Source organism: Poecile atricapillus, chromosome 14 (assembly GCF_030490865.1).
Source record: "Poecile atricapillus isolate bPoeAtr1 chromosome 14, bPoeAtr1.hap1, whole genome shotgun sequence".
Classification (NCBI taxonomy): domain Eukaryota; kingdom Metazoa; phylum Chordata; class Aves; order Passeriformes; family Paridae; genus Poecile; species Poecile atricapillus.
Window position 1 is genome coordinate 6738084 of NC_081262.1, and position 72089 is coordinate 6810172.

Sequence of the window (72089 nt, forward strand, 5' to 3'; positions counted from 1 at the left end):
GCCCATCTCTTGTCCTAACAGGATACATAAATAAAAACAAACATATTTTTTTAAAAAGTATCTTGACATAAATATTACAGATTGTTTTTCCAATATTGTTTTCTGTACTGCAGATGATTTCTTGCTGGGTGAAAAACATTAAGACAAATTCACGGCTCCTAGCGAATACTTTAATAGTTGGGACTTTTCCCTTTTATTCATTAGGATTAGAAGGGAGACGTTTCATGGGGTTTGAGAAGTAATTTCTGTGGAGCTGGGGGAGTGTCATGAATGGATCTGTACAAACCCAAGCCTGCTGTTAGGCAAATCCAAAGCTTGGACCAGAGCAGATACAGAAGTCACTGGCCTATTTCTCACATTATTTGCTCATATGGTCAAGGCACTCAACCTCATCTTAAAATAGATGACTGTTTCTGCAAATGATGGAAAATTAAAAAACCCTTATAAGTAATAACTTCTCAGAGCTTCAGTGGATCTTACATTACTCAAGACTTTCTTTTGACACCATATTTCTCTGCTTACCCTGAAAGGTTTTCAAAAAAGGACAAAATAATCAGCTTGTGGTTCTACTACAGGCAGGAAGAATTTAATTTTACCTGTTCACACAAATACTCAACTATTTCTCATCCAACATTGTGTAAATATATCCCAAGCTTAAAGACAAGGTCAGATTGCCAAATGTATTGAGTTTGCTATTACAGTACAAGAATTCATTTTATTTTCATGTACATTTTCAGAATATATAAAGTATAGAAAATGGCATATTTAAATAGCATATAAGGTATAAAAAAAACCCTAAAATATAAAATATGTTTGTCCTGCTCAAACTCTAGTTCAGACTGATTTGGTATTTGTTCCCTTGCTGTGCAGAACATTCCCATCTGTTCTGTGTGGCATCATGCACGTGCTGGGGTTTGTACACAAGTGGAGCTGTTATACAGCAGAGTGATTGTTGTGTGTGTGCTTTTCACTTTAATAAAGGGACAGAGCTTTTACTGTGGAATTAAACTGTGTTCATGTGTTTCTACATCTTTATTTTAAATATTTGATCTACAAATGACCTGAGCATTATCACAGTGAGAAACTAAAGCATCTCTGCAACTCAGTGACATAAAAGCTTAACTTTGAATTTTTCAGGACTGTCCTTTAGATATTAGAGCTTTAATCCATATTTGCTTAAAAATTTCCCTTACTGTTTCATGTATTAATAAATGTAGCAAAATGCCTAGCTAACAGTATATCTACTTTCATCCTTAATCCTGCATCTGTTTATTTAAGACAAATTCTGCTTGCTAGCAAAAACTCAGGTTTTGAACCTGAAATGTATTCAGCAAATTATAGAAGCACTTTTTTTCAAAAGTAGGGTAATAATTCTTGAAATTCAGAGCACTCCCACTAAGAGGGAAAAACCTGACAAAATACTAGCATGATGCTAGGCTGGGGAGAATCCCTTCTCTTCAAACTGATGTGGGTTTTTAACTATTATTATTACTTTTACTATGATGTCCTGCTTGCTCATCCTAATTTTTTTAACAGTCTTATTGGTATTCCTTTGCTCCAAAAAGACAACCAGCATATGCCAAAGCATTATAGGACGTTGAAGGAATGAAGATGGAACTACATGACTTGATCACTCATGTTGGAGGCAGTTCCTAATAAGCTATGCACCTGAACTTTTACTTTGTGATCAAGGATAAATCTGAAGAAATCAGATAAAATTTCATTATCTGACTACGTTAGACATCAGCTGATGTCTAATGTAGTAATTATTAATTTCAGTAGAGCTTCACTGCCTTATGATACTGAACTTGTTCTACTTTAGGTGCCATACCTCATTCAAACCCTATTTACTTTTTTACTGCCTGTGTATTGGGCCAGCTGTAGTGAATATAATGAAATAAATAAATAAATGGTTAGAGCTTTACAAAAGTCAAATCTGTACTTAAGCATCAAAGCTGTGACTAACCAGAACAGGAACTTCATTCATTCTCCACACTGATATCCAAAATCACCATCAGCCAAAGCCAGCGTTACACTGCTGAGCAGTTAAGCCTGGTATTAGAGCAAGGATTTAACTCAAAAAATTACTGAAAAATAAAAATCACCAAGTCATTTTATCTTGAAACCGATCATGAAATTCATAAGCATAGTAATTTCACTCTGATTTGTTTAGTAACAGTGTTTAGTTCCTTAAAACCGTAAAAACCACAAAGGAATTTAAAATTAATTTTTAAAGGCAAATTTCCTAATGGGCAGACTCCAGGAATGCTTTTGTACAGGACACATTAACCATGAAATCCTAGGTGATAAAAGCCCACTGAAATAAACATGTCGAGTTTGGCTGTAAAAACCTAAATTTGGCATTGCTTGATCACTGGTCTGTTTAGAAATCTGCAGATGTAGGCACAGTAACGCTTTTCTGTTTCCCTTTTCTCCCTCCCAGAAAGGCTGCCCAAGGCTAAGCTGAAGGGATTCAGGACTGGGGTAGGCTGTTCCTCACTGCTCCAGCTGTGCTGGGCCCAGGCTGAACAGGGAACTGGCTGATAAGTGCTCCCACCAAAGGCTCTGTGCGCTTAAATTAAATGTGAAATCAAAAGAAACATTTGGTGGAGTACTAAAAGGACTTGTTTACATTTGCAAAGCAAGTGGTTTTAATAAAAACTTGATGACACTTACTGCACATTATAAAGAGCAGAACCCTGATCCTGTGCCAGGGCAGATGCTCTGAGTGCAGCTTTGGGCTTTAGAGTTTCTTGCTCTTTCATTGTGATCTGGGCCTCATTTTTTTACACACCCTTATATTTAACGTATTTCAAAGGGATATATCTGGTCCAGGAATATAGTTAGTATATTGCTTACAAATTAATTTGTACGGGCTTTATTTGTAATCTGCTAGAAGCCAGGAACAAACTGTTAAAAGTCTAATAAAGGAAGACCATTTATGATGATGAAATATGTAAAAGAAACCACTTGACTATCTTGTTCTGACCCCTGACCTGGAGGTGCTGGGAATTTCATTTCACCTGCCTTCTTTTCTTTTTTTTTTATTCTGTTTCATATGAAGAACACAGTACATTTTTAGAGAAACAATACCTTTACTACAAAACCATGTAAATGATTATATACAAAATGGTTACTGGAATTTGGTTTTGTACTGCAGTGATAGAAATAACTAGATGCTGACATTTATTTACGCTTCCTTAGTACTAAGTACATCACTCCACTGATCAGGGTAAAGGCAAATGCAATCCAGGCTAAGACAAAGGAATAGCCATATTGGCCTTTGGAAACTTCCATTCTATATCCATGGCTCTGGTGCAGTTCTTCATGCCTGTCTGTGTAAATGGAAGCTGCAATCATAACACACAGACCTGCAGGGGGAACAAAATAATAAAAGTCAGCATTTTAAAATATTATCAGTACACACAACTATTCACTGTCTTTTCTGTCAGCTGCTTCCACTAATGTCCTTTCTTTGCAGATGCTGGTTTTTCATCCTCAAACTAACCTGGAAGTATTTCAAGACATATTTTCAATTTATTTGGCAAGCTTTATATTTGAAGTGCTGTTGCGTATCTATGTCATTTGCAGGGAACAGAAAATGATTCTGAACATCTGGGTAGTTTTTAAGACTGACAAAAAATAAAGTGAGTACTTGCCTGTAACAATTAGAGAATTATTTATGGTGTTCAAGAAGTTCAGAATCTCAAATTCTTTCCCTTCAAAGTTTAAATTACTTTATCCTGAGCAATGATGACATCCATATTTTAACTGCCTATATATTACAGAATGGAACAGTTCTCTGTTTAAACAATTACGAAGATAAGCTATGTCCTCAAGAGCACTACAGAGTTCTCGCACAGCTCGACCTTTTTAAAACTTTTTCCCACTTTCCTACTTTAACGAAAATATCATTAAAGTCAAAAGCGTTGAAAAATCACTCACATGACAGGAGCTGGATAATAGAGGTTAACACAAATCTTTCTCCTTGCTTTAGACGGAAGAGCTGAAGAATGAAAACCAGAAATGCCACACAGCAGAAAATCGTAGACAGAATCATGGCGGCCTGAACAGCCTGAATTGATTGATACTCTGCAAAAACAAAGCAGCCTTGATTAAAAATAGTTTCTCCCTCTGCCTTCTCCTGCAAGGAGTAAAGGGGCAGAGCCATGTTCTTTAAGTGGTTCAGCAGATGCAGCAAAGCAGTTGTGTGTGCACTGCACAGACTGGTTTCTCTTCTGCTTCCTTGGTAATAATACAGCCAGTGGCTTAAAGACTTCTTAAAGCTTCTCATCAAACTGAATTGAAAACACTGAAGAGACTTCTGCCACATCCCAGCCTTTGCTGCCATCGATGTCCTAGAAGCACAGTGAAACTGCCAGCTGTCCCAAACAGCTTCCAAATGCAGACCCCAGCCTCCCACCAGACCTGGAGACAGCTCTGTTCAGGAAGGTGTAACCAGACAGGATACCCACTCTTGACACTAAAGATTCCTCTCATTCAGGTTTTTCCTCCTGTCCTTTACTTCTCTGTAACTGGTAAAGTAACCAATACATTTTTGAGCACATGCAGCTGCTCTGTGTAAATCTGCAGCCCCACTGCAGCCCCACTGCTGAGCTCCCGTGGCCTCTCTCCTCCAGCACAGCCACACTGCAGGCAGCAGCTCTGGGAGCAGCAGACACACCTCAGCCACCCCTCACCTCCCCAGGATGGGTACCTGACTGCACTGGACACACAGTAACACAGAAAATAAATTCAAACCCTTAAATCCAGGTTAGCTGAGATACCCTGTGTGACACTGCACATTACAGGCCCTAAACCAACCTGATGCTTGGGAAACAAAATTACTTCATGAGTACATGGTTCTTCAAATTCTTTACCTCTTTAATGTCCACAGATTGAAAGTTGAGAAATAAATAGAACATTTACTTTCAATTTTTGTAAAGCAGGATATTATGCTACACTGTATATTAAGACTTCCTTGTTAAAACTCCAGCTTGTGTTTTCTTCCACTTTTTCCTCTATTCTTGTACACAGTATTTTTATGTTCTTCTCTGCAAGTTCAATTCTAAGGCAAATCCTATCTCTTCAGATGACTTCACTGTTTTTACCTAATTTTTTTAAGAACTCATTAGCAGCCATTGTTAGTATGCGTTTACTCTCTTGCACAGGTCTCTTAAGTGCACATGACAGTTCCTTCTGTTTTCCTCTCATAGAAACTGTTAGAACAAGGACCTTTCCAAAATGAAAAACCAATATTAAAGTTTTTAGGAGACCTGCCTAGTTAAGATGTGCAGATTTTTGAAGAACTATAAAACTGCCCCTGTAAATTTCATAGCAATTTCACCAGATCTGCTGGAAGAGCATAGGCACAGGCATGGAGAGACACTCACCATTGAACTCATCAGTGATAGCCATACAGGTGCTTGTATTTGTGACACACATTCTCCAGACATCTGTAGAAAAGTTATCTCCCACCCACCAGGCCTACAAAATGAAAGTAAAGTGCTCTTAGAGGCAGAAAAAACAAACAAAACACACAAAACTCCTTCCTTGTCCAAATATCTACTGATCAGATATACCAGCTGTAACAATTTTCTCTTCATTTTTGATACTTAACCATTCAAACAAAATGTGAGATCTCATGGCATTTTAGAATAAAGGGTATATAATTGTCCACATGTCATTCTCATTTTAGATCTCTGTGAAATAGGTACAGGCACAAAGCACAAGGGATTTCCGCCGTTTGGGTGGAAATCTTGTATAGGCAGCGATTGCTCACTCCTTGAGACACCTAGACAAGATGTGCTTTGTTCACCCAGACCCTGTTTAGGATGCACACCTCTCTGAAGGAACAGCATTTGCTAATTTGCAGGAAATAGCATCACCTGTGAAACAGAATTCATTTCCAGAGGTTCTGGTTGCTGCCACTGAAGTGATTAATCTCAGTGCAATGCAGCTGCACTGAGGCACACTATGGCATCTGTCTGGTAACGGCTGCTGACAAATTAAGATCCTCCTGTGGTATTTCTATTTTGAGGTTTTAACATTCAAGGCAAAATGGTACTGCAGTGTCTGAGCAGATTTTTACAGTAGCCTGGTGCAGTAGTTACGATTCGCTAATTTTGTCATTTAAAATGACAAGGACTCTACAAGTGGCATTTCCTCAGGAAACCCATTCCCATTCCAATAGCTACCCAGGCCTTTGTTTTGACTAGAGCTGCACAAAATACCACTTTTAAATACGATTTCTGGTAGGACCTGCTGTTTAAATAGACAATCCAGAAGCCTCAGAGCTTACCGTGCAGCTTTGCAAACAATATTGCAATTAAAACTGTAATTATATTATGGTAGTAGGCATATGGATAAACAAAATACTGTGTTTTAAGAAAAAGAATTACTTTCTCAGGATTCCATTCATTTGGATTTTACAGTCCAAGTTCAATACGTTATTTGTCAGCTCTGACCTCTATATAATATAAAATCTAATAGATTTTTGTACAGTTATTGTAGAGTTTAAGTTTTTAATTGTTCAAAAGTAGTTAATGACACAAAGCAGAGTGCATAGGCTTTTATTTCTGTGATAATTAGGGCTGTGCATAGTAGATTTGAAATAAGATTAAGTTGCTTTGCCCACTGTCTTTGCTTTCTAAATATTCAAAGGAGCGGGGTAAGACAACCTCCTCTAGTGCTCAAATAATGACCTACTTCCATGGAACAATCAACCAGCTGACTAAAATGTAACACCTGAGTTTGTACACTTTTGCAATAAAAAGTTGTGGGTAACACATCATTTCACTTGGAGCATGGTCTTTACCAAAGAGTATTTTCAGCAGCAATTTTTTTAATAGCAAAAGCCTGTACATAGATCAGACCTCATAGACAGATTCCAGCGCACAGACATCTGATCAGGTTAGTGGGCTGTTTTGGAAAATGGAAAATTCCATTAAAAGCTAGATATAAATATTGGAGGGTAAATTCTTCCTGATCACAGAATTAATTCTATTCTTGAAAAGAATGCAACATAAAATATTGTAAAGTTTTGTGCTGAAGCTGCTTCACCTTAATGGACACAGATACATTCATGGTGTTTCTCATGATTTATCTGGACATCTTGGACAAACACTTGCAAGGCAAAACACACTTTGACTGAAACTATGCCCACATATCAATCACCAGCTGTTTGACTTTATGTACTTGACACAAAAGGACAGTGGATTCCCCCCACCTCTTCATATCCAGCTGAATCAAATCCCAGGGCTTCACCCCATAAATATCCTCCCTGGCCAATTCTCTCCCAGGGGAGACAATCTGCTGCCTTGAGCTTACAACATGATGTCATGGATCACCTCATCCACCAGCAACGTGCATATCCAAGGCATTTTTGTTACAGAAAGGGCTTAGGACACCAGTGTGTCTAACAAACTTAGGTCCTCTCAGTAAGCAAGTTGAAGACTAGAGAAGAAAAACCCAATTTTTATGAAGCAAAGAAATCCCAGTGCATTTGAGAGACAAGAAGAAATGACACTTACATTGTCGATAGTTGCAATGAACAGCAGCGCTGCTGAGGTTATGTGAAACACAATAATGAAGGCCAGGAGAATCAGCATCCTTGCTCTGGAGAGGCTTTAGGCTGAGATAAATCTGTTGAACATAAGGAAGTATATGAACAATCTTTAAGAGCTGTCAGTGGATCAATCTGCAGTTATGGTGCTGTTAGAAACAGTAGCATCAGATGCAGTTTGAGTCCACAGCACATGTTTCATCTCCACAGATACTTAACTGGCATCATGGGTGTTAAAATTAATCACAACTTGAAATGAAGCCAAGAGGTTCATTTTGCAACCTTCCAGCATTATGGTTGCAGTGAATAAATACACAAAGAAGTTTGATTCTGTGTGCAAGGATGGAAAACTCCTTCACATTGGCTTTTAGAGAAGTGGATTTCAAATTCCGTTATCATGTGCAATCATGATAATATTTCCACTGACTGCAGTAAGTGACTGCACTCTTGCTCCAACTATCCTTCCAAAGAATGAAGAACCAGATTTCAAAGGGATGCTTGCAGAACAAAATTAAGTGCATCAAGAACTACCTCCTAGATTTAGAAGCACCTATGTCATACCTTAGGCCTCATGTCCTTTGTTCATACAGTTATAACTTTCATCCATTGAATAATGACTAAGGACTTCCATTTTCCTCAATATATTGCCTCCCTGGGCTGAATAAACCCATTACACATAATAATCCAGTTAGCTATTTTATGTTTTGTCACTTAATACTCTCTGTAGGCTACCTATTACCTTCATACCTTATTTAACCCACTTATTCCAATATCACATCTCATGTGAAAAAAATATGTTCTTATGTACAAGAGAATCAGAAACTGTATTTAACTGGAACCCCCAGGAAATCTATGGGCACATAACAAATAGGTTAGGGAAAACTACTGCTACTAACACACAGAAAAATGCAATTGTTTAACATATTTATTTCTTCTTGGCCAGAAATTCTTGTCAATTAATACATGCTATAAGGAATCTCCAGTCTTGCAGGTCTTTGCAGCTAAGGTGCACCATTCTGTACATCATCTGCATGTTGTCACTCATCAGTACTAATGCATATTTCTCCCTTTGCTTTGGACACATTCTATGGTGTCAAATGATGCCACTCATGTAACACAGTAAATACCCACAAGAAAAGGTAGTTATGAAGTAAGATTTACATGATTTTTTTCATGTCTAACCCCCTCTCTCCTACTGCCATTTACTGGAATCATGAACCACATGAATAATTTAACCAAATAAAAGGACTACTCTGACAGCATTTTTAAAGCAGCTCCACTGGCACTCTCATGAGGGCAAATAATAACTACTCTGCAAAACTTTAACAAAAAGATAATTGACAGCATAATAACTCAGTGAATAGAGACCAGGAGTTCCAGACTAATCCTCTCCATCTCCACTGCAGTACAGAGTTATAACAAGCTCAAAGGCAAACAGTGTTAAAGTGCTTTTGTGAAAAATAAGTGGATAGCCTTATATCCGTATCTAATTAGAATGACTGGGAAAGCCAAGTCAAACCCTAAAATAGGAAAAGTAGCTACTCTAGTGGGTATTCCTTCCCATTTCCTCTCTGTCAAACTCTGCCTCCTCAGCCACAATGAAGAATAGAAAGTGGCAATTTCCTCCAATGAGCTGATTCTATGGTATGACTCAAGGTCCTCTGAATCCAGTTCCGCTTCTGGAAGTGTCATTCATGGCTGTCTATTGAGCCTTGCTTGAATGAAAGGAAGAAAGGAAAAGAAGACATTTTGTGGGTTTGTATAATGTCCCATCAAAATATTTTCATTGTGATATGTACCAGTCTTTGCACAGCACCCTCTTGTCTTGTGGTTGGTTTCATTTCTTGCACAGATGGTATCTAAGCATTCAATAATGCAACAATCATCTGCCATATAAGGAGAGAGAACCAAATTGTACTCAGTATTATTTTAAGAATAACAATACAATTTCATCTTATTACATGAAGTAGCATAAGGAGAGACAAAAAAATGTAACCTAATTAAAACCAATCTTGAAAAAGCAAGACTTGCCAGCACAGAAGAACCCACTTTATCCAAGTGAATGTTTTTATTTTACTGTTTTCAGCCATAAAGAGAAGTGTTTCAGACAGGATAGATAAACATGTATGGCTGGTGAGGAGAAGACATTTTTTTGTTTTACCCAAATAAAGCCTAGATTAAATGAAAGATATTTTTGTTTTGTCTTTATGGAAAGAAAAAAAAAATTACAGTAAGAAAGGTCTGATGTTTCTGTTTCAAAGACCCTTCCTAACAACCATCCTTAGATACCTCCTCCTGACTTGCTGGCAACTGCTCCCTTCACAAGCTGCTACAACTTCTGTGCACACAGTGCTAAACGATGACACATGGAGACAGGAATTAAATACACTGGGGGAAAGGAAGGAGACAGACCATTTCCAAGTAATTAATACCAGGAAAAGACAACAAGAACTGGTTATCCAATCTGTCATGCCTGAGCCGGATGCCAGAAGTGCACAGACCTCAATCACTCCTACAAACTTTCCCTTCCCATGAAACCCAGGAGTTTCTGTGGTTCATCCCAGCCTGCACAAGGAATAATGAAGGGAAGAGGGTTTTCCAGGGAAACTCTCTGTGATTTGTGGGCAGGAAGCAAAAAGCAGCTCCCCTCTTCCAAGATGCAGCCAGCAAAGTTGCAGATGCTACTACAGAATCTGCATCCCTCTCGGCAGAAATTCTGGATATCATCTCTCAGAGAGAACTACTAGTCCTTCTCCACTCCACACAATGCTGGAATTCAAAACCTTACTGCGCAAACTCAAAATTCTTCCACTCCCTCAGCAAGAAGGGATTCTTCCTTCCCCAGTCCTCTGAGGACAGTCTGCCTGGGAGCCTCTCCTAGCAGCAGGCAGCTCCTTTCCTCTCCATAAGAGCAAGCAAAGGACAGAGTTACAGAGCACTGTTTGCATTAATGTTCAGAATTCTTATTTTACTAATGCATTACTAACCAAACACTTTGGTAACATCCTATTCTGCACACTAGCTGTACTCCTTTTATTATTTACCATGAACCATTTCCTGGGCAGAGAGATTTTTCACCTTCTTTCACTTGCAGTTGAAACACAAGATTGCTCTCAGGTCAAAAGTGTTGATGATTTTTATGTACACTGCATGGATGAAAACTGGGATGATGCAACAGATATTGTTCATCATTCCCCAAAGTGGCTTGAATTCTTTTAAGTTTTTACACACACAAATATATGAGAAAAGCTTTTTGGACACACTACACTTACGATGATGGAGACACTCTTCTCAGAAGTACGTGATGAAAAGACTACAGGCAACAGTTACAAGTTGCAACAAGGAATATTCCAATTGTGAAAAAAGTATTAATTATATTCAATGAGCATGATTAAGTACTGGAACAGGGCCCATGAGGCTGTGGGATCTCCATTCTTGGACATCTTCCTGACTTGACTGAAACAAGGCCCAGAACGTCCTGATCTAACCCCCTGCTTGGAGCCAGAGTTTGTGCTAGGGACCTCCAGAGGCCCCTTCCAGCTCAGCTCTCCTGTCAATCTGTAGCTATTTCAGGAACCTCCCTGTACTAATCTCCAGCAAAGCTCTGACAAAAGAGAACATAATATTTGACTTAGCTCATCACATGTCCCATTAAAAACAGATTTGGGAGTTACAGCAAGGATGACATTGGATGTCAACATCAATACCTTCAGTTGTAAGCCTCAGCCTTTATTGCCACTACACAAGGCATGGTGTAAGGCAGAAGTGGACAGATACTGCTGAGCTACAAGTGCAGACTGACACTGGATCTAGAAAGAGTAAGTTATAGGAATCCCACTGAACACATCCAGATTTGCTGTGGTAATAAGGTTTCCCAAAAATGCTGTTAAGTTGTAGGATACTTACACAAAACACATTGAAAACAGAAGGCCAGTTATAGTAACAACACCTATTTTTTTCTGTTAGTGCAGAAGTAATGTTCCAGTGCTACTCCATTTTACATGGGGAGGATAAATGCAGCAGTCACACTTCTCTTGAATCTCTTCAGTAACACAGATTTTGGAAGCAGTAGTTTGCACTTGCCATGGGAGAGACCCTGATGAGCTTTAGAGGAAGTGTCTAAGAAGGGCCTCTGCTCTAATCTCCTGGACATGCAGAGACAAGTACATTTATACAGGATAAGACACCAAAACCATCACAGAACTGCACAGTAAAATAAGGCATCTAGGCCAGGGTTTCCAGCATTTCTGAACTTAGTGTTTCAAAACTGGATTGTCTCCCTATGTCATATCACACACAAAAACACATCCTCTGCAGAAAAGCCTCAGTTTATCTCCAGGATAAGGTTTATCTTTAATGTCCATCAGTACGAAGAAACAGGACTATTTTAGTTTTTTCTGCTGTTTAGTACAGCAAGCAAGTAAAAATGAAAATAGTCTTTGCCAGTTTTTAACAGAAGTTTTATCGTTACTTCCCAACCCAGATTTCATCTCCACAACAAACGCTTTCCTTTCCTCCCATGCAGTTCAACTCTTCTGCCAGGCTATTTCTCATGTTTGTGCATACTCAAGTTTTGCAACCAGCAATATACAGTGCAGTATGTTTATCCTGAGCTCTTTTGCATTGGAAAGGCTGAAGCTTACCCTCCAACACTGGCTGCTGCCCTCATTCCCTAAGATCAAGTCAGGGGTTTTTATCATCTTCATCTGAGCCCATGTATGAGAAAACTTCCCCACAGACAATCCTGGTTCATACCCTTAGAAACGTGGTGAAATCTCTGCAGAACAGCTCCTGCTCTGCACAGACGAGGCAGGGGGTGTGCACACCCACGTTTAGTGTGCTGCAAAGACACACCCAAAACAAGGGGCAGAGGATCCTGCTGAACAAGTTACCATACCTGCAGCTCTCTGCACTGAGATGTTTCACTGCAACTAGAACAGCAGGTCTTTGGGCCATCAATAAGCATTCAGTTCAGCTGAACTTTCTTTAGGTCACTGGTATAAAATGGAATCAAAGCAAATTTTAATTATCAATTCTTCTGCCCCTCAGTGCTATAATTCAGTCTGAATACGCGAATTTAGAAGAGAAAGTCTGTATACTTGTAGCATGAGAAATCTGTCATCTTGTGATGTATCATAAGTTGTTTGGATTTACATGTTTTACTCAGAGTTCTTGTGCCACATCCCATGGTGTCTCATGACAGAGAACTCAGAAGCTAGCTCACATTTTGCCTATACCATTGTCTCTAAACTTGCACAGAATCCCCTAGTTTATGAAGAACAGAGTGATACTGTTAACTTTCTTCTATTTTTTTTTCTTTTATCAAGTATGAAGGGTTCTGTTTTTCTTGTGTGATTCTCAGAACTGTAACCAGAAGTGAAGTTCAGACAGCAGACTTTCTCCCAAGCCAGCACGAGCTTTGAGGATTTCAACAATCCTCTAATGCCTAAATATTAAACAACATAAAGGACGAGAAAATCAGGAAATGTAATACCAAGAGAATAATTATACCAGCTGAAGCAACTTACTCTAGTTTCTTTAGTTCTTCTGTCTGAGTTAATTTAACAGTTGGGAATAACAACACTCTTCATGTTCAAGTGTACATTCAAATTGTGAGCTGTTTTCATGCTCAGATCTTACCCAGCTAACAGTCAATACAGGAACTGAACATCCTCCTTCAACCAGTCTCTGCAGCCACTGTGGAGACCTCCAAGAATTGCTGGATGGCTCTGACTACACCTCTGCAATACTGAATGGGGACCCAGGCAGGAAATGCAAAGTATGAGTAACAGTCTACTCAGTACACGGGCTCCCACCCAATTTCTTCCTAGTGTGAAGCTAAGCATGAAGAACAACGTGTGTTCTACATGAAATAAAATTTCAGGTTCCTGCTTGATTCTGGCTTTGGAATCAAGAGGGCTAAGTGTCCTGTGAGCCCCTAGATAGCACAGAAACCATCAGCTCTTTTTGTTTGCTTAATTGAGAACACACTCAAGCCCACAGCTCATTCTGCTACCTATTTCATGTGGAAGGAAGAGAGCTTTTCATTTACATTTCCACCTGTTTTTCGAAGTCCTTCCTCACAAAGCAAGAAAATCAGAAGGAAATGAATCAAAGTTCCCTACACTCAACCACAGTACTAAGGCAAAAAAAAAAAAAAAAAATACAGCAAAAACTTAATCCACCCTCTTTTCTAGAGCTCCACTTGAATAATAACATTTATGGCTTTTTTAACACATAGGCAGAAAATAAAGTAGGGTCATCCTATCAGATCTAGATTTATGTGCCCTTGCAGCAGGCTGTGTTAAGACCCAGCAACCTCCTGCACAATTACAACAGTCAACTTGTTGTGTTTTGATAGTGAAATACAGGAGCTTGGAGAGAAACTCACAAGACACAGTATGACCTCGTTTTTATCTATTTTCTTTCAGAAAATTTTGCCTTGCAACCAAAGCCCTGAGGTTTGCTCTTTGTGTGCACCACAAGTAATACAAATGTGCACCTATAGCTTAATAAAACCTTTTGTTTTCACAGTGTTTGGATGTCTGTCCATCCTGTTGGTGGTAGTGGTAGGACTGCCTGAGCAACAGCAGATTTAGAGTAGCCTCCCTATCACCTGTGTGTGAGGGGGTGCTCAGGCACCCCTTCAGCTCTTTCTCATGCAACTTCATAAACACTAAATCTGGTCTCCTCTTCAGAAACCCCACCTAGCTACCAAAAGTGAAAGAGACTGTGATTAAAGGTGGGTCTGGCACATCGTCTCCAGACTTCCTCCCTTCTCACCCTGTCCTCCTCATTAATCTATGCTACCAAGCCAGAACTACAAAGTCTAGGAAATTCTAATCACGCTGGTCCATGTATTTCCAAACAAAACCAAGAAGCAAATTGCAGCAAAAATGCAACCTGCTAGCTTTGAGTATGGAGACACAAAGAAGCTGATGTTTCTAATTTCTTAGGAATGCTTTTAATAAAATTTTGACCTAGGGATGCCAGCATTGCTGCCACTTCTGTAACTCTGTCAGTCATTTATTTGCAAACAAGTTTGGACTGGGTTTAGACTTGCCCTACCACTCCTTCCACTATGGCCCTGCTGTGTGCACTGCAGAAGACAGTCACTCTGCCATGAAGCCTTTGTGGGCAGGCTCAGCAGAAGAAAACCAACAGGACCTATGGGAACACAGGAACACAATGCCCTGTTGTGGCATGGGGAAGTGTCACTTACTGGAAAAATGAGCCTTGTGACATCTTACCTGAAAATCCTAAAAAACAGCCTGAAGCTTAAAAACTTCAAGATAGATGTATTCAAATATTCCAGCAAAACCTGGGAGAGACATTACCAGCCACTAATTGCTGAGAAGACAATTTAGCAGGTACAGAAGTCAGCTGCCTACACAGACAGACATATTTAAATGAAAGTCTTTAAGACTTCATCTTCTCAAAACTGCTTTTTAGAGGGTTTTGTGTGGTCAGCAGAAAGAGAATGTTTTCCTCCAGCAGCACAAATCACACCACCCTCAAAAGTAAATCTTTTACATATTCTTCTGTTTCCCTAAAGCACTTTCTCTTGTAACTGTACTTTCACAGTAGATAATAATAATCTCACATTTAAGATGTTCTATATCTACATCTAATCCCAACACAACCCAGAGGTGTAAGGTAGGCTGCCGTAATACTAAATAACACCTAAAAGGGTTGCAATTAATCTCTGATTCCCATCATAGTCATCCACTCTTCCACCTTCAGTTTATGCTGAGCATCACATGCCTTTGGCAAATGCTAACAAAACAGTCTTTAATCAAAGACACCCCGTGGTTCAAGGGATTTCTCAAAGGGCACATATTGTTTGAGAAAACCCAGCGGTAATTTGAAAGAACTGCTTGTATATTGCAGTTTCTGGTTTCTTACAAAACACAAACGTATTCTGTCAGCTTTCACAAAGGCATGTGCAAAACATGTTATAAAATGTTTGTAACTTAAGTATGTATGGGGAGAGCTTAACTGTATTCTTAGAAGATGAAAGAAAGCACACATCATTTCAGGTGTTCAGTGCATGCTCTCTGTTCAGCTAGTTTGCTTGTTGTGCACCAGATAACACTTCAATATAAACAAAGTTGTGGTGTACATTAAAACCTTCTTAACAATCAAGCTGGTCTAAAAGAACTTAAAGCTTGTTTTCCTAAGCTTAACAAGACAAGAACTTCTCGTTCTCACTTGCTCATTTTCAAAGATCAAGACAGAATGGGGATATACTTGCTTGCAGGTCAAGGCAAACACATGTAAGGAAAAAGAACTGTTTAACTTAGAGATGAAAACAAATGGCTATAAATCATATGTGAGCACATTTAGGATTTAAATTATAATTCTTAGAGCTGTCACATTCTGGAATGGCCTTACAGTCACCACAGCATAGGAAGAAGGGCTCCACAAGAAAGGATTTCTGTGGTGCAGGGACTGTGCTAGCAGGGCGACAGACCCGCTGTCCTGAGAGGACCCTGCAGCTCTGCTCTCCTGTGAAGCCTCTCAGCAATTCATTGAGCTCTCTGGGTGTTTCACAACAGGCTTTTTGCATGATACCCGTGCCCTTGGCACTCAGCTGAATTCTCTGCCATGCTCCAAGGGCTGCTGGCAGAGCTGGCTGATGGGCAGTGCAGGGACACCGTGGTGACCGTGAGGCCACACAGCCAGCTTGGAGGGACCATTTGTTTCTCGCGCAGGCAGCAAAGCTTCCAAGAGCGAGTGCAACCTCTGCCCCTTGTCAGAAGGTGACCTAAGGGCCACCACTGCCTGCCAGCCACCCAGGGCAGGGGCACAGAGCCCTTTGCAGCCTGCTGGCACAGTCTTGCCTCTGGTTTGGGGAAGCAGCAGCTCCATGGAGCTGGGACAATGACACAGGGCTGTTCCGATAAGCTATTCAAGCTATGAGGAGCCTCCTGGGAACCTGCTCCTGAAACAAACAGATGAACTGAGGTGTGGCCTGGCCTCACCCCTGCTCACTCACCGTGTGGCCACATTTCAGTGTCGAGGGTGCCCCTGTCCAATACCTTGGCCAGGCAGGGAGTGACAGACCAAGTAAAATACCAGACCTTTCTAATAGATTGACAGATAAAATGTGTCCTCAGTCAATGAAAAGGAAAAAAAAAGCACACCTGCAGCACTGACCATGCATTAACATAGTTCTGAGCAAACCTCAGACCCTGGGCTCTACTGACTACAGACTGCTGCTTATCCAGAGATTATTCCAGATACAACAGCGCAGCTCGAGTGATTTATGATGTTCCACCTAATTAACCAACAAACAAAGGCAGAAAAGGTCTGTCTTCCCAGATTTAATGCAATGCATTTAATTCCGTAGAAATAAAAGCTGATATTGTTTTAACTTTGGCAGATGCTCTGTGGAAATTGCTAGCAATTAAATGTGTTGCATTCACTGTTGTAAAATTTTCAAACTGCTTGTTTTGATTTGGCTTTGACTAGCTCTGTGTTGAGAAATTTTGGTTTTAGTTATTTCAGAGTTTACACATCATCTATCAAGAGTGTGAAAACACATTTCTATTGGTGGTACAACAGTTGGTTATAAAATAAAAAGCTCAAACTCTCCACAGCTACTACTACTGCTTTGTTTTCAGCAACATTGTAGCACAGGATTACACTGAATACTCAGCCTACCTCCAGAATTTTTACAGCATTAAGTTGTAATCGGTGCAATTAAAGTTGCCATATGGACTCTACAAGTCCAGGTAGAAGGATTTCTATGCCTTGTTTGAGCACACTCAGTGCACAATTCTTCTACGCTGGCTGCTCTTTGGGAACAGCCCAGTCCCCTCAGCCACTGGGTCACTTTGCTCTACCTGCAGCTGCACCTCGACCAGGCTGGACAGTGCCTGGGCCACTGCACAGCCACAGTGCCAGGGAAGGGTACAGAAAGCACCCTGACAGATGGGCAGGCTCAGCCAGAGCCCTTCAGTTCTTCACAGACTGTTCTGCAGTCTCTGGACTTGTGTTTGTTTCTGCCTTTGAACTAAAGAGCGGGTTTGTTGCTTCAGTGGATTGAGCCCTGCAAGCCCTGGAGAACAGGTGAGTGTACAGAGGCTGTACATGGCAGCATGTGCACCTCAGCAGAGACATGCAGGGCCTTTTGGAAGGTCTCCTTCTGTCTGGAAGAAGGCCAGAATTTTAATCTATTTCAGGACACTAAACACCTGCATTAAACACCCGAGGGAAAGTTCACACTGCCCACCTCGGCTGTTTGTGGCCCATGCAATTCCAAACATAGTGCAGTGTTTAAGAATCAGTGAAGCAAACCATAAATATATATCCTATAGCCATCTCTAAGGGGTATTTGAGTCAGTCCACTTTCTGCTCCACCTACAGACTCCTGTGAAGATCTCTACACAGCCAGAGGGTTGTATTTTAAGGTCACACCCAAATTATGAGGCTTCACCTGGCATGCACATACCATCATTAAACCTGCCCATGAAACTTCACCGGCAAAATAAAAAGGTGTAATTACATTTTCCCCATTCAGTGGAGAAATAATAATTCCTTTGATGGATGAATTCAGGCCATCAGGCTTTCTCTTGAGTCTCACCCAGAAAAGATGTATTTTCTAATAATTATGATACTTATCTTCCTAACGAAGTCATAAGCATCACCTGACATTTTGAGATGTATTTTACGAAATTATCTACTCTCTAAAACAGTAAAGTTTTTAACAAAAAAACAGCAAAAACTGAAACTCTACTGCAAAGATCATGGTTTGCTTTGAGCATCCAAAAAACAAGCAAACCCTAACAAACACTGAACAGTCCATGAATGGAATTCCTTAGCACTGTGCTTATGTTCCCCCTTCATTCCCTCTGAGACCAATGTGATTTCAATAAAAGCTGTGCAGTCATTTCTACTTTCAAATTTGGCTGTGCTGAAGCATCACATGGATTTTACATAGAGTGTTTGCTTCACTTCAGAGTAAATCTCTCTCTTATTAGTTCCTGTATAACACAGTGCCTCATTCTGCTGGGTCTTCTTCCAACAGGAACATGGAGGAGGACCTGGAAAGTACATCTGCCAGCTAGCAGTACAAAAGACTTTGTCCCCAGAGACCTACGTATCTCTTTAATTAAACACATTCTTGTCCTGATTTATGTGGGGATGTCATGTCTTACATGATGCTCAAGACACAAATAGAATGTGAAGTGCCAGTGGAAAATCAAAATATATTCAAGCTGCGGAGGTGAAAAGGGAAGAGTCTCCTTGCGCTGCCACTGATCTCATTTTTAAATGACAGGGAAACAACATTATGAAAGGAGATAGCCTACACCTAATATACTTAGCAAAAGTAGAGGAAGGTCTTGCTTCTCTAAATACCCATATGGGATTCATCAATACAACATTCTTCTAATCACTGAAGGAATGTCAAACCTGAGATGGGAAACAACCTTGAGACAAGCAAGACAACAAAATAAAAGCCATAATAATGTGAGTAAAAGAAAGACACAAAGCAATTGTGAAGTAGGAGATGCTAATACGAGGTGTCAAGTGCATTAACTGAAAGTGGGTGTAAGATGGAGATGTTCATTTCTTCTAAGCAATGTTGACCAACAATAGCTTCAGCATCTACAAACTGAGACAGAATCTTTGTCTAAGATAATAATGTTGCAGCAGGCTTCAGTCTTGATCTGCTCAGTCTGTTGACCAACTTCCTTTATTAACAAGGTTTTAAATCTGTGTAACCAAATAAAACTCACTATTTTTCCTCACTGGAAAATCTACAGTATAATCAACACTGTGTGTTTACAATAGAAGTCTTTCCAGACCACAAATAAAGAATTCAACACCAGTAGTGTCTTGTCTACTGATTGGATGTTGTTTTTATTTGAAATTATATTAACCCACCATTTTCCTTCCCAAATGAGCACACTAACAAGAAACTGATCGCCTCCTAAGAGTTTTCATGGTATGGCTGCATTTCAACTCCAGTTAATGTTGATGGCTACTGGCAGAGTAATTCCTGGATGGGCAGACAACTACCTGTAAGATCCCTGTCAGCCACACAGCTGGCTTGACACAATCTGCACATATCTTTATTAAGCATGGAGGATGAATCTTCCCTCAGGTATCCCTGAGTCTATTTCCTAACTCAACACTACAAGGTCACAAAGAGATTCAAAAAACAGTTAGAGTTCCTTTCTCAATGTCTTGAAGCAAAAGTGAAGTCCCTAAATCTTATGCTGAATAAACTCAAATCAGCTTCTGGTGGCCATGTTTACCATATGCTTTTGTTTCCATTCCCACTTTGATTTCATCAGCTGTGGGAAGTACCTGTGCTCCAGGTGGTATATTTGGATGGCATTTGTCACACACTCTCTTGTAAAAATGTTGTTGGACTCTTCAGAAAACTGCAATTCCCATTTCTCCCCTCAGTGAAACTCGTGCCCAAAAGTCCCCTACCATTTGTGCGGATTCCTGCCTGCCCACATCTGCAGCTACCTGGCACCTCAGTCACAGCCTCACAACTCTTTCCTGAACAACATGGACAGCAAAGCCTTAAACATCTGAGCGTGGGTCTGGATGCAGGAATCACTATAGGCTATTTTTATTTGACAGAGAAAACATCTCAGGCAGGCGGGAAGGCTTATTTTATATAGTTAACACACCAGCACTGTATATACAGAGTCTGCAAGTAAACGAAGAGAAAGAGCTACTTTTTGTTTTTCTGATGTTGAGCCAAGCATAGTTGTTTACTTCCAAAGTTCCTAAAGAAAACGCCGACAAAATTCAGTGTCGATTTCACGGCTATCTAGTGGGTTTCTTCACAGCCCTGTATCAAGTCAGAAGATAGTTCTAAGATGCTCTCCTGCAACAATTGCTGATCATTTACATGCTATTCCCAATTGCTGTGAGGAAAAATAAAACCCAACAACCAGAAAACCACCTTCCTGCACTATATGAACAAAGTATTCCTGCCAAGAAATTAACAGAGGCTGCTAACTGCAGGTTGCTTGATGGCAGCGTTCTGTGGGTAAGAGCAACTCATGGATAAGTCTGCTGAGGAACGGACACTGTTCTTCCTAGAAATGTCCAAACAAGGAGCTTACCTGTCAAAATTCAATAGTCAATATTGCAGACAACCCACGTTACTGAGAGCTAGCTGTCTGTCCAGTATCTGGCACATAACGCTCCCGATGTAGGGGGCATTACATATAGATAAAAGCCACCAGTGAGTGAAACTGCAGTTTGACTCAAGCGGAAAGACGTTTAATGATGGCAAAAACTTCAAAATCTGCACTGAATTACAGCTAAGTGTATTTTCCTTCCACTGGCGGGAGGGGGGTGCTGCCAAGAGCTGCTACAACGTTACTGCAACACACGCGAACTCCGCTGAGAGTTACAGAAAAGAACAGAAAGAAACTATCCCGGGAAGAGCGCGAACTTTCTGCTGGCTTGGCCCAGCCTGGACTCACTGGCGAGGAGCCCCTCGGCCCGCCCCGTCCCACTCCCCGACGAGGCAGCGGGGCGAGGCAGCGGGGCCGGGGCTCGACGGGACCGGGAGCGCTCTCCCGCGCCGGCCCAGCACCACAGCCATCGAAATAGAAATGTGCTTCGTAGTAAACAAACGCGAGCTTTTACTTTTTTCCCATTTCTGGCGGTTTCTTCCTCCCCTGGCCGGCGATGCTGCCCGCACCCCCCGCCGCCGCCCCCTGTCCCCGCGCCCCCCGCCCGGCCGAGGCTACTCACGGGCGCGGGCCGGCGGGCAGCTCTCCGGGGCTGCGACCGTCTGGCGGCGGCGGCGGTGCCTCCGCCCGCCCTCCTGCGGGAATGATGTCAGCGGCGGCTGGGTGTGGAACCAGAAGGGCTTTCAAAAGTGCCCCCCGGCCGCTGGCGGCGGGAGAGGGGTGTGAGCGAGTGTGTGTCTGCGAGAGTGTGCGGGCGCGGAGGGAGGGACGGACGGACGGGGCGCGCACAGGAGAAACTTTCCCCGCCCGTTCCCACTCGGCGGCGGGCGGGCATCCAGGCTCGCCGCTCGGCCCTCCCCAGGCTCGCCCGGCGCTCCGTCCCCCGCGGCCGAGGCCGGTCCCTGCAGCGCTGCCCCCGCCGGCCCCCGGACAGGGCGGGCTGAGCCCGGCGCACGGGATGCCAGCGGCCGGGCGCTCAGCCCGCTCCCCGGGCGGCTCCCGCCTTCCGTCTGGGCTGACCCTCTCGGAGGAGTGACCGCTCCGTAGTGAGTGCGGGAGGCTGCGAGGCCCCGTCCCGCCGAGCAGCACACGGCGAGGGGCGGCGGTGCCACTCGTCACTGTGGGCAAGGGACGGACGGCAGCTGCCCCATGGTAGCCGGGCGAGGCGCAGGGCGGAGCCCTCTCGCGGGAGCCATAGCGGGGGAAAGCAGCCGCGATTCCCAAAGTGGCCGGGGACAGCTGCGGCGGCCGCGCCCGGCGGAGAGCCCGTCCCGGGGAGGGGGCCGGCACGGCGCCATTTCCAGCCGGCCGTGCTGGAGCCGCTCCCGCCAGGGCCTCCCGGCCCTCAGCGCCGGGCCCAGGGAAGGCTGAGCCCCTGTCCCCGGCGGGACGGGCCGAGCGGGCCGGGCCGAGCCCCTGCCCCCGGCGGGACGGGCCGAGCGGGCCGGGCCGAGCCCCTGCCCCCGGCGGCGCCCCTGAGGGAGCAGCCCGGGGCCGCCCCGGGCAGCAGCGAGTGCCATGTTAGGGCAGAGCCGCCCTGGCCGCGAGCCCGGCGCGCCAGGCTCGGCTCGCTGCTGCCTGGGCTTGCTCGTCACGGAGGAAAACGTGTGTGTGGAGAGCAGAGGAAAGCTGTCCTCATAAAGCCATCCCCGGGCAGCGCCGGTGAGCGGGATCGCTACCCGCGCCTCACGACCGCCGTGCTCCTGAGGGGCTCACCAGCCACCATCGCCAGTGGCAAACATCAGTCAGCAGCTGTGCCCTTTCCAGCTTGGTGTTCACATGGCCTTCGTCAGCAGGGTGATGGTATTTACCGTGACTCACAAGCAAACTCTGAAGACCGTAATTCGGCTTCTTGGCTGTCTTGAAGGTTTTGGTGTTGGTACAGCCTCTTTGCTTGCTCAGATGGCTTAAAAGGTCCTGCCCTTACCACAGTGTGATGCTGGCAAGGAAAGCTGGCTGTTCTCGTGTGATTGCCAAGCTGTCTGCTTTACACTGTTTTCTTCAGTGTCTTGCTCTCTCTTACAGTTCTGTGCAAGTTGCTGTCAACATTTGCTTTGGATGTTACCTAAAAATCCAGCACACCATGACTCTTCGAGTTCAGACTGTACGTGCAAGTTTATGAGCAGTTTCCCAGTCCCAGAGATTACCTGTTCTGTAAGAACTGTAGTGAATTCCACCAACACTATCCCTATTCCTTGAGTATTTACACAAATACCAACTATTATGCTGAGCAAAAGCACTATGTTGGTCACTATTCAAAAATTTGTGGCATGACCTTATATCACTGCACCTTCACTTTTTTTGAAGTGCAGCATTAGTGCCCTTGGACAGCTGTTAGGAATCTCACATCTTGCTAAAAAGCAAAATGACAGGAACACTATGAAAAAGTTGCTTTGTCAGTTAAAGCACCACTAACTCTACCAAACACTATGAGCAATTCAACTGGGGTGGATGGCATTTGGTGGCTTGGTAATCTCTTACGGTGACTTGCACTCTGGTATTAGCTTTAGCTCTGTTCTAACTGCCAAACACATCTTGTGTTCACAATCACTTGGGAATCCTACACAAGAATATCCAGTGCCATAAACAGTCACTGCTGTTCACCAAAATTTACATTTCTCTATGCTCATGTATTCCAAGTTTCTGGATAGGAGAGACTGGCACTTAAAGCAGTGGCTGCTGCTTCATTTGTACAACACCTAGTTTCTGGTAATTTCCTTGAGGTTAGATGGGAATGGGAATTAAAAGTGGCTTTCAGGGGAGATGTTCATAGCTCTGGGGCTGAAGGAGCAAAAATGAGAATCCTACAAGTATGGAGTGTCAGTGGAGGAGACAACCCTGCTTGTCAATTCCAAGGGATTTAAGGAAAGTGGAACTGTGGGCAGAGCCAACCACTGTAAGCATGACAGCCTGACTTCCACTGAGCTGAAACATTAGAGCTGAAGTCACTAAAACATTCCCCTCACACAGAGGTAAGTTTGCAAGTGGGGTATGGCAACAAAACACCTGATCTTTAAACCAAAGGTGTTGCTTACAGCTCAAGGTGCTAGAAAGAGGTTAGTCATGCTTCATCATACACTGTATTTGAGGTGCCGCTTACTAATTAGTGCAGAATATTGTCCTTATAGGAAAGCATTTACTGTTAAAAATAGTCTCCTTTCTTCTCCCTCAACACCTCATACTTTGATTTTTAATTGTTGAATAGTTGTCATCCATATTTTATCTTAGCTAGAAGCTGAATAAATATTTTTAAAGGAGTATTAGCTCACTGCCAGATAACTACAGGCTTTTCCTGAAAACATTCTCCAGGTTCTGCTTTTCAGGCTAGTGTTGGACTGATGTACTTTGAGTACATGCTACAAAAATACCACTTTGAGTGGTATTTTTTTTATTCCCGCCCCCATGCAGTGCTAAGTATCTGAAAGGTATTGACTTTTTTCCTGCCTTTCCCTTCCCTAATTTGCATGAGAGATGATGATGTGAAGGAAAACGTGTTATATCCAAGTACCCCCTTCTACCTGGCAAAGTTGACAGTGAAGCTGTTTGATAGCAAAGTCACTGACAGCAGAATTGCTGGTGTGCAAACACAAGCCAAGCCATGCCATTCCATACCAGTTCCTCCTGCTTGTCTTGCCATGTCCTACACAGTATCTTCAAAAGTAGCCAGAATTCATAAATGAACAGAGGTATCTCTCACACTTCCCACTACCAGCTGCCATGCAGTGAACACAATTTACCTTTGTATTTGAGATAAGTCTTTTTTTTTCAGTAGTTAGAATTCCCTTTTACACATGAGAAGCTTTCAGAGCAATCTGAAAGTGCAGGCTGGATAGCCATCATGACCAGGAGAGGCAGTATAATGGAAATACAAGCTCAAATATTGATCTTACTAGCATAGTGTGCATTGGATAGTGAAAGTTCAGTGTGAAACATTGATTTACAGACAATTTTCAGATATGTAAATGGACTGGCAATAGAAGCTTTGATCTCATTAATTTGTAATATAACAAGTGGGTAATAAGTTGGGACTTTTGTACTCACAGTGATTACATGGCTACAGTTTATGCTTTATCATGAATCTGTCAAGATGATGAACAAGTTCAGTATTTTTGTAGCTAGCAGGGATCAGGGCATGCTCTGTGCAGTAAGAGGCTGTAAGTAAAACCAGGCTAACAAGATCTTTGGATTTATCTGAACAGGAATACAAGAGAACTTGGAAGAAAGGAACCTTACGATTGCCACTGACTGTGAGAAAGAGAAGCCTTCAGGCTGAGGGAGCTGCTGATCAGTAGGGTAATTGCCTAATTACTTGTCCAACTGTTAAATGGCTTCTGATAAAAATATCTCTGCCTAGACAGGCTGTAATCTGACTTCTCCCAAAATGGAAATGCTATGCCAAAACTCCTAATAAGAAGAATATAAGGCACCATCCTCTATAGGCATCCTTGTAATACCAATCCATCAGTTTGTCGCAATGAAAACCAGCATACCAATGAAAGCACAGTAACAAAATTGACACTGTATTTTTCTCCAAGAATCCTCCAGATTATTAATTCAGAGTATACAATACCACTATACCCTTTCTGTGCTTACTTTTCAAAAAGAAGTTACGTTTACTGCCATGTCAGCATAAGTAATACCGATGAGCTGGTGCTGATTGGGAAGTTTAATCAATGAAACTGAGTTCATATGTAGGCTTGTATGTCAGTGCTGCCATTTCTGTAACTGAATGAATAGGAAGTGTGCTGTAGGACAATTTTACTATTTTATAGTTTTTATATATAGTTATTTATAATTTTGTGAGGGACAGGATGGAGAAAACAATGAGAAAGAAGAGTGACATGGACCTTTCCTGTTTTATGGCTTTTTAAAAGTCCATCCAAAGGAGCTGCTATGACATAATTTCATTAGCCCCTTAAAAACCACTGAGCCGTAACAAGGTTCTCATGCCTTTGTCCCTCTTTTCCTTTCCCTCTGCAGGGATCAGAGGGTTCTTTGCTGTCATCCCTAAGAGCATTGGTATGCTTGTAGAAAGTGTCTCAGATCTCTACAAACCTCAGTGTATCCTAGGTAAAGAACCTGACTCACACACCCCTTCCCACTCCAGCCTTGGGAATGTTTCCTCCTCCCCCTCAAAGAAACATTGAGAGGTTAAGCAAGAGCAGCACCTTCCCAACAATTCTTAACTCCTTGAGAACTGAAGTCCTTGTTCAGGCTTGCTGAGTCTAGAACAAGGATCTTGGAAGGAGTTCTGACAAACTTACTGATTCCTGAGGGATCAGAAGACATATCCTTTTTCTCCTTCCCTGGTCCATCAGTTACTATTCTGCACTGCCTCTTGCACAAGTCCAAAAATATCCTGAAAATTAATGCATTTAGTTGTCTGCAGTTCGGCTATGCTGAAACAAGTGAAAGATTTAGGCATAAACAGCACAGATTTTCAGGGAGCTAGTTCTATGGTTTATACAGCAAATATATATAGGAAATATTAATTCAAATGTTTGTTTACCACGTTGATCTGCAGGATATCCAAATCTGTGGAGTTGATATTCAATAAAAAGGAAAAGCATACCCTTCCTTTCTTCCCACTGTTGGGTGTTCTGGAAAATGCTCCTTTTTTGGATTAATGTTATAATTACTTTAAGAAAATCAATAGAAATTTGTGGCAAAAAGTACCCAAAGCAAACTGTAGTGCTGCCCCTGGATCAAACAAAGCTGTTTGCCAGTGCAGTGATCATATTATGAGAACTTTCCAAAAGCAGTGCCTCAGAAAGTGGTTATGGCCAAGAGTAACAAAAGCATTAAGTCCAGGGACCTTTAAATCAGAGGGTATTTTGATGCTATTGGCTACTGGATCATGTCTCTTTAGCTCATTTGCAGAGTTTTTCTATTTAGTCAAAACTTGGCCAGACAATGGTAAATTAAAAATTAGCTTTGTAACTGGATCTAGCTATTAAAATGCTTTAACATTAGGATTTAACAATCCTAGCTTTGTTTGGAAAAGCAAAGGAAATAAATTGGGAAGGACTAAAGGCAAGCTGCAACAACAACAAAAAATAATAATAAATTGCAGAACCTCTGAAGTGCAATGCAGTATGTGAAGGGCTTAATACATTACAGATAAACCTATGTGTTGCTCACCATCCTGCCAAAACAATTGTAATACCACCCAACCCTCCAAACAGAGCTTTACAAATCAAATACCATAGAAAACTGCCTACACAGAAGCTTATATCTGCTAGATATAAGCATACTAAATTGTATTATTACAGAGGGGTAATAAGGCCTTGGCCACAGAAAATTTGCTGTTGTTTGAAGTCTGAAGGAGTGTGGTGTTGGAGTGGCAGGACTAGGATTTCATTGTACAAACAAAATCCAAAAGGTCAAAGTACCCTACAAGAAGACACTATTTTGAAAAGTAGACACTTGAACTGCTTAGAGGAAGAATATATTTTGTTACTTTGGCTATTGACCTTGTAATCCAAAAAAGCACAAATCTTTAAATCACTTTAAATAATTTAGAATTCATTAGAAAATACAGTGTTTGTGTCTCCAGGAGAACTACTCGCTCTCAATACACTCCAAACAACATGACATATTTAGAATGCAAGGAGTCAACAGATTTTCATCTGATCTGTAAAGTAAAATAAGTTATTTAGCATTTTTATTTCCTACGAGTGGCCAAACAAAAAGACTTACCCATTTGCAGCCAAGGCTGAGTGACAAGCAGCTCCACCAGTGAAGACACTCTGTTTCCGTATGAATCTGTTCTTCAGAGTACACAGGTAAATAAACAGGGACTCTGAGCCACCAGTGGGATGGTTCTGCTTCCCTCCCCATGGAGCAAACCACAGCATGGCAGCAGAATTCTCACTCAAATAGCACACCTGATGTGCAGATGCACTTCTCTCCACATCAGTTTGTGCTCATGTACATTGTACACTGTCAAATATGTATACATAGAAATTCAAACCCAGGAACTGGATAATCTGAAAAGAATTTTTGGGTTAGCATATTTTCTGAGGACTGGCCCACACTGCAAAGATTCTAATTCTATATATCATTTGGAAATCCATCTTTGTTTATTATTATGATGTCTCCATGCATGCGTTAGCTCCTTTTAAATGTCTATTAGAAAACACAATATTGTTAGTCCTACTGAATTCTTATGCAATTTTAAGCATTTTAATGGCCACTTAACTAAACCCCTCAGGAAAGCAGTACAGAAAAGGCAGAAAACAGACTTGCTGAAGTCAGTGGAATATGCATTTAACTCTTCATGAGTGCATTGGTGTGCTGTATGAGACATGGACATGGCAATGAACCAGATTCTGCCTGCAGATATGCATTCTTTAATCTCATTTGCTTAAGTGGATGTTGCCACAGGCAAAATTTGGACCTGTGTACTCTTAAACTAGAAATTGTTTTCGTAGTGATTGCAAGTATTAATACTAAATGTACACAGCATGAGCCCTATCATTTATAATATCTAAGCTTTTAGTGCATTAAAATTTTAATAAAAAACATAAATTTGAAATAGCAATGATTCTTACAAATTTTGTCTTTTAAATCCTGGTAAGCAAACAGTGCATAAGAGTATCAGGAAACAGCAGTGTGTTGTAACTCTTGCAACATTATTACAAGTCCCAGGCATTTACTGTTTTCTCAAAGGCAGTCTCAAAAATATAAGAAAGCCTTTTACCCTCATATAAAAAAAAAAAAAAAAAAAAAAAAAAAAAAGAAAAAAAAAAGAAAATGTATTTGCCATCTAAAGGAAGCTCAAAATAAATTTTTTGAAACATATAATTTTTTAATCCTATCATAAAATATGTTGTGGCCTGACACAATGTTTTTGAGTATAGTCACGTTCCACTACTAAGATGTTATCATAAGGGCCTTCATAAAAAAGAATTAATTTCACAAAGCAGCTGAATCTGTATTATAATAGCTGGGATTTGCATATGTATTCTGGTTCAGGGACTTTGGGAAAGAAACAAAGACTAGAGCATTGCAGCAGACTGTAAAGATCTGGTTGATATCAAGTGAACAAGAGATACTGATTAGTGTGAGCAAAGGACTGTTAGTGACTGGAAGATTTGAGGCTGAGGAGAGAACTGCGGAGAGTTCAGTCTGTACCGGGCTTGTGGAGCTGGGTGTGTGCAGCCCTCCTCCCTTTTCCCTCTGGCCCAATTCCTGCTTCCACAGGAAGGAAACACACAAGTCAGTCAAAAGGAAATCTGAGTGTGCTCCTCCAGGCTGGCCAATTGTCCAGAATTGACATCTGCTCTTCATTACAGCAATGGATTAACTGGGCAGTTTGAACAGTGTCACTGGGAGTGATCTCAACAGTGTTAGGATTTAGATCAAGGAGCAGGATTCTCAATTTTAAGTAAAAATTATTAAAGTTGTTATTTTTTATTTTTAATTTATAAGAAAGTATCATTAGAAAGTGAGATGAGATGAGATCTGTCCAAGTAAGTTTTAGATAACTGAAGGTGCATCAAGTACTCTCCTACAAAAGCTGGGGAGAGCAATAGTTATAAGGGCATAATCTCAACAGTTTCTTCCTTCCTCAGATTGTAGGTTATAAAAAAAATTATCATGTTATCAATATGTGGGGCAGAATCTCCTGCTGATGGAAGTCAAATTCTCCTCTGGAAGCGAGTGTTTTTCTGGGAAAATTGTCCTGCAAACAGGACAAATCAGCTCACTCCTCACTTCCAGAACCTTGCAGGACTGCTGCAGTTTTACTGCAGTGCTGCTCTGCACGGGGTGGTGGAAGGTAAAGGTCTTGTCCTTAGCAGCCTTTTATGTATGTGGACCTGTTGTAGTTGCCAGATCAAACAGCCTTTAGCTGTTGTGAAAATACAGACCTGACAACACTTTGTAGGTGCAAATGGTTGTGGGTTTGATGGGATTTAGCAACATTCTGTCATCAGCACTGAATTGCTTGAGTTCAAAAGCTGTACAATTGACTTCTCAATTGTTCCTGAAAGAATATGTGAGGTCTGTTGGGATGAGTCATTTATCCAGTGTGTGTTCTCATCTGAGCTTCTCCATTAGTCTTATCCATTGATGTTTTTTATTTTGAGTTTCTTCATCCAGGTTGGGATGGTGTTGTCCTGGGGAACTTGTTACCACATCATAAGGAAGCATTGCATTGGCTCTTCAGTTTGCGAATTTCTGGTTTTAGTTATATTTTGCATTTTAGCAAGCTTTGTCTGTTTGAACACAGTATGAATGGAGTGGAGACTGGATTTTTATGTGTTCCTCCCAGCGGAACTGCTCAGTGTCTAATGCTATCTACCTGTTCTGCCTGAGAGGCTCATGTCACAGTGGGGCACCTCCAGTCATCGTCCCAAAGGGGGCTGTTTCCTCTCCCTTTTCATCCACATGTCCTGTTTTCTTAGCCACAAGTCCAGCCACCACTCAAGCTGTTAGTGGGGGTTAGGAGGAAGTGAATGCTCCCCTTTCAATACAAAGAAGCTGTGCTGTTCTGGTGGATTTTTTTAATTATCTATTTAGAATTAAATGCAGCTGGTATTCCACCATCTCTGTGAACAGGTTTGACTCAACCTGGTAAGCAAAGCTTTCCATTTAAGCCCCAAAAGGGTACACATATGCAAGATCCTAAAGCATCATTAAGTTTTTCTTTCTCTTTTAGAAGATAGGCCATTTCCCTTACATGAGAAGAGCAGAATTTTTTCTAGTCATGCATTACAAAGACAGTACTAATGTTCAAAAAGATACTGAGTATTTGAGAACTTTGAGCTTTCTTTGTTTCTGAATTCCTCTGTAAGAACCATAGCAAGCTGTTTATTATCCTTTAATTGAAAGCCTATTCCATAGGCTCTTAAATTACAATTAAAAAAATGTTTCTGTATCTTTTCTCATATTCCTTTATTATGCACAAGCTTGCTGCCACCATAGTGACTTACTGCCCTGATTTATCAATACCTTCCCAAAACAACATGTGACAATCCTCATTTCATTTCAAGAGTATATATTCATTTCCTCTTGTGTTAAAACTGGAGTCTCTGTCCAGCTCCATCTCAGGGTTGCATGCATTGGTTGCTGCTTGTCCCAGTAACAGGCAAGGAGCAAAGCGAGTCAGAGCTGCTGAGGCAGCTCAGATGAATGTCCTGGCACTGGCTCTGGGGATGCCCAAACATCTCCCTGCCTTGCTGGCTCAGCCAGGTGCTGAGTTGGTCCTCACAGCAGGATAAACAAGGGGTGAAAAGGAGCTGCAGCCCTGGAACAGGAGACAATGAGAACACTGAGGGTACACAACACTACTCACTTGCTCCAGTGGGGCTGTTGTCCAAGCTGAGAGCTTCAACTTATTAGGACAGCCATCAGCATTTTAAAAATCAGCTTTGTCTTTGAAGTTAGCCACACTTACTGTGTGCTTCAGGTACAGACTTAATTCAAATATGCACAGCAAGGACTCCTATATCTTTTTTGCAAACCACAATATCCTGTACAGTGTCAGTTTAGTTAACAAAGTGCACTTGGAAATCATTGCTAACACCTGAGAACAAAAATTACTTCGGTTCCCTCACTAAGTTAAAAGTATAAAACAATATATATTAAATTTAAAAAAAAAAGCTTTAAATTAAACACTTTTTTACCTATAAATAAGAGTCCAGTTATGAGTGAGGGTGTTGTGAAGTTCTGAACCTATATTCATGTACATGTTGAATGCTCATTGCATTCTGTGCAGGATGATTCACTTTTTCCAACTACTGCAGTGTTGCACATATGGAATGTGTTGTATATTGTCAGCCAGTACTGCACTATGCTTCATCCCCCTGTGTATATAAACCATTCTGAGTAGTTCACTGATGTCCTTATTTCTGCACTGTTCCTCTCAGGATAGAGAAGGCAAGGTTTTTTGATACTTTATTTTGTAATCTAAGTATGTGATCTAATAATATATTTAACTTTGTTGTAACAGCTACTCCAAGGACACAGGACATTATTTGGTGCTATGTTAACTTGGACAGTTTGATTTCAAAGCACTTAGCTTGTGATCCTAAAATTGTTCCCTTTTGAGACTGTGTGTTCTGCTTTGGGTTTTCTTAGATATAATAAGATTATCTTTGAGCTTTTTGATCCCCTTCAAGTTTTGACCATTTCATTTGTAGACGATAAAAGCATCTTCCTGTGGTGTAAGGTCTTCCCATCTGCCTTAACCATTCAGTGTTCCACTAACGGGATGAAAGCTTTTATTTGCATCCAAACAAAAGCTTAAAGCAATCGACTGTCAATAAAGCTGCTGGCAGCTGTTCCAAAATCCTCACGACAGTTTATAGATAGCCAAGGCTGATTGGCACTGCTGCTGAATTCCTGAGGAGGGTGGAATTGCAACCAGATCCAGGGGGTGTATTGAGGGGATATGCATCTTCTCCTTTCTTCTGACATCTAGCCCAGGACTAGAGCAAGCTCTCATTTTTTATTCAGTCCTTTGGGTGCTGCAGTTTTTAGGGTTTGGGGATTTTTTGAGTGTTTTTTTTTGGTCTGTACTGGAAGCAATAGCAGCATCACCTCTCAGATTAAGCCTGGTTTTCAAACTCTGTGTGAATAGCTTTTGCAACCTCCTTCCTTTGGTTATGTTTGTGACAGACAAAGCACTCCCAGCTTCTTGTAGCTGTGTCCAAACAGGGAATTAACAAATATATGCCATAAATTAAGGCATAACATAATGAAACAACTCTTAAAACGTTGAATCACTTCTGCTGAAAACATTGAAGACCAGGACTGGAGAGTCATTCCCTCAGCCTCCTCCCTCACATGACCTAAAACCAGCCTGACAGGTGAGAAACTGGCTTTCTGGTGTGGCTTTTTTGCCTGCTTTGATAGTGCCTGCAGCCCTGCCAGGTGCAGGGTGTGGCTGCATGGGAGCTGAACTGCCTTGTGCTGAGTTGTTTATCTTTGCTGGGAAACCAAAAAACAAAACCTGCCTTTACCAACCTGTGGTAGGAAACTTTGGGCTTAGATATTGTGCTCAAAGAAGACCACCTGTGGTGAAAGGAGTCCCATCTGCTGCAGTGGAGGTGTATCAGTTAATATGGAATAATTAAACCCACAATGAAAAAATAAGGATCTATCCCTTTGGAATATACTTTTTTGTTTGTTTGTTCTCTCCTAATGGCTAAGTGTAAATATTATGGGCTTCAGTAGAATCTGAGTGAATAATGCTCTCTGCCCTTCCAAAAGCAGAATTGTAACTTTGTGAACTTCCTATATTTCCTACTGTTTTCTGTATTCTTAGAATAAATGGTGATGTGGGGTTTGGAGGGTTTTTTTATGTATATCTAAAGAAATCCACAGTGCTAAGACTAGCCTTGAAGGCCACATTTTTCTGGCCCTTGACCAGAAGTACAGCCAGCTGAAAAACAATGCCACTGTATTAAACTCTGTACTAAAGTACTGCAGGGCCTTTACTGTTAAACGGGATATTTGCCTGTCAGTAGATATTGGGATGCAAAATATTTATTTCATAAACAAATTAAGTTTTAATATAAACAGACTTCCAGGTTTTGTTGTGTTAATGGGCTTGAGGACATTGATACCAGCCCTGAGGAAGAAGACATGGGGGTGTTGGTGGAAGAGGAGCTCAACCTGACTGAGCAATGTGCGATCACAGCCCAGGAAGCCAAATGTGTCCTGGGCTGCAGCAGAAGGAAGGGGCTGTGCCTCTGCTCCTCTCTCCTGAGACCCCACCTGCAGAGCTGCCTCCAGCTCTGGGCCCCCAACACAAGCAGGATGTGGAGCTGTGGAAGCAAGCCCAGAGGAGGCCATGAAGATGCTCAGAGGGCTGGAGCACCTCTGCTCTGGAGACAGGCTGGGAGAGCTGGGGGTGTTCAGGTAGAGAAGGTTCTGAGGAGACCTTAGAACTCTTCCAGTGCCTAAGGGGGCCCCAGAAGGCTGGAGACGGACATTTGGGAAGTGTATGCAGTGACAGGACATGGGGCAATGGCTTTAAACTTAAAGAGGGAAGGGTTGGATTTAAATATAAGGAAGAAATTCTTCCCAGTGAAGGTTGTGAGGCACTGACTGGCACAGGTTGCCCAGAGAAGTTATGGTTGTCCCATCCCTGGAATTGTGCTTGGAGCAACCTGGTCTAATGGAAGGTTTACTTAACTAGATGATCTTTAAGGTGTCTCCCAACCCAAACCATTCTATGACAGGAATTATTTTTTTTGTCTTCTCTGTGTTATTTGTGTACCATCTCCCCCTCAGTCTCTTATTTCATCTCTCATGGAAAGTTAGGAATACATTAGAATAAAAGTTTTCACTTCAGAAAAAAGAAAGAAAAGCAATCTCATTTTTCTTTCCAGAAACATTTTCTTTTTCAGAAACAGGGAAAGCAGCCTTCTAAGTTCATCCAAAGATATATAAAGCACTTGTATAAATTACTTTATATGGTGTGAGGAACTGCAGGAGCCTGTTTCTTTTGAAATCTTGCAGAATGCAGTATTGGCTTTCAGATCTTGATCTTGCAGTAGAATACTAATGTGAACTCTTCTGGGGAATTTTCCTAATGGCTTTACCTAAAATGACTGCTTTACATAGAATACATAAGGGAAAATACTGACTTGTCAAAATTCAAATAATTTTGTGGGAACAAATAATTTTCTTGAGGTTTTTGACAGGGAAGCAGCTTCTCAGTTGAATGAGAAATGCACTGCATGTGCCCCTGTCCACCGAATTTGGCTGTCTTTAAGTCTCCACTTGCAGTTCTGCTGGCAGCCTTGCTTGGTAACTAATGTGTGGTTTTTATGTCAGGTTTTTATTCTCACCTACTGAGGATGTTTCATTTCTTATCTGTGCTAGAAATGCTTCAGGACAGAACTGAGACTGAGTGTTTGTAGTCTGCTTAAGCAACTCCACTGGTTCGGATTCCTGCCCTGCTGTTCCCAGCATATGCCAGGTATCTGCCCTGGGAAGTGTTTACCAATCACCTGGGAGTTGGATAGAGACAGGCTGAGGATAAGGCTCCTGTTCTGAACTGATCCACTCAATTCTCACTGCATTCTTCCTCTTAGCAGCCTGTCTCTGATGATGTTTTTCCTCCAGGCTGGATCAGCATATACATGTTTTGTTTTATTTCCTGTCTTCCATTAAAAAAAAAAAAAAAAAAAAAAAAAGGAAGCTTAGTGACACCTGTTTCACCTGCATGGAGAACAGGGCACTCAAATCATGTGGTGTGACACCATTGTCCTCTCTGCAAGGAGCATGATACCACCACCCCCCCAGTCTTAGGCAGTTTAGTAAGGTGCTGTAGCAGGATGCTTTCAGCATGCTGTCTGTTTGTTTCTGTCCTTTTGGATTCCATCCCAGCATCAGAGGCTTCAATATTCAAACCTTTTCATACAGTGCTAGTTTTCAAGTTCACAAGTAGTTGCCAATACTGTTTTAATTGAAGTCACATCATAGAATATGTTCAATAATTTGGGACTGCCTGATATGTTCTGGCCTTTCAAGAAAGATTCAGTCTCTTGGAGCCATTTGCTGTCAGGAGGACTTTGCCAGTAAGCTGGTTTATACATTTCAACATTTCCATTTTGCAGTTTTTCCAGAAGATGCTGATTTTTTCCCCTCTTTCTTAGATAAATAGGAGTCAGACACTTGAAATGAAACCAAAGCAAAGAAATTTTAAAAGCTGACTGGAGCAGGAATGTTTGCTTTCAGTTTGTTGCTTCCTCTTCTGATCATGGAATTTGATTAAAACTTGGTTTAGAGATAACAGCAAACCCACATATCAATGTATCATGTAGTAATATCTGCTAACACTTCTTTTGAAGAAGGGATGATTATAAACTCTGCCTTTTAAGTTTTTTTAGTACAGAGGAGACAATATTTCTGTTGCCAAGATCATAGTTCTTGTTCTACTTTTTTCCTGTTTTGGATCAAGCAAAGAATAAGTCTGTACCATGTAGCTCTCACTAAAATTCACAGACTAAGGGTTTGTTTTTTTCTGGGGAAAAGATGGTGAAGGTATTAGTCTAAAAGAAAAAAAAATATTCTGCTGTACTGAGGTTGATTATACTGAAAAAATAGCTTTAAGTAAAAAGACTTATTTTATTATTATTTGACATTTAAAACTCCATTGATTTGTTTAGTAAGTTTCCCCTACTGCACAACTTTGTAATCAGAGAAGACTTGTGAGGAGACATTAAAGATGTGCTAGTATTTATCACAGAAGAGTGAGAATGCTACAAAATGGTTGGTTTGGGTTGGGTTTTTTTCCCCTCATAAGTCATAGGAATCTTTCTTGTAGGATTTTTTTTAAAAAAAAGTATTTATGCTTTGTGATGCTCAGCAAGACAGGAATATAACCCCCTAAAGGCATGTGAATAGGATTAAATCAAACATTTACTGTTCTTTGGGTATATGAGTCAATAGGGATCAATAATTCTTCTGTTTTAGTACTTTCTTTGACAGTGGATTTTAAAATTCTGAAACTTAGAATGAAAGATGAATTTGGCCATAAGAGATTATGCTTTCAGAAACTTTGTATTTCTGCAGGGTATGCTCACACTTCTGTCTAAAATTCAGTTGGCCTTGATTGCTTTAGGAAAAATCCTCACATCTCTGCCCATCTCTAATCATTGACTGGGAGAAGTTTAGTTCCCAGTCTTGAACTGGTGCAATTTAATTGATGCAGCCTACTGGCTGCAAATCAAACGTTTTACAGTGATAACCACCAACAACTCTTTATCAAGCTTTATGCATGTAGTGAAACACTTCTTTGTTGTTGTTGTTGGTTGGTTGGGTGTTTTTAAGTGGAAGAGAACAGGACTGGGCTCCTATTTGTGTTGCAAAGGCAAAGTGTGGCTTTGATTGTGTGTGTGACTGTTGAAGGACTGGCTGGGACAGCAGGTGTGGAATTCCTGCAGGCAGGAACAGCATTAGCATTAAGACTCCTACTGGTTGGTTTCTAGATAATAATTACATAGCGAAAGTTGTCTGTGATTGCAGGAGGACAAAGAATGCTTCCTTGCTCTTTGCCAAAGCTCCCTCAAAATACCTCCCTCAAACTTACTGCAGATATTTGTTCCAAAATTAGGCTTAATTTGAACCCACAGCAAAGAAACTTAAGCCATGTGTAGCAGTGCCACCTAGTGTATACTATTACTCCTTGGTTTTCCATGTTCCTGTATCTTGAGTCTATAACGTTCATGAAAATAAACATTACCTCTGCCTTGTAGAAAATGTTTTAAAGGTGAGTCTCTTGAAAATGCGGGCCAGGATATCTTCTTACATGAAATAAGCACCTACCTGATGGCTGTTTCACTCCTCTTTGCTGAGTTAATGACAATAATAATTTGAAGTTATCCATGCACAACAAATTATTTATCTCATGTTTAGCTTTTAAAAGGAGATGGACAGGTAGGATAGAGCAGCAACTGGATACTACTCTTGCCCAGGAAGTACCAGCTTGATATTGTGGATTTTTCATTGTGCATTGATAATATTGTAAAATTATTCATGGAATAAAGTAGCACTTATTATGACAAAAACTGGTAAAATATGTCTGTCAATCTACATTACAGACTTGATTTGGGAAGTGGAGGAGTAGAAATGAGGATTAGATTACAGATTCAAGCAGTAAATGGTTTATCCTGTGTGAAAATTCTGAAAAGACATGGGCTTAAACTTGCTGTAGGTCTTAGCAAATTGTTGTCATTTATAACTCTCAGTCTAATGGCTGTTCATGCTGTTGAGTTTTGGCTCCTGACTGGCAAAGAATAGTCCTCACAAGTCTGAACCTTTGTTATGACAAATAAAGACGTGGAATGGATTTTTATTTTTCACTATAATCCCTCTAAAGATAGACTAATGAAATCTAAACAAGTTTTTCTGGATTTTCACCGGGCTTAGGAAAACAGACATTTACTCCTGTGTAACTCTAACCTAGAGGAAGTTCATCAGTGCAGCTGGAGCTGCTGGGAATTGAATGTTTTTTCTAGATTCCCAAAGGAAACACTGTCAGCCAAAGTTAGAAATGGCAGGACAGAAAGCAAAAGGCACAACGGCTGGATTTATACTGATACAGTATTTATGCTGCTTTGCCTTCCAAATCAGCTGCTGAAGCTCTTTTCCAGTTAAGAATTGTTTATCTAGTGCTGTTTAGCTTAATACAGAGACACTTCTGAAGCCACTAGTTCTGAGGGAATGTGGAAAGCCCTATCTTGAGTTCAGGTATGGACATGTGGCCCTCTTTGACTGCTGACTCCAGACATGGGAAGGAGAGAAGACCAGCAGGATGGGCATATCTCATGTTTCTCAAGAAAATCAGATCATTACTTAAAAACGTGGGCACCCACTAGACTGTTTTTATTTTTGGTGGATATGAGGCTAATCTCTTCACAGTACTTCTCTACCAATAAAGGTTTGCTATTATTTTTGTTAGGTGGACCAAAGTGCTGGAGAAACAAAACTCCAAATTATATTAAGAACATTCTGTCTCCAGAACTTTGAGCTGCATAACTCTCAAAGAGGATTAATGTTTTGTCTGTTATCAGTGAAGGGTATGGACAGTGCTTCTGACTGAATGAGCTTGTTATTTCACTCACACCATTTTAAGGGGTTTATCTTATTAGCTGTAGTTCAGTCTCTCACTGTATAATTTTGGAAGCCCTGGAGTGAAGGGCATTCAGGTATCTCTAAGTTTATGGTAGCTTAAGTTATTTTTTAAAGTACGTAACATATATTAAGGTATCCATGGCTCCGTAGCTGGTGATTTTGTGCAAATGTTGTCAATGGCAGGAATATTTCAGAGTGCTTCCTGGCACTGATCCACAACTCATGGCTTTGAAAACCAAGGTTGTTGCATGGAATCTGAAGCATTTTGGAAGAAGCAATACCTTTGCTGCTGATAATTGTGAGTTATCTTACTCTGATTCTACTTACTAACCTAGTGGGGAGTCATGGCTTGTACAGAGAAGGAGGTGGACTGATCTAGATCCTCCCATTCTTCTCTGTGAATGTGCTTCTGTGATCTGTGGTCTATCACCAAATGGTAGAGGAACATTTCAGGGGACTCCTTGTTAAAATGTTAGTGTTGCATCACAGACACCTTTTCTGTTTTTCTCCCCTGGATTATGCAATAAAAAGTTTTGAAAGTGCAGCAGAGGTGGAGATATTAATGGCAACGTCTTCCCAACTCTGCATTAGCCAACCTGGTTTATTTTGGTGTTGCAGTCTGCATTAGGTCCTTCTGCAGACCCCTCCAGGGCAGTCTTCTGCCACAGTCAGCAAAACCAGGGAGCTTTGGAAGGGGATTGCTTGAAACCCCATCTCAGAGCTTTAATTCTCAAGGGGCAGCCACATCAAATAGCAAACGTACTCACACGGCTGGTTTCAATCCAGGGCAAATCTGTGGATGCCACACTGACAAACACAATCAGAGGTATGTGTTTTGGCCCAGGGAGAATCAAAACAAAACTAAACTGCGAGGGCAAGTTAGGCAGCCTTCCAAGGGAGTCCAGGACAATATCTGGTGCATCCTGTGTCTCAGTGGCCTTGCATCATCAGCAGCAGAACATACAAACTCTTCTGAGGTGGCGTTGTGCTGAGGGCTGCAGTGAGGATTTCACCTGGTAGGCTATAGCTACAATGTATGTTTTATTTTGCAATATTAAAAAGCCTTCATGGGAACCTAGCAAATTATTTGAAAGGTTACCAGGTTGTCAGGTATTCTTGAAAGCTGGAAAAGAGGTTTCTCATTTTCTTCCTTTCAGGTGAAAAGTTCATTGTCCATTAAATTCCTGATTGTGTGTTGGACTTGTGGCCTTTTCCTATTTGTTCTGCTGTTTTAAATGAAAGCAAAATAACTGATGTAATCTTGTCAGCAGTTGTAGGGCTTGACTATTTTTAAGGATTTTGAAGGGAAAGTTCAGATAATGTGCAGACATGAAGGTGGTAGAGCTAAACTGAGTGGAGCTGAATCTTAGAGGCAGTGGCAGGCATTAAACGGGGAACCTGTGAGGAGCTGGAAGCCTGTGAGGAGCTGGAACTTTGCCACAAGCAGTTTGAGCAGCAGTGTCTGAAAAGAGGCCATCCTTCCCAAGGAAGGGAACAGTTTAATTCTGACTACAAATGAAGTAAAGCTGTAGGAGAATTAATTGCCTATGTCCGTTAGCAACTGTACTTTAGTATTTCACAAGTAGATCAGTCAGAATCTAGTCATTTGTAAGAAACTTCCCCACATGGTCCTCTGAAAACCAACACTCAGCAGAGCTGTTAATGCCCAAAAATCAAAGTGAATGGTCCTATGAGGCTACACTCATGTATTGATTTTAGAATTTTATGAACTTACAGCTGTGCATTAATGTTGTACATTTCCCTTTCCCAAAAGCATATAACTCTGTTCTGCTCTTGTCTGAACCAGGTTTTTGCCTTTTGAAAATCTCATTCATTAACTCAATTAAGGAATTAAAAGTTTTGACAAACTTCTCTTTGTTCCAGTTCAAATATTAAGGGAAGCAGTGAGAAAGCCAGTAGATCACACAGAGCAGGAAAACAACTGCAACGTGTAGCCTCAGATTAATGCCCTGCTTAAAATCCTTGTGGTTTCCTGTATGAAACTGGGAAGGGGGATTTTCTGGAAGAAAATTGCTTGCAATTAAAAATTCATTCTACAAGCAGCAGTTTTCTTTGTCTTAAAGCTCTACTGCATTTTGATGGTGATAGAGAAGGTCATTGTTGTTCAGTCCCTGACATATCTTATTTTGTTGTAGTATAAAAACCCCAAGCTTCTCTAGTTGTTAATAAATTAGTATAGAAACAAAACCCTTGTATTTTATAAAAAACTTGGAGTTTCATATCAAATAAGGCTGGGAAATGTTTTAAGCTGAAAACCAGATTTTTGCTCTCCTACTTGTGAACAGCAGAAATACAATTGAAAAACTAGACTAACATGTTCAACAAAAGACAAATATTCCTTGCCTATCACAGCAGAAAATAAAAGGACGGGTGTAAACAAAAGGAGGCAGTGCCAGTACCTAGAATGCACCTCTTTCCTCTGACCACATTTGGTTTTCCCCCTCTGGCTGATGCTTTGATAAAAAATGGTTATAATAAGACCGCTTGCTGACTTCAGAGGGAGCTGCCACAATCCACGTCCTTGGCTGATCTCCTGTTGCCCCAGCTGGGCTGTGACCTGAACAATTTGACAGTTTAATTTTTTCAAGTGAGCCCAGCTATGGCATTGATGTTAGAACTTAACTTTATTAGCTCTGTGTCTTGGCTCGAGCATCAGTATTGCCTCAACATCAACATAAAAGAGCAGAATAAGGTGCAGTGGGTAATTCCACCCTCTGAGTTGGCATTGCTTGCTTCCTATGATATCACAGTTGACTTTACACTGCCTAACTTGGGCACAGCTGTGCTTTGATTTATGTAATTTTTTTTCCATATGGCATTACCATATCCTTAGTCACAGCATCTTAATTTAAGATGCTGCTATGCATTCCAGTTGGGTGGAATTTAACATTTAGATTTTTAGCTAAACTTAACATCCCTAGAGTCCTTAGAGTTAGAGTTTGAAGGTGCTTTTTTTTTTTTTTTTGTTAGTTAAATAATTGCAATGCCAGTCAAGCAAAGTTTTCCCAGGCTGTCTGCTGCTGATGCAAAGTGGGATACTCAGTTTGTTGATAGCAGGGTAATGCCCTGCTCAAGGAATTGCCCAATTCAATGGCAGAAACTGAGGAGCACCTTGATTATTAGTCAGCTATGTTATGGGAACTATTTGAAGTCTTGGCTGTTACTCCAAGAAACTACTTAATAAAAATATGTATGAATCAAACAACAACACCCCTGCCAAACCCCCACCACTCCCATCCAGAGAAACCCAGTTGCGATACTGAGAGTGTGGACAGGGTGAATGCATTTTGACTGCTCTGTTCTGAATGGGTCACAGAACTGCACTTCCACTTCTTTTTAGTTAGACGAGCACAGTTGTGTTTATTATTCTGAGTACAGATGTCAACACACTTCACATTTCTGGAAAACATTCAAGGATTTGTATTCCGTGCAAAAGGGTTTAAAACAGAATGTGCTGCTTGTTAAAACAGCCTACCCCAGTTCCCTCTCCAGCCAGCACTCCAGAGCAGGGGAAGCCAAGCCAGTATTGCTGAGAGGGGAAAAAAGACAGGGAGAAATCTAAATAACAGAAATGCAATTGTCACATGATACCACTGAGAAACATCTGTGAATAAAGCAGAGTTCAACAGAGAGTCTTAATGGTTAGAAATCAGTCCCTCTGTGAAGGAGGTTATTTTCCAGTGTGTCAGGTAATGATATACAGAGTCCAGGCACTGAACAGTACAGTGGGGTAGGAAGTAACTCCCACTGTTTATTCTGATATTTTAGTCATAAGTGCAGCCTTCTGTCAGTTGAAGTTTTTCTCAAAAAGTGCAACTTTGTCCAAACAAACATAAGTAGAGCAAAAGGAGAAAAATGTCAAATAGTGGGAGAAGTCACATAATCACATATCCCACACAAGAATTTGGTCTGTTTCACATGCCTTGACAGTGTGTTTATGCTGCTAGAGGTGGGTAAATGTAGCTGAATCTTATGACACCTTCTATGGCTGGTGGGAAGCCATGGCAGTTCTCATGTTTTTACCTTGCTTGCTTGCTTGCCTCTCCTCTAACAGATAGAGAGTATTTCTATGGGATGTTAATTTCAATTTTGATAACTTTCTGCCACAGTGCCAGTGACTCATGAAATCAATGTCATTAGCATTTACAGGGAACGAGCACATACAGGGATAGAAGTATCCTCAAGCATTGATGAAGTCAGCGATTTTCATATCTTTTGGGGTTTTATCTTGCATTGTTAAAAACACTGGCAAGATGTGTTGGGTGGGGGAGTTCTCTTTAGAACGTCAGAAATCTTACAACAGGTGAAGCTGTCTAAGTTTGCAAAAGCAAGCAAGCCTGTGTAGAAATGTGTGTTATAAATAAGATTTCCATGAATCATAAATAAGATGTGTATGCTTGTTAATGATGAAAATTCATCAAGTAAAGGTGACTAATCTAGCAGCATGTGTTCCCAAGGTACTGAATGCTCTCATTTGCCTTTTTGAGTGTCTCATGGAGAGCAGCAGGAAGATCTTCTGGATGTTAGGTAAATCCAGAAAAATGGACTAGAGTAGAAAAGTAGCTTAAGAGGTTTTTAATTCTTTTACCTTGCAATACATTTGGACAATGTGCCTAGGTAAGTTTGGGAATTCTCAGAATTCTTCTGTTCTGAATTTTTTAGTTAGTAAAGTTCCTGTAACACAAGTTTCTTCAAGCTCTGCAGTTTAAAATGCAAGTAGCTCATGGCTTTTAAGAACACCTATGAAATGATGTAATAAAATCTGTCTGTCTTCATGTGTACTTAAGGAAGTAAGAGCAAAGTAACTGAGGTTTTGAACTTGGATTCCTGATTCTGTTTATTGTTCTAAGTTGACCAGTCAGTGAATAGTTTAAGTTCATTATGCTGATGTATGGGATGTATTGAGAAACTCTTGATGTTGTGTTTCAAACCAGGGCCTGAATAATTCTAAAATTTCATCATCATTTTTCAAGAGGGGATCAGTGGCAAAGAGCTATAAAAAAATTATTGGTAGCCTGTTGTAGAACCTGAATGCATTCAGGTTCCAACAGCACTGCTAATGCTGGATCTCCATCCATATTCCTGTTTTATGGCAATGCTGTAACCTGGGCTGGTTATTCAGAGTGCTCAGACCAGACCAGTTGAGATCATTAACAGGTTTCAGTAAGTTAACATGAAACCAATGATCAGTGTTCACTACAGTCTAAGAAATGGAGGGAAATAAAAGATAAATTAGCAGTAATTAGTCTCCATTGCAGAGCAGCCTTGAAAATCAAACCAGAATTTGGCTGAGAGGACTGTTTTTTGTTCTTGTTTGGCTGTTTGTTTGGTTTGGGTGTTTTTTTGGGGGGCGCATGGTTTCATGGAAACATGGAAACACGGTGGATGTGCTCTGACCCAGCAGTTGTCCAACCAGGCATCCCCACTACAAAGGTTTCAGACAACTCTTTCCTGCTTTCCAACCTGGTGAAAGTTTGTCTTTTAGCATTATCTCCTATTTGGACAGCCCTCACTTTCTTGCATACACAGAAATATGGAAGTTTATAACACTCCCCCTGGGAAATGTCTCCAGAAGTGCCACGGTTGCTACTAAAACATTTAAATTTTTTATCTTAAACAGGAAACTTAAATAAAAATAATTTTATATTCTTCAGTAGAAAGAGGCTGTGATGAAACTAAATGTAGGTTAAAACAAATGCAGTTGCTCCCAAAAATTACCCAGATATTGCATTGTCTGTGCAAATGCACAGTCCAGGTCCTGTGACAACATCTTAGGATATATTACTTCTGTCACACCCACCATGCTTTCTTCTCCTATAAAAAAAGTTTTCTAAATTTCCCAAATTTCTTCCATATGTTATTTTTAAACACTCAATTAAAAAAATTAGTTTAAACACAACACTTAAATCTAGGAGCTAAAGGAATGGGTGGGTTTGCTTTCATCAACATAGAAAATTACTTTTTTATTTCTGTATTTCTTAACTTATCTTGCAAATTTTATCATTCAAGTAGAATTTTATTATTTGATTAGTGGAATCAAGTCAACATATTTAATATACAGTAACTTCTTTCATATGATATGTGGTTTGATGAACTACTTAGTGGTGACTCATTTCTCTGCCATATTCCTTTGTCACCGACTCTCTGTTGCTGCTGTTGAGCAAGAAAAAAGAAGGCAGCAGTGGTTTGGATACCAAAGCCTTCAGGGAATAGTGAGTAGAGGATGTGCAAGGGTATCCAAGTAGGAACTGAGAGTGGAGGCCAGAGAAAAAGCTCCAAAAGCAACTGAACTTGTAATTGAGAACATAATAAACCTTTAAATAAACCACTGTGGGCTTGGTACTTAAATGGAACTCTGAACTGCAATTTTAAAAAATGTACTGCTTTAGACATAGATGTATTGATCTTTGCGATTGCATTGGCAAAATAACTGAGACCTTCATAAGCTGCATGTTGTAAAGGAAAAGTCAACCAGTTGCCAATGAAAATAAATTGCAGCGCAGTGAGATAAAACCCCTAAAGTCAGCACTCCCTCTCATGAAGATTAATTAGTTTCCATCAAAATCATCAGAGAACAATGTGCATGGGCTCACTTAGGTCTTCAGGGCATGTGGGAGAATTACAATAATGGCAAACATTAAGTGTAATCATTTTCATTGAGCAAGCAAGAATGTTCTTTTCCTTATCAGAACAGTGATCCACCCCTTTCTTTACACGCTCTCCCCCCATGGACTCTTCATCCGTTTCTTCCATTAGTCCTGTTCCACCTCCGCTGAGGAAATGATAAGTCTTGCTGCTGCCCGTCTCCCAGCACAGAGTTGGAGCAGACAATTCTCATATTACAGCCAGGAGTTAAACTGCTTCTCAAATATAACTTTAAAATCCACCCACTAGTGTGCATCCAGTGCATTTGGACTATCCAAGGTGGTAACTTTTTTGTACCCACAAGAATCTGGTTAGATTTTTAGTATGTGACTAAAGATTTTTTTAATGGTCAAAAGATCAGTCGATCAAATTATTAATTAGTCCTTCTGCCTCTTGACAGGTTCATTCAGTATAAAACTGCTGTATTGAATCTGTTCATGCAGATACTTAGGTAAGGAAATAGAAAAGATAAATACTTTAAAACTTCAGATTTATATTCTTCATTAATAAACTAATAAAAAGCTTTAGATTTATTCTTCTGCCAAGTGATATGACTCATTCCAAAGATTTATGGTTTTTCTGCACTCTACATCTGTATGGATACAAAAACAAGTTTTCATCATCAAATGGAAGCACTATGAAAACTTAGGTTAAGTTTGCCTTCCATGAACTCATGATTCCAAGGAACTCTTGGATTCTGGTTAGTGTTCTCTCTGTTGGCTGCCCTTGAATACAAATCCATCCCAGGCCAAAGGCTTGCTTGATAATCTGCCACAGGGCTGGTCTAAGGGCTTCAAAGCTCCAGTGGTGGCTGCATTCTGCTGGAACTAGGGAACTGCCAGCCATCGTGGGAAATGCTCACACAAAGGGGGAAGTGACTTTTCCAGGTACACACCTAACCTGTAAATAAGGAAAAAGGTTGTATAGCTTTCAATGAAAATCAAAATTTATTTATATCACTTTCAAATAGAAGCTTTATTGTAGATGCTAATTTTAAAAAGCAGACTTATCTCTATATTCTAATAAAAGTTGATAGTGCTACTTTAGGTGACTGGAATTATGCTGTCTTAAGCTCAGTTCATTTAATATTCAATTTTTAATTAATATAAAATTCAGTCTTTTATTTAATATAAAATGGACCTTGAAGAATAAAACAGAATAATACACTTTAATATTATTTAATGTTAGCAGGGAATAATAAATATTGTGGCTGTGTATACTGTATTGTTGAATTCTAAATGGCTTTACTTCCTTTTTTAATTTTAATTTGTTCATGTTGTTCTTGACTTAGCTACTGTTATCTTTGTTCAGTAAAACAATCCTTTATTATGAAAACATTAGTAATGGCTTTTAGATGAATGGGGGGAAAAAACAGATGTACAAAAGAGCTGTAAATATTTCATGGAAGTAAGACAAGGTTCAAGTGGAGTAGTTTCTGAACCAAGCCATGATAGCATTAAAAATACAGAGCTGTGAAGGTTCCAGTGTGACAGCACCCAAAACACTTGGTTTGTGGCAGTGCCAGTAGTGGATGTAGAACTGAAAAGTGGCAGTGAAACCAATGACATAAGGCACTTGACAGCAGTGATCTTTGACTTGCTGGATGGGGGGACTTTTTGATCAAGAGAAAAATAAAAATCTTTCACTGAATGAAGCACACTCATATTTATGGGATTAGAGATATGGATTAAAAGTACTTCTGGCCCAACCTCTAATGTGAAGTAGGACTATTGCTGTCATTAGGTCAGATCAGCCACAGCAGAGTCCTGAAAATTCCAAAGATGGAGATGGTGCTCCTTTCCCTCCAGAGGAGAAGAGATGGCCGTGCTGGAGCAGGGGCTTTGGACCAGCTAAACCAGATCTCCCTGCCAGCCTCAGCCATTCTGTGTTAGGGGAAAGTGGGACACACCTTATTTGAAGGCTCCTTCCCTTAAATGTTAGGGAGGGAACACACATTCACAGCCAAGTATATCATCTGTAGGATTAACGTTATAAAGTGACCCTCTGAAGATAAAATGACATATTAAAGTGTGTTCAGTTTAAAGAGCAGGTATAGAGATGCGACTTCAAGTGCCATACGAGCCTGGAAGAATGTTATCCCTCTTGAGGATTGCTTAAGCTAAAAGAATGTACAAAAACACTTCATAGAGTCAGAAAATCATGCAGGCAGAGAAAATGTCATCATTCAAGATGGGACCAGAAATGAGGGGAGGAAATGGATGTTGTATGAAGTGAAGAGAGTGGTATCTTCATCTCTGAGCCACCTCATCCACCTCAGATTTGAGCTCCTGTTTTCACAATAATGGCAAGTTATTTATGAAACTCAGAATTTGTAATGTAGTTGTACCAATTCCCATCTTCTCCCCTATCTGCTCCAGGGACATGACTCAGAAAAGTCTTGAGACAGCTGGGAGAATTGAACTGTTTCAAATATGTTCTGTGTCTTACTTGTTTTGGTTTTGATAACTTTTAATTTCCTACTTTTTAATCAAGAATGTAACCCTCTGCCTTGCTAGACTAAACTCGATTGCCTTTTTGGATTTGTCTAGCATTAACGATAGCCTCATGCAATAGTGCCAAGTGTAAAACATCTTGTCTTTTTCCCAAAATAGCTATATTTGTTATCCAGTCATGGAGAATTTGAAATCCAGAAAATGTTCAGGAAGGTAATTCAGGGTGACTTTAGCACCAAGCTGCAGAGACTGATTTGGTAGCTAATAAAACCCAGGTTTGAATCTGAGGGAGAAATACCAACTAGTAATCATTCTCTGACAAGGACCAGGCAGAATACAATTCCTCTGACTGCCACTTCATGGATCTTACACAGCCCAGTTTATCCCCCACTGTAAACCCCAGGCAAGGACATGCAGAAGGGGTGTAGTTGTTTCTATTTCTTTTTTTCCAAAGACTTTCCAATACCTTTGCCTGATCTTTTACAACAATGTAGACAAGTGAATTTCACACATTTAAGACTAAATTAAGCAAAATACTGAGGAAAAGCCTTGTTGGGAGGTGCAAGAGGTACTGAATGATCCTATCACTGAGTGAAGCAGTCCAGGAAATAATCCTGCTCTTCCATCAGAACTTTGTGTGTGTGAGCAAGTGTTTATAGCTCTGTATGATGTTCTTCCATGTAACATCTACAAGGAATACCTCAAGGCAAGATTAAACAGGAATAGTCTGGAGAGTGACAAAGAGGATGCTTAAAGAAAGTTGTTTTCATCTCCCTTCCTTTCCTTCCCCCTTATTAAGTTTTTTGCTTACTCTTTAATTTCAAGCCATGTGTCAGTGGACAGAACCTGTTGTGGGAAATAAGCAAACCTGCTTAGAGTTTCCCTGCAGTTGTGCATTCAGTGTGCTTATCAGATCAGTCTAGGCACCCAGGGGTTTTATTACTCATTAGAATGAGTGCATATGTCCAAAAATAAACATATGCATTGAGCAGGAATGCAAATCTCTGCTGTGGATGGGAGCTGAGGGAGGGATATCCCTGTGGAGGGAACCAGCTAGATGAGACTGCACCGAGTTTTAAAGAATAGAAGAAGCATATAAGAGTCTGTTTAGATGCAATGAATCTTAATGTTTCTTTTTCTGGGACTTAACCCTTCTATAAGAGAGGACTGAGTAAAATGCATTAACAGACACAGGAATCTATTCCTGGCTTTCTGGATAAGACTGTCTGTTGTTCCTTTCTGTTGTTCCTTTAACCTGATGTTAAAGATGACAAATTTCTCGGTATCAAAGGAAAGCCCATGGGCTACAGACTGAAATCCTGGAAGACAACCTATCAAAAGGTTATAGAAAAAAAAAAAAACACCAAAAAACAACAGTATTTTTTTTTCTGTGTTGCACTTCTGTGGAGACATTTACAATTGGAAAATAACTCATACTTGTGGTATCCTGCAGTATCACTAAATATATTGTAATATTGTTCACTGTAACATCTTGTGTGCATTAATGCTAATGCAAACTAATATTCCTGCTCTTTTCTTAAAAGAAGAAATTTAACCCATTGGATTGAAAGAGAACCCTTGGATCAGGTCAGCCTTGCAGCTGCAGGTAACAGTGCAGAAGTAGTCAAGTCAGAGGGTATTAAGGAGATAACAATATAGGCCCTTGGACTGCAAAACTACTTTTCAAAGCCATAAAACAAAGCCTATATCAATAAAGAAAATGGCAAAAGTAAGACAGCACAAGAGGATGACGTTTCCCACAAGTTCTTGGACCATTGCAATAATTGTGAAATTTGCTTAATAAAAATTTGGAATCTTCCCAATTCCCTGTGCTAGAAAAGACATCTGTATGTCTGTCTCAAATCTCATCCTTGACTTCCAGATTTGTAACTACAGAGCAACTTCGGGATTTTGTTGTAACTTTTGTGGCTTTTCTTTTAATTATTACACAGGTAATTTCTTGACTTTATTTCTTTTCAGATGAGGAGAAATAATTCAACCCATAATATTTCTCTCACAGCACCTCAGTTTGTGTCCTGGAAACTGCATGTATTTCCTGCCAAGTCATGCAACTATAACATCATGGCAATCAGTAACAATACTTCTGTTGTTTGAAGCATGAGGTTTTCATACTGTTAGGAATGCTGGTGGTGCTGCTTCTTTTAGTTATTTAACTTTTTCCAAAGTCAAGAAACAATTGATATCTAGAGTATACTAAAAAGGCAGCTGAAACATGATCTTAGTCTCTGGTTTGAATATTGTCTTAGTTTGTGATTCTCCTCTGAGTTTACAAAGACAGTAGTGCCTCTCTGGAAACAAAAACGAATGTATTTTAAATTTTTTCTTCACTGGATCACTGAGTGATGTGTGTGTAATTTCATAGTTTTTTTCTCAAGTATTGCATTTGTGATTTGTTAAGTTCTTTTGTTTGGGGTGGGTAGAGCCTCTTTACTATCAGAAAGATACAGGATATCATGGGCAGCTGGAGTCAGGCCCTGCTTCTCTGGGTGCCTCTTCAAATGTCTTTGGAGGTCCTGGCTCAGTGTTTATGTGTTTGCTCTTTTCTATTAAAACCAGCTATCCATGCACTTTCTCTACCAAATCCTGCTGTACAGGGAGCAGCAGTCAATAATTTAGTGGACCCAGAGGGAGAAGTTAAGCTTGTAGAAGCATTAGGTTATAGGATTTGTCAATCTAAGAAGTAGGCCAGTCATCACAGCCTGTGAGTACAGACTACCCAAGGGGTTTTATTTGATTATCTAATGTGTGTATGCATAATTACACCACTGACCGTGCTAATTTTGATGTAAGGTTCTTCCAGTGGAAAAATAAAAGATCTAAGAGGTTGTTTTGCCTGACAGACTGTGGTTAAGTGATGTGCTATTAGGATTTGCGTAGGAATGTATAGGTAATATGCCAGTGGAGGTTGCTGTGCCTGAAACTGTCCAGTGGTGTGTACTGACTCACTGTCTCTCCATGCTGCTAGCAAGCATGCAAGAATTGTAAGGATATGTCACATTTCTCACCTCATTATTGCATATCTAGCAAGGATTAGTTGTAAGCAGTTTTATCAAAGGGAATATAGGTAGGAGTAAGTTTCTATTTACAGGTAGACAGGAAGGAGAAAATCCTTGGTTAAGAAAGGAAAACTGGGTATGTTGAGGTCTGTAAGGCATCAGATCTGGAAGACACAAGTAGACCCCAAAGTACAAGGAGTTGGATTCATTGTGTGATTTGTGTGTAAAAATCAGATTTTAAGCCCAATCTAGGAACTACCTATAGCGATGCTTTGATAAACCAGATGCCTCATTTTAAAGTCAGCAAAAACAAAAAACAATTTAACTTGAAGCATATCCAGTCTCATATCCAGACTCAGCCTCCCTGCTGTTCTCCAGGGTGATGGAATCCAAGGGGCACAGATACCCTGGTGGCAGTGCCCCCAGCAGTGCAGCGAGGGGCTGCTGTGGGAGCACAGCCCTGCCCGGCTCCTGGCCAGGCTCCTGCTCCCAGTGCACAGGGAGGTGTGGAACCCTGCCAGGTTCTCACTGCCCTGACTCATGGCTGGGCACTGGCCTGGGGCTGCCAGCTCTGCTTTGGTCTGAGGCAGCCCCAGGCAGAGAATCGCTTTAAGGGCAATGAGTACCGATTTCATTTCCTTTTCCTTTTTGTATGCTTTTAATGCCTTGTGTATTTGGGGTTTCCTGTTTATTTTAAGTTCTACTTTCCTTGGTGTAAGTAAAATAGTTTTCTTCTTTCTGCTTTGCTTTTCATGAGTTAAGCATTTTATTTTGTAATTAATATCTATTTTAATTTAAGATGATACTTGGGTAAGAGTTAACAGCAAATGCACTCTTAGCATCGTACAATAATACAATCATCAGGTTCGAAGAGACCTTTCCTTTCAGAAATGAGTAAAACTTCATGAGAGTTTGGGGTTTCTTAGGTGTAGAACAAGATCCTAGTTAGTGGAAGGTGTAAAATATATAACATTTTGGTTAACTAATCTTAGTTGTGAGTCTTTTCTAAAAAAAACCCAGTTGTAATACTGGACAAAAGGGTAATGGTATGCATGGTGTTATAGTCATGAACCTAAGCCTAACCTCAAGATCCTGTCTGAGTAAGAATTATGAGATATTCTTCCTGTAACCTTTGCCATTAATACTTTTAGCTTTGTGGGTTAATATCAACAGAGCCCAATCAGGCTTAGAACCTACAAAAACATTCCAAAATAAACAGAATGTAGACAGTGTGAACCGGGAAGGGGAAGGACAGGCTTCAGTTCTGTGTGAAATGCTGACTGTATTAACTGCCACAAGGCAGGATAAGGCTCCATGATCTCTAATAAAACTGCACAAGTAGTAATCAGTTAGATGGGACATGCATGATTTGTCTTGTATTTCGTCAGAGGAATGCAAACTTACAAAGAACAATAAAAGGTGTGAAATAGTAAAATATAGGTTTGATTTTTACTTTTGCTGAAAGGTTTTAGCAGAAGACTGGAAGGGTTTATTTCTCAAGAGGCTGTGATCCAGTCTCTGGACTAATAATACTAGAGCTTGCTTGTTGTTTTCTGAACTAACCATATGAAATGCCTTATGTTTAGAAGGTTCTAGTACACTTTATAGATGAACCTTGGCCAGTGATTCTTTTGAACAGTATATTCTGAATGATGATTATAGCATAGAGTCAGATCACCTTTTCTTTTGCTTAAATTTCTGGAAGAGTGCTATAGAAATCCAATGGGATAATATGTTTTTACTGGTGTATGTGTAGTGGGCTGACTTCTGTCCCCCTAGTCTTAAACAGAATTAAGTGGCAGAAATAATAAACCTTTAAGATCCTCAATCAAATACACTTTATACAATATTCCATGGGAGAAGTGAGATGCCATCATAAATATTAAAAGGTAGATAGACCTAATAAAGAATGAGTGAGGATTGACAGGCATAATATTGTGTTGTATGTTAGCTCAGTCTAAATCCTATAAATCCTGGTTTTCTTCTACCAAAAGAGAATTTTTTTTAGCGTGTCTGTCTGGGGATTGTCTGTTCCCCTAGCCAACAGATGACAAACAGCTCTTGGAATTTCTCTGTGCAATGTTAGATATCTTTCTGTCACTAAAGTTTTTATCCAGTTTACTCAACTTGAAAAAGGACCCAAAACCCACCATGCAAAAGTGATCTGGTAGCAATGCTGTTGCTCTAATCAGAATGCAAAGATGGGGAGATAAAATGGGTAGTGAGTAGAAGGAAATCGAAGTGAAAGAACAGAGCACCCTTCTGTGTCTAACCACGATTGTTGGAGAGGCAGTGAGACACTTCTGCTGTGTGAGAGTCACTCAGAAATTCAGAAGCAATAGCCTGACATTACAATGGTAACTCGGTCTCACCTCATCACTATCACTAGCAAGAGATGAGTAGTCAGCCATTCAGGAAGAGGAAAACTGATTTCTATTTGTAATTGCTTTTGCTTATAATCTGTATCCTCAGGCTCTGATAGTCCATCAGAGAGCTTGGAGGAATGGCTAAAATGGGACTGCAGCTGGGAGGAGCATGTGGCAAGACAACGAGGACTGCCAGGCATCCTGTAATGTCATCAGCACAGCAGCCTCCACAGACCTGAACTGCATTCCAAAACAGAGCCTTCAAAACAAACTTTAGCCCTTATTATAGATCCGAAATAAAAATGTGGACAAATCACCCCAGACATTCCGTGGCTCACAGTATTTCAAGGACTGCTTTATTTTCTTCAATACTGTGACCTTTCCTCTCTGCTTGCAGCACAACTGAGCCACCCAAGTTTCCATGACATGAGGAGACAGCATGACCACCTGTGAAATCCAGTTTGATAGTGCTAAAAGCATGAAACTCCATGCAATAAAGCCCCCTAATGCTTCCTCCCCGATCTCTTTTTAGTTCTGGATTGCAAGACAGCCAAGAAAGCATTCCCAAGAGCTCTGCTCAGTCTGAGTCATTTGCAAATCTGTTTTAACTTCTTTTACAGATTTAAAATAATGTTTGAGACTATGCATCTGCCAAAGAATATACTGCAATGGTTCATATAATGTATTTTTTTTAAGAAAGGTTGATTTTTAATTTTTTTTTATCTTCCATGTACATCTTACATGTTTGAGGAATGAGTGAGAAAGAAATACTATGGTCACTTTGGAGGAATTGGCATTGGAGCCCCTGTATATTTCATTGCAGGAAGCTGCAGGAAACCAAATACTAAAAAGACTAAAAACAGAAAATTGGGATTTTGATATATATACCATAGTTATTAGGCAACTTATACTAGTTTAATTTTTCATTCTGAGAGGAATTTGATTTCTGAGGATACCTGTAAGCACAGAAGGCAATCAGGTCCTCAGAAGTTTGCTGAATGCTCTAATTCTAATAAACAGCCAGCTTCCAAATTTACAATGGTCAGCCATTTGAAAATTAATCTTTTCCTAGCAAAGGACTGTCCTAAATGTTTCCCACTTAAACTGTTATATAAATATTTGCATTTCTTCGATGATGCATGTTCAAATTTGCATGCTGCTGGTTTGATTACTTAGTGTAATCATAGAATTTACATAAATATGCATGAAAGGCTCCATCATTTCCTCCCGTGTGTCTCACATGCTTTAGATTTATGTACCAGGGGAGAGATGTACACTGTGCAATTCTGCTTGAGGAGGGTATGTTTCCTGCTCTGGCATCACTTACAGTGTGGAGGCAGGATTTATATGCTGCCCTTCATCTGTGTTTATTTGGACAACTCATTGTTAATGTAGTTGGCCCTCTCTCCTGCAAGTTTTACTAACCTGAGTTTCATGCAGCCTTACCAGAGAAGGCTTTTTCTTCTTATGTGTGCATTGTGGGCTGTACTCTCATCTTTTCAAAATGGCAATAGTACAAAGAGGATGTGCAATTAGTTCAGAATGTGTATGCTCTCCACTTTCCTTTTAAGTCTGTGAGGACAGATAAAAGACTTTTCTAAACTATCAATGGATTTGTTTGCCAGATGATTTCCAGATGAGTACAGTGAGGGTGGAGAAAGCAGGACTTTTGGCTCAACACAATTCCTTTGGTTCCTTTCATATTTCTTTCAAAACAAGCTTTTGTTTGTTTTTTAAGAAACAGGAAAAAAATCTTGGCAAGTACAACACATTTCAGAGGGAAGATTAGTTTGTGTAGCATTGTATTGAAAAATCAGGCATCTTTAATTCTAGAGATATGGAGGAAATTTCTCAAGGCTTTTTCAGACTCTCTGAAGGATTTTATTTTTTAAATACATGGGTTATAGCTTTGTTAATGTTGCAGAATGTTCTGTATGTGAGAAGTCTGAAAATAATAGAATTGTCATTTTTATTACTTGTATCACTTTTTTCCCCTTTCCCCAGTATTTAAGAGGGCATTTGTTCAGTGCACTCTGGGAAGCAAAAATGGAAACAAGCTACCACTTTGTTTTGTGTTTACACCCTGACATTTCTAAACAAGAGAAGAATGCAGAACACTTAGAGACAAAATTATTTTCTTCTAATTTTTCAAGAAATAACAAATAGAAGTTTGGTGATTTTGATTAGATAATGATGTGTTATATGATAAATATGCAGAGCAATTAGAAATGCCAAGAGAGTCAGGCATTTTAAACCTCCCTACCTGGTATGAATGCCAGACTGTGCTTCTTTCTGAGGAAAGAATTGTCACATTTTCTGCATGTGACAAACTACTTCAGCATTTGGACTGCTGATAACTACAGCACATAAATCACAAAGATTGAAGGCTCCAGTGGGTAAAGGAACAATTAAAGAAGCAATCAACTGATTACCACTGTCATTAGTGAAAGTGGAGGACAATTAAACAAACCAACCAAGCAAAAAAACCCTCATTCCTGTACAGGCTTGTTCACAGATTTGGTGCTAAAGGCCTTTAACAATACTGGAACAACACTTTCCATCACAAAAATGTGTCCCCATCATGGTACTCCAGCCTATTGCACCCAGAATGAATGTTCAGCAGCCAGGAAGAGAGGCTTCAATAAACTTGTGTGTGATTCTCATTGATGAGCCATCAGTGTCATCTGCCCACAAGGGAAGGATTCACGTTCCTTTTTAAAATTTGTACTTTGTATGATTGACCCAGTGTATTATCCAGATCTTCAGCTTCAGGATGCCTTGGAAGTGCTTTACATTCAGACAGACTGAACATCAAGGTTTGGTACAGCCTGATTGTTTTGCTGTGAACAAGTTTGCAAAACCAAATCAAATGTTGGTTCCCCTCTCAACACATTTTTCATAAATCTTCCCAAAGGACAGATTAGTTCTTTTGTAGTGGCCTGGGAAAGAACTGTAAAGCACCTCAAGACAAAGAATCATGGGCTAAGGCCATGGTCTGCTGTTTGCTGTACAGAAGCAGGCAAGTGAGGTATCAGAGTGGACATAATAAAACACATATGGGTTTGCAGTGAGCATGCTTAGCATATCTCTGTACCACAGAATGAGTTGCAGGTCTGGAATATTTCACTGTCAGTGCCTAAGACTGAAAAATCAGTATATTTATGCTGTAACTAATGCTGTTCACTGTCATTCTTTCACTTCATTACTGAGACAAGTTGAAAAGCAAAGGTCACAGTTTGCTTCAGCTGCCATTGCTGAGTTCATCAGGCAGGAAGGAAATGCCTTCTGCTAGAAAGTATTTGATGGTAACTATTGCATGACAAGGTTGGAACAGATGATCCTTGAGGTTCCCGTCCAACCTGGTATTCTATGGTTCTCTACTTCTCTTGTGTATACGATAAAATGATGCTGATTCCTGTATCTCCTCTGAGCATCTTTCCCTGTCCCGGCATTGCCACTGTGCTTTTTCCCCCCATCCCATACAACTTGCTCCAAATTACTCTTCCCACTTGGTAAGAATCTGTTTCTTTCCCACCACTTGTCCTTCAAATGTAGCAGTGCACCCATTTCCTTTTCTCCTAAAAGCCTTCTCAACACTTCCTATGCTCTGGGTGGCAGTCACTGCTGGCTTTGGCAGGTCCATATGCCAGGCTATGGCAAAATCAATGCATGGCTGCAGGTCAGTGACAGAGAAAAAGTGTTTTTTATTGGGTGGTAAACTGTTTAACCCATGACTCCAAATATATTATCCCACTGTTAAATGAGTAGGTCCCAGTAGTCTGTCCTAGCACCAGACATAAAGGGAGTTTGGAGGAAGATGCTGTGGAAAGCTGTGGATGGGCAGTTCAGAGTTTGAGTCCACTTTAATGCCAGTAAGAAAATTGCAGCTACTGAAACTAGGGGAGGCAGACTTGACCCTCTCTCAGGCTACTCCAGACTCCATGTTGCTCAGTGAAAAACATCCAGGTTTCTGTTCCTCTAAATCAAATAATATTCCCTCATAAAAAGCAAAGCTGTAATGATAATATGTCCAGCAGTTTCAGGAAAGTTCCAGCATTTACTGGGGTGGGTGCTGGTGCTGTGAGGAAGAGGATAAAAGAAGGGAAGTTTCTTTTAAAGCCCTGCATATTGTACAGCTCAGAAAAAAGTCTGTCACCATCTCATCAGTTGCTCTCCCTTCCCTTCACTGCACCTTGAATGTTCCCAGTGAGAGACTCCTGCCTCTGCTTTGCTCAAGATACCAAACATCCTTGACAGCAGGCTGGGTGCCTCGTGCTAGAGGACACTGCATGGCTGCAACAGCTCCAAATACAAAATGAGGGCCTTAAGCAGGCAAATCTGGCTGCATAAAGTCTCTTGTAAATGTTGTCATACTGAGAATAGTTCTTCTGCTCTTGAAATATGGAAGATAAATGAACATTAACATGCTGAAGCTATCTACAAGTAATAAATCGCAGTGCCTAAATGTTTATGTATGGAACTTGTACTCACCAATGCACCTCTTGGTTTATCTACCTGCCCCTGGGGAGAACCAGGTAGCAGTTCTTTTGTCTAAGTACTTCCAGTTGGGGTACAAAAAAATATATCATTTAGGGCTGTCTGCTTAGCAAGGCTATCAACTTTCCTGTACAAACTGTAGATGAGGAAAAAACTAATGTTTCTCCACCCATATCTGGATGACTTGTTTAGCAGCAAAGCTTTGTACTTCACTTGCAGGTTAACAAACAAGCCAAACCCACTCAGCAGTCTCCCCCAACACAACTTCTCTGCTAGGCCATGTTATTCCCAAGTTTTTCTTTTGTATAGAGTTGTGCCTTTAGTAAAGTGCCATTGTTTGCTTAGTCACTTCTTGTCTGTGCAGTGTTCAGAACACAGGAAACCTCAGCTATGCCAAAAATCTTTAATGAAGTATTCAGAGTACATTTTTAAAAGCCATTGCCCTACCTAGCTGTAAAACTGTAGTCTCTCTGCTCAGACTAACAGCCATGAAGACAGATATATATACTGATAATTTTATTAGGCAAATCAATTCATTTGTGCTTAGTCCGAGGCATAAAACTAATTTTGCAGTAAGTACTTGTACAGATGAACTCTTCCCTTTTTTTCCAAAAGACTCAAGGAATAAGCTTGGCTTTAAGGATTTGGAAGAGGGAGAAATTTGGTAATTTTGGTACAGGGTATCCAGTAGTAGTTACAAACTCCCTTGTTTTGAATGTGTGTTTTGGGTCAATGAATTTCTGCAGCATCCCTAAGCCCGTGTAACTTGGGGTGACACTTTCTAGTGAGAAATTTCATCTGGAAAAGCAAACACTCCTTTGGACTTGTCCTCTTCATAGGAGTAGGTCTGTGCAAGCCTTGAGAGACTGTGCTGTGCAGACAGCATTTGTGACACTGGCATGGGACAGCTTTGTCCCCAAGTCTGTTTGGTATGTCTTTTCCTACCTGAAACAGAGGCATGGCCCTTTCTTTTGCGTCTGGGATGTCAGGAGGGAGGGGCTGGCAAGGGCTGTGCTCAGCCTTAAATGAGAAAGGTGAAGCGGGGGCGCAGAGCCTGAGCAAGCAGAAAGGAGGAACTGCGGGATGGGAAGCGCTCCCAAGGAGAGGCGGCAGGGCAGGGTGCATGGAGAGTGGCACGGAGCAGAGCTTGCCAGAGGCGTGTTAAAACAAGCAAATGCCATTTCAACAGCCAGTTCAGCAACTGGTGGAGCTAATGCAGCAACCACAGCAGCATCAGCTCCGGCTGTAAAACGTGTACAGAATCCTCTGTTAACACTTATGTGCAGCACTTATGAGCAGCTCAGTCCAGGGGCTGGAGTCGCAGCAGCATCTGCAGTGCAGGAGCATCTCAGAGAGCCTGGCCAGGGGCTGGGCTCAGCTGGGAGCAGCACAGTCCTTCCCCGAGAGCCTCGGGGCCCAGCGTGTTTGGGTCCCTGCTCCTCTGCAGTGCACGCAAACGAGCCCAGCGGATGCAAATCGCCCTCCCGAGCCCGTTCTCATGTTTACCTTGCTTTCCTGCGTGGCGTGTTTGCAAATGCTCGCGAGTTAAGCACGGCTAGGAGTGCGTAGGAGCAGAGGGGATCACGTACACAGCCCTGGCAGCGTGTCAGGCTCCGGGAGAGCCAGGGCTCAGACAGTTACAGGTGGAGCTGTCTGAGATAGCTGCAAGTACAAGTTTCACAGACTCCTCTCAGAACATCGCCTGCAGGGCACAGATGTGATAGGAGGGGATGAATACACTCCTGTCTTTGTTGCATGTTTGTTTTTGAAGCTGAGCTTTTAAAACAATGTCACTCTTCCTCCTACGGAGCTTTAACTACACCGCACAACACCAGCGCCTGGATGTTGAGCCTGAGCCTTGCCACACACGGCTGCTGTTCAGTCAGCCCTTTCCTTCTTGCCTGCTAAAGCAAGGGGCCAAAGCAGGATGCCCAGGAGCAGTGTGCAGGGGTTCTTGCAGGGTGCCTGTGTTCTCGGGGCCGTAGGTGTGGTCCTTGTGTCGGTGTGTGCTGCTCAGGGCCCCCAGCAGCACTGCAGCCCCCTGCTCCTGCTGTCCCAGCTCCTCTGGCTGTTAAACTGTGATGTCTTTTAGACCCTGCAGGGTAGGGACCCACTGACACTCATGGTCCCTCCACACTATGCCTGTTGCCCCCTGTGGAGACTGTGTTCACCCCCATCTTTTGTTAGTGTAAAGCCCGGTTTTCTGGAGCTGAGTTATCTTATGAATATTTGTTTCACAACACTAAGGAATTGCTCACAAGAAGACAACATCTGTCTTGTTTATTTAGATATATTTCCCTTCAATCTTTTCCACTTTTAAAATTCTATTTGATATTGCAGGGTTTGGTGATAGTCCTACAGTAGCAAATGCCTTTAAAAAATAAAAAGTACCACAAAACAAAATCCCTACAAACAGCTGATGGGAAATCTCTCTTGTACACTATAGATCTGCCTTATATTAAATACATCACATCAGCATGGGTATTTTGTATAAGTTTGAATTTCTTTGCATTGGAAGCCAATGATGGATTGCCTTAGTGTTTATAAATGCTGAGAGAAAATCCAAACAAAGGTTCAGATCACTGTGTCATCTCCTTTACTTATTTGTCCAATATGGCTGCAGGAATGTTATCTGTGTTTTTAAAAATAAAAACCCCTAAGAGATCAAAGGACATCATAGGAAGACTGGATAAACATTTATGGATTCCAGCTGAAAAAAAAACTAGAACTGTAAAGTCTAAATATTTAGGAGGGTCTTTCCTTCATCAAATAATACTTGGACCAGTTTGACCTTTATCTTATTCTCCTGACTAAGTTTTAATAGAAGGTTTGGTTTACAGCATGGTTTTCAGCAGCCCTGAGGCCAGGGAACAGATCTGAACTGGTAGTGCCAGCAGTTATTTTATGACATGAGCAGGCATGTTCTTACATGATGTGGGGTCATAATGCAGTGATACTGAAATTTCTGCCATTCTTTAATACTTCAAGGCAATTTGCATTATAAAAAAGATTTTCTGTTTTATACCCTCTATAAATTCAAATTCTTTATTGCACAGTAAAGCATTGCATTAACCATAGTATTATTTGCTATTGGTTAATTGTTTTTCATTGTCAGAGTTGGTTGTGCCTTTGTTTTAATCCCTTCATTTGAAAAAGAAGCCTGTAATCTGCTTGGAATGGGTCTCCTTAAAAGAATTTGGGGCTGCAGAACTAAGCTGAAAATGTCATAGTACTTTGTAAACTTCTTCTATGGTGTCAGAATCCAGGTCCAGAGTCATCTGATTTGCTTGTGTTTGTCACTGCTGCATGCACCTTTACTGTGCTGCAGCTCTCCTTAGCCTGTTCTGCACAATGGGTTGCCTGTACACTTTCCCTTGCAGTGATGAACAAAAATGTGCCAAAACCCTTGTGTGCAGCGACAAGCAGTTACCAGAGCTGCTCGTGGTTAAAAACTCAATAATCAGACACACAGGTGTCCTTTCAAGGGTACAGGGATTTGAAATCTCATCTCTGCTGAGTGTAGTATAAATGCACTTTGCCATTGTTTCCAAGAGCTGCCAGGAGTTTTGTTGTGTTAGGATATGCATGATCACGATGCATTAAATTCATGCCTGTGATGTTCTGGGTGGGGGGGAAATCCCAGAAAGTCCTTTGTGGTCAGTGGCTGTGTTGTATTAACCATCCTATCCCTGGGCTCACCCTGCCTGCAGTCATTAACTGCTCCAGGGGCTCACTGATACTGTCCATTTTTAAGAGGGAGAGTATCATTAGACCATGTTCTGATGAATGATAGTGACATTATGTCCATGTAGAGTGTTGATCTCATTTGGCTTCTTGTGTGTTTCTGCTGCACAGAAATAAGCTTTGCTTGTGTTCTGAGACAAAGGTAGTGTCATAGATTGAGGATGTGTAAGAGTTCAGATTATATCTAGATTCAAATTGAAATTTAAAAAGCCCAAGGACATGGGATGGAAAGGTTGGACTCAATATAGTATCAGAAATGGGTCTTCTGAGATATTATTTTTTGAAGTAGCTATTACTTGGGTTTTTGTACTAGGGAATGAGCAATATATTCTGGTTTAAAACCTCCAAGCTGATACATGGGAGACGGAAGGTCTTTGAAAAGTCCTGTCATACAAGCACCCTTTATATATTGATACAGGCACACCACCTGTACAAATTCTGCTGCTTTGCTGTTAAATTTTCCAAGAAAGTGCTACTACAGAGTGGGTAAAATAAACTGCCTTCACTGCAATCAGTAATGTTATTGCACCCAACTGCTGTTATCACTAATGAAGATATTGAGAGCCATTGTTGTCTTACTCTATTTGGAGTTTGAGTCCATAAACTTTTATGAGCTATAGTTTAGATAATGTTAGGAAATGGCTTGTCTGGAACTAAAATGATCTCATTGTTTCAAACAGGCAGGGACAGGTTTTGGTCTTTTCTGCATTACTTTATTTGTTATAAAACAGATCTTATCTTTCAAGTATTATGGAATTGCACATTAAATTTCTGGGTTTATACATGAAAATGTAGTAGATCTGGCTTCTTGATGTCTATTGCTCCATATGAGTACAATAATTAATGATCTAGTTCACAAGGAGAGATATCTATGGAAAAAAATGTTATATTCTCTTGGGGGGTTTTATAAGAGATTCTCAGGTTTATCTGTGTGAGTATCTTTACGATTGTTAGAAATGTTAGAATGTTTCCTTTGACATTTTCCCATCACAGCTGGATTAACTGCATTCTGGAGGCTGAGTGTAAATTTGTTTACTCAGTAAATCAGTGGCAGAACAAGATTTTTCTGCATTATCCATCTATCTCAGCTTCTAAGGAGCAAATAGTGAATTATTTGTAGTCTTTTGAGATTTGTATAGCTTTAAAGACAAAGTCCATGAAAGTCTCCTCCTTTTTGATAGCCTAAAGAAAGCCATTTACTTTTCAAAAGAGGATGTATGCTATCAACAAACTGAAATGTGCTGCATGTGTGGACTTAAAAAAGTGCATGCAGCATTTAAAAAAGACAAGAGCACTTTTTCCACTGAAGGTTTGTTTTCACTAGGATAACACACTTCATATCTTCTGCTCGGTTACATTTAGGGAAGAAGATGAATTTTGTAGAGTGTTGTTTTTGCAGGGCTCAGTGAAGATTTGTTCTTGCTGCTGGTAGGTGAATCTCAGGGAATTCCTGTGCTCCTAGTGATGCTCTTCAAGAACAGCACAAGCTGTTGTGGCTCCCTGGGTTTAGGGCCAGCCACTCTGAGTAGGAATTCACACTGTGAGCAAACACTTCAGTGCTGTTTGCACTGACAATGTACCAAGTGAAGTCTCCACCCAAAAGCAGAGTCAAGATTTTGGAGAACATTGCTGAACAAAGGCACTGTCAAGAAGGAGATGTAATTTGTAATGTTCAGAATTATTGTTCAGCCCTATGCTCTCCATCCCAAAGTCCCCAAATTTTCAAATTCAGGCTGGCTCTTCACTTATGTTGATTGTTTTCAGAAAAGGATATTTTTTTCCTTCTTTTTCCTTCTGTTAAGAATGGAAAAAAAAAGTGAGGTCCCTTAGAAGTGCCTCCCTTCTGCTGTATATTTCTTAATTGAGTTCTTGGCATAAGGAAGGGAGAAAATATGTCTAGCTATTAGAGTAGCTGTGTGAACTGGGAAAGCCTCCAACTTCCAGAAATATATTTAAAGGCTTCAAGAAGATCCAAATTTCCAAATAATTTTTATTCCTGTGCTTGGTCAGCTGTCAGTATTTGATAAATAGGGTGGGACTACTGTCAATATTTAACAGCTCAACACAAATATTATTCTTCATACACTGTAAAAATAGTATATGAAATGCAAATAAAGTACTTTATTCCAGTTTGGTAGTAACAGAAGCAAGTGATAAAATCTCCCTTGCCTCCATACAAAGGCATAGAGAGGGAGAAAAATGTTACCAGTGGAAACAATCTTCCCTGCTGGGAAACAAAACAGTGAGATTCCTCACTCCTCCCTAAAGTCACGTCCCAAGGGGAGTTCTGTGATAGAAGTTTGTTGTGAAGTATTTCTGAGCAAGAAACAGCAAGGTAGGACTGGTGATTCAAACCAGATCACTGTGAAGTCTGCAGAAACAGAGCTCCTCCTGTATCCAGCAACACATCACCAGGACCCCCTGAATTCCTCTGCAGTCAAATATATGCAATACAAAACTCAGTTACTTCTGGAACTTTGCCTACATTCAGAAAACTTCATCCCAGAAAGCCACCACTTAGCATTACATTGCTGGATGGAGCAGCCTGCCCTCTCCATAGCCACGTGCAACCTGACTGTGCCATCATCCTGGGAAAAATCAAGATGCAGCCTGGTCTGTGAGAGACGGGTTTAATGAGTACCAGAAGGAAGCCTGGATGTCACTTTCCAATTTTGTGTTCCAGAATGCTTTCCTATTATTTAAAATCTTTAGAAACTTGTTGTTATGTGGATGGTTTAACCCAACAGTCAGGAGAAACTGCTTTTTTAGCTGAAGGGAGAACGTGCATGTCAGCCACGCTGTGACAAGCAGGGCTGGCCACAAGGACATGTCCACACCGTGCGGGCCAGCTGCCCCTGCAAGGGCACTTGTGTCGGTAGCCTGATTAGGCCACCACCTACACAAAACAAAGGATAAGGATCAGAGCCAGTTTATTCAGGAGACTTTTAAATCTATTATTGTTTTGGATTTGGCTTCTGTCCAGTGCAAAATGCATTTTGTGTGTTCCTACAGCTGCCATGTAGAGTGGACCCTGAGGTAGTAGGAAACTGCTCAATTACTAGAATTGTAGTGTGCCACTTATTCTGTAAATGAGTGAGTAAATCCAGGAAGAAATACAAATAATAGTAAAACTTTATTATTCTATTTTGTCCAAAACATCCAGGATGCTTTACCAACTAGCTCTTCCTCTAATCGTTTACTATGATTACCACACTGTTAATGTGTTTCAGCTGCCATCCAGAAAAGTCACATCTCAGAGCCCATTCTGTCTCCCTCAGAAGGTAGAGCTCCACTGAAAACCAGAAATCTGAGCAGTTTTGACCAACCAACTGAAGGACAATTTCAGGGCACTTTAAGAACATCCATTCCTGTATTTTCTCATGGCCTTATTCTCTTAAAATAATTCTACTAATTCTTTTTGAATTAATAGCATCTACAGCTGAGAATACAGGGCTATTTAAAGGAAAGAAGCTTGATGCTAATTTTCAGTAGTTTATAGGATTTCATTATTTGAGAAAACAGAGTAATGAATTATCTCCATCAGGAAATACTTGCAACCTTTGCAATTTTATAGCATGTGCTGAGGTATCAAAGGTTACTGTTCAAGTGTAGCTGAACATGGTGAGCCATGGGGTGCTGGGGAAGACTTTACACACATTGACACTTCTTGTCCATGAAGAGGGAGTCTCCCAGGAATCATCTTCCAGTGTTCATTTGGGGAGGATCAGCAGCTGCAGAGTATCGAACACTTCCTTGCAGACATCTCTTTAAAGCCTGTATGATGTTAATTATAGTCACTGAAATGTCAACTTCAGTGGCCTGAGAAAAGGGGACAGGTTACTCACATAACTTCAGCAGACCCTCACCACATTTCTGTTTTTAAAGCAGACAAGTCACACTTTCAGGCAGGGTTTGTACAGCTGGCTTGGACTGAGTTCCAAACCTCTGCCAAACTTTCAGAGCACCTGTGAGAAGTGAGGGTTTCTCACTTGTGCTGACTTCAAGGGTGGATCAAGCCACTCTGCTTTGACAGATCTCCTTGCTGTCTTCACTTTCAGCCTCTCACTTGTGCAGCCTCTGTAGGAGCATCATGGCTGGATTAAACAGCTGTAGAATACATTTGGTATGGATGGTACCAGCCAGTGTTAGTGTGGTTCGTGATAGTTTAAACTTGTGGGACAGGATGTGCTGAAGAGTCTAGATTTGGCACAGCAACATGGTAACCAGAATCACTTGTCAGAAAACCCCCTGAATATGGAGCTCTGAAATCAAGAGCAGATATTGGCAACAGTGCTTCCAGCAGTTTATCAGTGGAGATGTGGCAAATCCTCTTTCATAGTCACTGAGCTGGCAAACTCTTCATATGGACAGAACTGTGCTTCTGTTAATTTCTCCGCGCACTAGGGACTGTAAGAAAGATTGATTTTTTCCAGAAACCACTTTTAACTAACTCTGGGACAGTCAAAGTTGTTTAACTACAGAAAAACTGAACTTTACTAATTTGTTTTCTCTCTAATGCCTTCAACTATAAAGCTGGCAGCACACACAGGGAACAAGTGCCAACATCAGCACTTCCTTTAAAATAAACAGCAACTCAGATAACATTTACATGTCACAAAGAAGTGGTTCATTTTTCTTTCTCTGTTGCAGCTGAGCTATAAGGCTGAATGCTTCTTCCTTTAAACCATGAGAGAAATAAATTATTTAAAAGAAAAAAATCCCTAGAAAGTGAACTAACAAATGCTCTTACTTTCTCAGAATTTTATCTCTAAGAAAATACATTTTAAGCTGTGGGCTCAACCACAAATTCTGATAGGAAAAAGGTGTCCAAATTTCAAATACCCTATCAGGATTACAATTTCTAATTGGAAATCTGATGAACATAGCATTCAAGGATCTGGATCAGCAAAAGCATCCAGCAGAACCTGGTCTGGATTAGGGAGCTGTAGTAGAGTAAAATTCATACGCATTTCAGGAAGGACAGGATATGTTAATTATCTGTCAGTGTAACTACTTCTAGTAAACACTGTATTTTTATAAACATTTCGGTTAAAATATTAGAAATTGTATTAGACTGAAGGAAATCTTGCATGTATGTTAAGCCTAAAATACTTCTGAGTATCTGGGGGACATTTCATGAAACTCTTGCATAACCTTGGAGCTGGCAGGAGTTAGACTGACTCAGAAACCCCTGGTACTTCTGGGTTTTAAGTATGTCATATTAATGTCCTTTCACTCCACCTGGAGAAAAATTCAGAGACATTCTCATGTTCCGGTGACTTTAATGAAGTTTCCTTTTTTTTTAGACAGGACCCTTTAGAACATCAACAACATGACTGGCAATTGTGGGAAGAAGAAGGGATAAGTAGCACTCTGCATTTTTGATCCCAATTAAAACATGATTGGTATTTTAGAAATATGAAATCCTGATGACCAGACTCATATCAATCCTAATGCTGCTGACAGTTTTGTGGAAGAGATCTTCAGGGAGGACATGGAAAACAAATTTCTGAGTGAGTATAAAATTGGAGTTGTTTATTAATATTTAAGGCCATCTTGTTTTGTTCCATTTGTTGGAGATTTTTTAATAAAATGATTATACTGGCTAACTTGCCAACCTAATTAATTGTATGGTAGTACCAGAAGTGACAAATTATCTGCTCCCACAGTAAATGTAGCTGCTGCTAAGTGAATGCTCCAGAAGAAGGGGAAAAATGTTTATATTTCCTTGCCTATTGATTATTACGTTACCCTCACTGATCAGGATGCATTTCAGCCAGTGTGGTGAACCCATGCAAGCTTTTCCTGTAAGTAGCTTTAGAGTGGAAGAGGTCAAATTGAACGAATGTAATTTCTTAGCCAGTCTACTAAAATCAATGCAATTTCAACAACCACTAAAAATGGCATAATGGGATTTAAATTATGCTGCTGTTTAGATCTTGTCTACACACTAAGTTGTACCAGATTTGCCAATGATGTGTGTGGTTTGAAAATTGAATTAGTTCCTGCTGCTGAAAGATTATTTATAGACAAAACCCAAAGAGTTAAGAATGCCAGGAGCCTGCATGCCAGTTGAAATCCTTACGGGCTTGTTGACACTGTATGAAGCAGCAGTGGGAAAGGTCTCCTGGCTAGCATTGTCCAAACCCACTCAGCCCTTCCAGCAAAGCAGTTTTGCAGTAGATGAATCACCTTGCACCCTGGAGTGGCAGTCTGTGAATGATTGAACATTTGAAGCCACATATCCACATTGTACTGAGCCATTTGTGTCCAGGGTAGGTTCTCACAGAGATGCTTGAGAGTGCCTTCACCCAAAAAGAAGCCTTTACTGATTATAGACTGCAGGGAAAGAAATCTGGTTTGGTATGGAGAGAACATAGAATGGAAAAAAAGTGAAGATAATGGCAGTAAATTTCCCCTTATAATGTAATTCCACAGTGGTTCCTTCTTAATCAGGTAATCACAGTAAGCTAGCTGTGATTTAGAGGAAATGTTTATGTTGGTAATTTAGTGCTGTCTTGTAGCTACTTGCTTTGCAGGGGAACTGCTTATGATAAAAGAGCATTGTTGGAAACATTGTCTTATATCTTTTCTACAATTTTACTAGTTACAGAAAGAGACTTAATGACATTAAATATTGATTATATACCAAGCCTACATATTTCCTTTTCCCTGAGAACACCAAGGATTTGGGTCTTCTGCTGCTCAGAAGCAGAGTTTGAGTAACCTGCACTGTTGTCAGGACTTGATTATTTTATATTGTGTGTTCAGCCGTCCATTGCACAGGGGAGGTCCAGCTCCCAGACAGCACTGGTGAGTAGATGTGTGTCAGGGAGAGGTTTACAAGCCTGTCAGTCCTACCCATTGCTCCTGCCATCCCCTTCATTGCCAACCAAAGCCAGCAGCCTGTGGGGATGTACCGAGGCTGTGAGGCAAAGAATCTCCAGTGCTTTCAGAGGTCCTCCTTTCCTGTGTTTATGTTACACCCCCTGTCAGCACAGCCGTGTTTCCCATGCTACGCGTTGATGTCTGCAAAGGAGCCAAAGCCTGCTCTGGTGTGGATGTGTTGTGGAGATCTGCGAGGACACTGGCCTCTTACATTCATGCTACTTAAAACTGGGAGCACATTGTAAACACATTCATTTTTTTCAATAAAAAAGCATAATTCAAAGTAAAAAACAATAAAATAAAGTAGCACGTTTCTCAGCCAAGTAAGAACTGGGCACAATTATGTCTCAGTTTCAGAAAGTATTGAATGGGTTATCTGTTTTCTACTTCTAGAGGAGCAGAGACTTCTCATGTTTCAGATTCTGGGTAGGACCTTTGTGGTTCAGCCTTTGGTTTGTATTGGTAGTAACACTGTGCCTCTTGGGCAATAGCTGGAAATGGTGATTCATCTTCATGAAGCAAATCTAACAATGAAACAGTGCAATTACAGCAGTCCAGAGCACTTGGTTAGCAATGAACCAGGACACTGAAACCACCTCCCAGAGCGATGCCGCAGGTCACACATGTGCTTGTGTTATGGTAAGTGTGTAATGCAGTCAAGCATGCTGATACTGTGATCATGAGTCTATGAATTTCATTGATTTGGGGAATGGGGATAGGTTACAGGCTCTCTCACACTGAATTATTTCTAATGAAGTTAAGAGGATGAAATTCATGTTTTCTGCAAGAAAATGTCTGCAAGCACATTATACACAGCCAAAGAAACTGTTAGTGCTACAGAGCAAACTCCTCATTCATTTATTCACTAAAAAAAATATTGTTTAAGCCTGGCTGTGAACCCAAAATTGAAACATGTAAAGATGCACCCATCTTTAAGCCTTGCCTGGTGCATGTAAGTGGATGTGGGTTAGGTTCATTGTGTGTTATTGAATTTTATTTATTTTTTTTTTTATAAAGCACTGACATTTAAGACATACAAAGAAAAATGGCCTCAGGGGAACCACCTCCAATGCATCACAGAAGCTTTGTTCAAACAGTTTTCGATTACTCACTCTAACCACACATTGGCTGAAGTGGTTTAGATAATCTGCTGTACAGGAACGGATTGGTGGGGAGGATCACCAGACAGCTTTGCACCAGCCCACGTCATTCCTGGATGACCTCCAAGGGCAGAAGCAAACACAACAACTGCTGAGCAGCGTGTTCCTACGAGAGCATGGGGAGGCACTGGCCCAGCAGCTGCCTCGCTGGAAACTTTCCCTTCCAGGACACGAGGAAAGTTTTGTGCCGCAGCGTTCTTGGGAGCATGGAGAAAACTGCTCCTGCTGCTCTCTCGTTCCACCAGGCTGGGATTTTTGATGGCTGGATCGTTAGGCTGAGAGCAGTCACTCAAGTTCCATCATGTACTCGGGGTAGGCTTATGTACAACATAAGCATTTCTACAGTGCTGCAGCCTGGCTGTGTTTCTTTGTTGGTTCTGAGGTCAGCTCACTGTTTATTATCTGAATGCAAAAACCAGCAGCCAGGTAATGTGCTAGCAGGAGCATACTTGTGCCTTCTCATTTTTAAATTCTTTTAACATTTTGCTTCTCAGTCAGTTTTGCTAAATATTTTCCACCCATGTTTCCATATTTTGCCTAAATTATTTTGTACCATTTAACATTTGTTGATATTATACTTGATGGAATAAATAGTGTACTCATGACTGCTTTCACAAATAATTTTAGGATATATGCCACATTATTTCAAAGTACTATGATAACTCACAATATTTAGATTTCAAGCATAATTCAGATCTGGAATCTGAAATTAATTTTAACCTGACCAGTTTTACTGTCATGTCATAGACACATTCTGAGGAGTAAGCTCCTAAAACAAAATCTTGTAGGCTCTTCTGGTAGAGAGTGAAAACATAGGCAAAATGAAAGGGAGAATCAAATTCACTCCTATATTGATAAAATAAATTGCCTTTTCACACCCAACACAATAAATAAAAAATCCCCAACACAATAAACCTGTTTCTAAAAGCATTCTCAGTGAGCTGAGTAGAAATACTCAAAATCCTGATGACTTGTTTACTGGAGTGGGTTGTTATTTTTTCATGATTTTATTTAAGATGTACATGTTTTTCCAGCATCTTTCTGATTCCTGTGCTCCCAGCCTTGGAATAGCAAGGCCTGCAGGAAGGGTGGTGCTGGGTGTGGGAACACCCCTGAGCACAAGACAGGTGTTGGGGCTGGGAGGGGTAATCCTCTGTTTAGACATGGTACCAATACTGGACTAGTAAACATGTCACTTGCTGCCTGCTCTGACTGATTCCCAGAGCTCATGTCCATAAACATCCTGGCCTATTGGTATTTCCAGGAGACTGAAGCCAAGGTAATTATTTATGCTAATATTAACTTTGTGGAAAGCAGATTCAAACATATCAATGAGGGCTGGCACCACGATTAAAGGTTTTCCTCCTTTTCCTAAAGATTTGTGTACTTACACACCAAATCTAAAATACATTTACCACATCTTTTGGCATAAACTGAGTGTTTCTTGGGACATGTTGATGGCAATGTACCATCACTCTCTTCTACACTGCCTTGTGCACACACTGTTTTCTGTTCACCAGTCTAAGGATGTGCTCCGAGAGCAGCTCTGAGTCTGAGCAGAGTCCCAGGCTGTGATTAAACTCCTCAGAATGTTTGCATCCCCAAATGACCGCATGTTCTGAACCCAGTGATGATGAAATGCAGAGGAGCTGTAATTCCTTCTTGGGTTTGTGATTTAACCCTTACCAAATACCTCCCTTGGCTTCTGCCTCCAGCACCTCAGTTTCCAGGGCTCCACTATCCAAACTCTGGATGAACCTCACATTGTTATGACCAAGATTAAGCCCAGAATCAAGTAAGATAAATTAATCATAGACTTTGATGTGCAAGGGATATAAACAGAAGAAAATGTGCCATTTCAACGTGCCATCATTTTCAGATCAGCACCATATTCAAACTGTTTACTCTTTTATGTAGTTTTTGTTTAGTTCCTTTTTCAGGAAATTGAAACTGATTTTAGAAACAAATAACCATGTGTTTCTAAACAAGGCATGAGGGTGCCTGTATGTTGTTTCAGGATTGGGTTTTGGTTGGATTTTTTTTTTTTTCTGGAAAAAAAGATCAAAAAATATAATTTCTTACTGTTTCACAAATCAGAAAAGTATTTTTCATTCCAAAATGCGCTCCAGACCTCATCAAAATAACAGGCTTTTTTGCTTCCCAGATAGCAAATCATTACTATGTTAATTTTCCTCTCATGCTGTGGAGCTAGCCTGCTTAGTTAGGAAAATAATTTGTCAGAAAGAAGGATGTCTCTGAGAGTGGCATTCATTGCTTGAGAAGTCAGTGCAAGAACAGCCTTTGCAAGGCTGATATTTTTTAAATACAAAACCTGAACTTGTAGCACCCTTTGTCCAATTGCTATAGAGAAGGGAACAGGAGCTGTAGTAGCTGCTTTGACTGTAATCACTTCCCAGTGGAAGAACAGAACTGTGGTAGAATTTAAGAACTGAGCCAATGGCTGTCCTATTGAAGCAATCCCAGCAATGCTTTTTTCTCCAATTACTATGGACTGGAGAAAGACAAAAGGGTGCTCCATGATTCTTGCTGTTGTATTTGTGTTAAATGGGCACTCATGCACACTCACTTCTGCCCTCACTTGCCTTCTGCTTCCTCTTGTTCCTCTGATGTATAGATAGGAGCAAGAGAATTACCAGGACTTCTACCACGTAATTTCACCCAGAGCTTAACCAGCAATGTTTTTGCTCAGTAAATCTATAGCATTTTCATTTTTTTTGACAATGCTGACTAGCCTGAATTCCTCCTCACCAGCACAAGCTGTTTACTTCCACTCTAACATTTTGTAATTCTGATGTAACTCCATTACTGTGGAGTTTGTGATGAGTAACGTGTCTCTGCTATGTATGTGCTAACCAGTAACTTAGCAGGAACAGTCACAATAGACTTCATTCTTCTCTGATGTTTTTGATCCACATGTATTATACAAACAAATTATTCTTTACACAA

At 40.7% G+C, this 72089-nt stretch overlaps 1 protein-coding gene across 1 annotated transcript; it reads right to left on the minus strand.

Annotated features, from left to right (window-relative positions):
• Nucleotides 1–561: 561 nt before the first annotated feature.
• On the minus strand, nt 562–21494 carry EMP2 (epithelial membrane protein 2). Its single transcript, XM_058849604.1, has 5 exons — nt 21299–21494; nt 7533–7644; nt 5394–5487; nt 3946–4092; nt 562–3371 (listed from the first exon to the last, which is right to left on the minus strand). The coding sequence occupies exons 2-5, from the start codon at nt 7608–7610 to the stop codon at nt 3187–3189; spliced, it is 504 nt and encodes a 167-aa protein (XP_058705587.1). The 5' UTR covers nt 7611–7644; nt 21299–21494; the 3' UTR covers nt 562–3186.
• Nucleotides 21495–72089: the final 50595 nt, after the last annotated feature.

What these genes read in the sequence shown, in the direction of transcription:
- EMP2 (XM_058849604.1), bottom strand. Translation starts at nt 7,610, where the DNA reads ATGCTGATTCTCCTGGCCTTCATTATTGTGTTTCACATAACCTCAGCA. An exon ending in TCATTGCAACTATCGACAAT is followed by an intron (nt 5,488 to 7,532) that starts GTAAGTGTCATT and finishes TTCATTTTGTAG; the next exon opens with GCCTGGTGGGTGGGAGATAA. An exon ending in TATCACTGATGAGTTCAATG is followed by an intron (nt 4,093 to 5,393) that starts GTGAGTGTCTCT and finishes TTGTTTTTGCAG; the next exon opens with AGTATCAATCAATTCAGGCT.